Genomic DNA, 71,354 nt, shown 5'->3' with positions numbered 1-71,354 from the left:
GTTGAAAAGAACTATGAAAATACAAGATATCGTCTTGGTAAGTAGCTCTCTGTTCTTCTCTGATATCATAAAATGGAGTTAAATCATACTCCTTAATTTCTGTGTCTGTTATGAATGTACTATTTTAATTTCAAAAAATTGTCAAGGCTCGAAATGGTCACACACTTACAGAAAAGTTGAGTTTACAGAGAACATGTTTTATTGAGCCGCTCGAGAGCAAGTTGCCAACCTGAGGCCCCATCACACCCAAATACTTCAGTGTGAATTTCCTACAAAGAACAACATTCTCTGACATAATCCAGTAGGATCTTGAAAAATCAAAAAATTAAGAGAGAGAGACTACTAGCATGGAACCCTCAGGCACCATTCACCCTTAGCTAATTGTCCTACTATTGCCCTTTGTAGCAAAAGGATTCTGTTGATAATCTCGATTATACTTAATTGTCCCATTTCTTTAGTCTGCAACACTCCCACGTCTTTCCTTGACTTTCAAGACTTTGACAACATTGAATAGTATAAGGCAGTTATTTTGTAGAATGGCCTTCCATTTGGAGCTGTCTGGTATTTTTTTCATGATCAGATCTAGACTAGGCGTCTCTGATGGCAGTACTACAGAGTGATGCTGCCTTCTCCGTACACGCTTTCAATTTATCCATTATTAATCAAATTCATATTGTGGTGTCTTCCAGTCTTCTCCATTGTACAGGTACTCTTTCCCCTTTGGAATTAACAATTATCTTGTGGGGTGCCTGGGTGCTTCTGTTGGTTAAGCAACTGCCTTCAACTCTGGTCATGATCCTGGAGACCTAGGACTGAAGCAGGAAGTCTGCTTCTCCCTCTGACCCTCCCCTCTCATGCTTGCTCTCTCTCTCTCTCTCTCTCTCTCTCTCTCTTTATCTCTTATTCTCTCTCCCTCAAATAAATAAATAAACCCTTTTTAAAAAATCAAGTATTTTGTGGGTAGGTGTTTTGAAATTATAGAAATATTTCATTCATCTTTAGATTTCCATGTGTTCACTTATTTATGTCTCTAAAGACTTAGTTTCTTATCCCCTGGATATATGTTCTTATCATTGTTTAATGTGATGATGACCTTGCCCCAGTGGGAGGCCATTTAAGTTGGCTTCTGTGTCCTTTGATATGTTCCCACCAATCTTTGAGCACTTTCTTATTTTTCCAGCTCTCTGTCCCAACCATGAAATCTGTTGTTTCTCCAAGGGTGACTGGTTCTTTTCCACGGGAAATTATATTTAGAACCCAATATCTCGGTGCTAGGTGTGCTCATTGCAATTGCACTGTTACTGTTCCCACGCCTTTTCAGGGGACAGAGAAAGGCAACATACATATCTATGTATACATACATCATGTAGACACAAACACACACACACACACACACACACACACACACACACATATCCATATCCATACATACACTGTGTTAGTCATGGTTCTCCAGAGAAACAAACTGAAGAAATTGGAAAGCCAGCGATGTCATTCAATCCAAGTGAGTCCAGGGCCAGAGAATGGTGTGAGAGTGCAGGCAATGGTGTAAGTCCCAGTCTGATCCCGAAAACCTGAGAAGCAAGAGTGCCCGTGTCTGGGGGCAGCAGAGGTCTCAGATCAAACAGAGAAAGAGAATTTGCCCTTCCTCCCCCTTTTTGTTCTATCCAACAGACTGGCCCTCAGCAGACCGGATGATGCCTACCCAATTGGTGAGGAAGACCTTGACCCAGTCTACTGTTTCAAATGTCAATCTGTCCTGTAAACACCCTCACAGACACAGCCAGAAAAAATGTCTTACCAGCTCTCTAGGCGACGCTTAGCCCACTCAAGATGACAATTAAATTAGCCATCACTTATGCTTAGACATTGGTATCCGTATTGATTTCTTTTCTATCTATATATATTGAAAAAGTGAAGTTCGTGTGAATGCATCCTTTTCCAATTGAACTAACACCACAGGGTTCACCTAGTTTTCCCCTTCCATATTGTGATTCTCCTATTTGACAATGACAAACAGGATTCCCCTTAAGCAGAATATATGCACTTGCTTTTCAGTTGTCCTGCATGTGACCCGTCTCCTCTCTCTGCCACACTCTCACCCCCATGGGACCTATTCCTTTCCCTGCTCTGGCTGTCAATTTCCATCCCAGCCACCCCATTACGTGGCCTCCAGCCTCACCCTACACAGCCCATGCTTCCATATCGATGTCCTCCTCACCCTGTCCAAGCTCTCACATTCCAAGCCAGACCACCCTTCTACAGTGATACCCTCCTCCATCTGCTCAAGCCCTGGCTCTCATGACAGGTTGCACCACAGTCCCCCACGGGCACTGTCTTTCCTCCACTTGGGTGCTAACTCTGTACTCCATGCCCTTCTCACCTGGTGCAAACCCTACTACCACTGTGCTCTGATACTCTGTTCCCCATGTGGCTTCAAGAATAAATACTTCAGGAGAGAGGGGAAATGAATGGAAAGGAAGGGAAAGGGAAGAGGGAAAGGATGAGAAGCCGATAGAGGGGAGATCCATAAATAGACATTTCAAAGGCACGTATCTCACTGAATGTGTGTACGTTTTGGCCTTTGGGTGGCCGTGGGTGAGGACAAGGGATTCCAAATCGCTCTAATGTGTGATCTCCACCTGTCTCTGCATTCTCTCTCTCTCTCTCTTTCTCTCTCTCTCTCTCTCTCTCACACACAGACACCCTTGCACCTTTTGAGATGCAAAATCTGGGCAATAGTTAAGAGAAAGGAGAAAAAAGGAGAGGAGTTAGCCAGAGAGGCTAAGAAACTAGGAGTTAGCTGGGGATGGGCATAAAATGAAACGAATGATCTTGTACTAGGTATCCAGGGGAGAAACTGGAATAGTAAGACCGGGTAGAGATATGGACAGCCAGTGTGGAGAAACAATGCTCTAGGATATGCCATAAATGTTTTCTGGTAGAGGTGAGGGTGAAGAATGGAATCAACTTTTTTTTTTTTTTTTAAGATCTATTTATTTGACAGAAAGGGATCACAAGTAGGCAGAGAGGCAGGCAGAGAGAGAGAAAGAGAAGCAGGCTCCCTGCTGAGCAGAGAACCTGATATGGGGCTCGATCCCAGGACCCTAAGATCATGACCTGAGCCAAAGGCGGAGCCAAAGGCGGAGCCAAAGGCTCTTTAACCCACTGAGCCACCCAGGCGCCCCTGGAATCAATTTTTTAATTACTCTTGGTTACTCAGCAGTGCTAAGACCCGGGATCTATTTGTATTTGAAGGTCTGTGCCCTCCTCCATTAGACTAGAAGGACATGAAGGGTAGGAACCACTATGTCTAATGTTTTCTTTTTAATTCCTAGCACCTAGTGAGTGCTTGGCTTTTTAGAAGGGTCTGATACATGTGTCTGTTGTTTGTCAAATTGCACCTGTGGGCAGAAAATATCCGAGCACGGGTGCCCAGCAGGTCTGAGATGCAGGGCGAGGTGTCTGACCTGAGCCTTTCTGGTTAACTCCAGACACACAGAGAGAAAATGAAAACATGAGAGATATAGTTAAAGTATAAGACCAGAGCACTATTATAATTTGCTGGCAATGTTTACCAAGTCGGTGTCTGTTATTAACTGTCTTTCCCCAGAAGATGTAGCATTTCCTTCCCAACTGACTCTTACATTGTCTTGAGGCTCTGACTTTCAGAAATGTTTAATCAAGCATCACATATATTCTAGTGATACTTTCCAGATACCTCAGCTTTTCCTGACAACTCTCCCTTCCTTTGCTCTGCTTTTGTCTTGTTGAGGAACTTCTACTTATCTGGTGGTTTTCTGAGTAACTCAAAGTTTTGTCGTTAAACCCCCCCCCCCACACACACACACAAGACAACATATGCCTCCTCAGAAACCAATAGGTATAAGACATCCACCTTGAGACCTTGAAAATGTGGAAAATTCCAACTCTCTATCCAAAGGAACGCTGTCTATAGGGAAGAAATACACACTTGCCACCAATTCTGAAAAGCAAAGTTAATTGGATTGGAGCTTAAATCTGCCTTCAGAAGAGAATTGCTGATGGTTCTCGAGTCTTCTTTTTACACTGAATCGTTAACAAACTTCAGTGATTGCTTGATCAGAATCCAAGACACAATATTCTAAGGTGTCCAATTCTTTAAGTGGCTTTAATCCAGCAACCAAATTCTAGACTTGCCACTTGTGCTCAAAGATAACTCTCGAAGACTTCAGTCAGATTGGAGTGAAGAGAGAGCAGCAGAGGAGAGCAGGGATTTCCATCCCCACAGTAAGGTGTGTGGCCAAAGACATAATCTTCCCCAAGCTGCCCTTCATGCTGAGGACACGTGCATTCTGCTAGAAAAAACAAGCCCCTTACCTGTAGGAGCTTTGTTTTATTCCAAGAAGAATATCCTGAGTATTTGCAGGGTTTTCCGAAAACTCTGGAAATGCCATATGAATAACTTCCCTACAATGTGCTCTTAGGTTAAGTTTTACGTTGCCAGAAATATCTAGAGGGCGCCCGGGTGGCTCAGTGGGTTAAGCCGCTGCGTTCGGCTCAGGTCATGATCTCAGGGTCCTGGGATCGAGTCCCACATCGGGCTCTCTGCTCAGCAGGGAGCCTGCTTCCTCCTCTCTCTCTGCCTACTTGTGATCTCTCTGTCTGTCAGATAAATAAATAAAATCTTAAAAATAAAATGAAATATCTAGAAACCAGAAGATCAGTTACTCAGTTTGTTGAGAGTTAATTACAAATGGTCCCACAGCTTTGCCTTAGCAAATGCCCAAAAGGCAACAGAGAAAAAAACTGGAGTCAAAACAAGTTCTCGGAATTCACAAACAGTAGGTCCCTGGAGGAACCCTATTCCACCTCCAGCACTTTGGGTAATCAGAGCAGACAGACAAACGTCTTTTATGTAGGAGGTCCTCCTGGTTTTCCGGGGAGAAACTATGACCAAAAGCCAGGACTAATAACTTGGTTTCTAAGCCACAAGTTTAACGATCTAAAAGCCAAAAATCAGTTTACTCAGAGTCACAGCATCTTTAGAAGGTGAAAACCATCCCTCTCTAAATCCTCAACCATCTTCATCTCAGAGAAAAAAATGGAAAGATTGGCCTAACCCTGGAATTTCCTGATCTTAGTGGATTTACGACCAAAGATCCAGCGGATGACCCCGGTCATAACTGCTGGCTACATAGCAAATTCAATTATCCTAAATTCCAGGACACCGCCCTTCTTCCTGTCCCTCACCCCTTCCTTATCATAACCTTTCCTGGGCCATCAACCCCCGCTGGGTTGTCTGAACCCACATTTAATCTCTCAGCAAAGCTCACTCAGACCTAACCATCGATGCTGGGGACATCTCATCGGAGGGACAAAACTACATTTTTGGTGAAGAGCAGTGACATCAATTCAGCCCCAGCCAGGCTCAACCAGCACGAAGGATTAAGTAAATCAGTCCTGTCCCCCTCTTTCCAGCCATCTCCAAGGGTGGAAAAAACAGCATTAGGATGTGAGAAGTTGCTGCTTGATCGACCAGCTCTTGGTTTCAGCTTGGGTGGTGATCTTGGGGTTGTGGGATCGAGTCCCTTGCGGGGCTCTGTGCTCAGCACTGAGTCTGCTAAAGTTTCTTTCTCCCTCTCCTTCTCCCTCTGCCCCTGCCAGCTCCCCCAAATAAATAATCTTTTTTAAAAAAGTTTGAGAGAAGCACTGCTAAGTTCTTTACTTGCTAAGCCAATTACTGTCACCTCATTCTGAACCCCTCAAGGCTTACCTGAAGCTCTTGGCTTGGCTGTCCCCGGGTCACGGCCCAAGGGTGGTGGTCAGGAGAGTCCTACATCACAGGGCAGCCCTGGCTCTTCCCTGAGTGCAGCGGTGGGCATGGCAGGCACCCAGACTGGCTGGTCAAGGCCACCCCCTACTGTCACAGTCACAGTTCGAACGACGCAGCCCAGCGCCTCCTCTGAGAGCAGCCCCCAGCGTCAGCTGCCAGGACACATTTAACTTCCACGCTTCACCTGGAAATCTTAAATTCTGTTATGAGAGGCCTAAAAATGTCATTATTTTATTCCAGGATGCTACATGGCCACTGTACTTAGACTAAAACGTGGCCTTTTGGGGAGGAAGGAAGTAACACTGAGTTAAGTAGGTTATCAATTTTCATCTAATCCTTACAGCAACCCAGGGAGGTAGAGACTACTGAGCCCGATTGTGGTGGAGGATTCCAAGGCTCTGAAATTACCTTAGTAGGTGGACTTGCACGCAGGCCTGCTGTGTCCCCCTGAAACGCGAGGGAGCCCACGGCACCTTCTGACTCTTCTGGGGTTTTCCACCTGTGGGAACTCATCTCCTCAACACCTGCCAGAGGAGACAGAACAGCCCAGAGAGCTGTTTCACCTCAGAGCTGAAACACAATGCACTTAATAGTTTTCAAAGCGTCTTCACGTTTGTTTTTTGTTTTTGTTTTTTTCCTGGAATAACCTCACTCTGCATATTTGACTTATTTCCGTGTTTATCATCTGTCTCTCCACGCTGGAGTGTAAGGCCCATGAGGGCCTGGTTTTATCCATTTTGGTCCAGGCTGCAGCCGGGGCCTTGAACTGTAGTAGGCGCTGGATAGGCGATGAGCACCTCTTGCACGAATGGCGGTCCTGTCAGATGTCCTTGGCTTGGTGCGCCTGTTAGGAGGAAGGGATGGGAGGCCCGGCAGCAGCCTGAGGAGGGCCAGTGTGAGATACCTTTGGCTCTGCCTCCTGCCCAAACCCTGATTTGACAAGTAGATGCTCTTTTGGAAGGAGGAGGAAGCTGCTGTCGAAGTTTCTAGAAGCCTACCTCTCCAGCAACGTTTGGTCCACCAAAGAAACGTTTGTTTTGAGAAACATTCCTGGAAGCTCTCCCCCCACCCCCACCTCGAGGTCCCAGGGGAAAGGGCCACCTGGCAGCGCCTGGTCCATGGGCCCCCCTTCCCTTCACCCCCAGCCTGGGTCCCTCCTGCAGCCCTCTGAATCCAGCCCATTTAAAATGCCCTTTGAAAAGGTCTCTGTTTGGGTGAGTGCCGTGGGCTCTGCCTAGAGAGCGGCAGATTATCTGAAAATAGGTGTTATTGATTACAACCAGGTGGTCTTTGTGGAAAGGCGTCCACTTGAACCAAAATAAATATTTGCGGGCACAAAGAACAAGCCGGGCCCTGTTGCGGGGCGGGGGGCGTGCTCGCGATCCGCGCCGGCAGCCAGCGGCCCCTTCTGGCCTTGGGCGGCCGTGGGGCGCGTCGCAGCGCAGCCCCGGGATTGTGTTTCTTCAATTAGGACAGAAACGCGCCGGGGGTGGCCTGGGGAGCACAAAGGCCCCGCCGCCTCCCGTGCCAGGGGCCCGCAGCCGAGGGCCGGCTGCAGGCTCGCAGCCCACTCCGGTCTGGCGATTGTATTTTCTTTGGCTTTCTGGCGCGCTCCTTATTATTTATTTCTTTTCTCTCTGTTTTATTTTTATTTTCAAGTTGCCGGCCGGGCTGGATGCCGTCCATTCACCCCGCTGCCTTGGAGCGCGGCGCGCAGACAGCCGGAGCCGGCTCGGGCTCAGCCCCGCGGCCCGCCGGCCGCCGGCACCTGGGGAGGGCGCAGCCAGCCGGGAGTGGGGGTCTGCAGGGAAGGGGGGGGGCGCTGCGGAGGAGGGGCGGAGGAGGGGGGGCGTGGGCCAGGCCCCCCTGCTCAGGCAGGGGGGTGCACAGGACCTGGCCGGAGGCAAGTTGCTTTCTCGAGAAGATGACAGTAATTTGGGGTGAGATTTGGGGTCCGTTCGGGAGAAACCTGAAACTTGGACCCCTTCCTAAGCTCCCCAGTCTTCCATTCTATATGCAAACTCTGTTCCGGCCCTCCTGCCGGGTTACCCACAGACAGCTTCTGGGGAGGAGGAGCTCCCGTGGCTCCTACTCCCTTCCCCAGGCTCTGAGCTGTCTTTTCCTGCCTCCCCAGATGCCAAACTTCACTTCTCAGGAGTCAGCGGTGACTTTGTATGTCCAGGAGAGAAGGGAGGCAGCCGGAGGGAGTTGTCCAGTGCCAAGGGTGGAGGCCTGGAGGCTGAAAAAGATAACAGGCATAGGAAGCAGGAAGGGCCTACCTCAGAGTGATTCCGGAAAGCAGATAGAAAAGCTGAGGCCAGAAAAAAGAGAGACAAGAAAGAAATCAGGGAGAGAAAGATGCAGTAACACATTCCTGCCAAGGTCAGATCACAGGAGAGCCTAGAGGGTGCTGACCAGGCAGGAGAGGGATCAGAAAAGAATGCCACAGAGCTCCTCTTCCGAACTCCTCCCTAGCCCAGCGTCCTCTTCCTTTCAAAAGACATTCCTGCTGGCTGCTAAAGAGCCAGGGGTCTGTTCGTGAGCAGCGGCCTGAGTGCTATAAAGTAGAATTTCAAGACGTTTAGAAACATCCCTGCCTCGGTCTCTCTTTGGCAGCAATTCCCTCTCCTCTCCAGGTCATAGCAAGAGCTGCCATGAAGTCCAGTGTGGCTTGAGCAGTAAGCCACAGGCCAGCCTGCGGGGCTAGGGGAACTTTCCAATCCAGGAGGGAACCAGGCACATCATTATGCCTCAGGGAACCAGCCCTGAGAAGTCACTTCTGAAAGGAAACTGCCTGCTCGAAGCCCCAGCACCACCAGTGAGAGGCAGCTGGTTACCGGGAACTTCTGTCCCTGCATCAGGCTGATGTAAAACTTGGGAGCAAGAATTACCTTGTCATGGTAGAAGCATGTCAGCAGGCTCCACCAGGAGCCACGCCGTCCCCTGATTGGCAAGAAAGAGATGGCCTAGCAGTGGATGATTTGATTATTGCTTGTAGCCACAAACGCATAGGCAGGTGGCAATGAAGCAGATTTATTTTTAGAGCCAAAAATGATCTTAAAGGTTATGTCATTCATTGGTTCCACCGCTCATCAGAAAGCCAGTTCCAGTGTACAGGTCTTTGGAATTCCCTCAAGCAACGAAAGATTCTAATTCCAGAGTGTGCAATGGGACCTGGGGATCCTGCACTTGTGACAAATGCTCTCAGGGGGTTGTGGACACAGGGTGAGCAGGCACATACCCTCAGCAGTGTGCTGATAAGTGCTTAACAATGGGCCCTTACGGGGGTTGGAAGCAGGGTCCTGATTTGTAGCCATTGTTGATTTCCAAGTTGTAAATTTTGAGCTACTGTATGAAGACTCTGAACTCAGAGGAAAGAGACCTTCAGAATTGGCTCCTGTAACCTGGACCCTCCTGAGAGCCAAATAACAGTGAAGTGGCTGGTCCCTGGGGGCGCAGCCAGGAAAGGAACCTAGATTCAGGGCTCTCTGCCCACTGCATCGCCCCACACTGCACTGTCCTCTTACTTAGCAGAAATCATGACAGCATAGTCCACCGGCGAGCCCCTCACACTGATGGCTTTGACCACAGCCAGAACGCAGCCGGGAAGCAGAAAAGAAACAAAGTCTCCCAGTCTGTCTTTCCTTCCTCTTCCTTTTGCGATCAAAGTCATTAAGAATGTGGTACGGCTGCAGGAAAAACCCAGGAGTGCCCAGCTCCTGGGGTTTGTGTCCTTTGCGGGGAAAGTGAAAGAGGCAAGGGAATGATTCTGGGAAATGTGGGCAGAGTCTGGGCAAATTTCAGAGGCCAAATAGAAGGCATTTTTGCCAGCTGGCCCGGGGTGATTCTATGCAGGGGCTCAGAGACACTGTGGCGGTCTGGAGAGGGGCAGGAGAGGGGGGTGATCGAGTTGGGACGGAAGGGCACAAAGGGAAGGGCATGGTTCATCTTTCTGTGTTTCATGCAGAGCTGGCATCAGAAAACCTCCAGCAACTGGGTTCACATGAAAACTACATTAAAAAACAAAAGAAGCATCTGATAAGATCCTCCAGAACTCTGGGAGTTTAGAGGTGGTCTTTCTTTAGAGACATTCCCTCCCACAGAGTCAGGTTCGTAATGATTCAGACCTCTGCTGGGTCTTGCTTACTCAGAGCTCCAATTCACAGAGTCACGGGATTGTAGAGTTCATTCTAGAAATAAGGAAAACTTGAGGCCCAGAGAGGTAATGTAATTTGTCCAAGATCGCCCTATTTGTTCACCGGCAGTTGGAAGGTCAGATGTCCTAGGTCTAGGTGAGACCCAGACCATCATCTAGACCCTGGATACTACGATACACTCTCTCTGAGTTATCCCTGCTTAAAATTACTGTAAAAAAATGCATGGCTATAAAAGTCTGCAAAATACAGACTACTAAAAAATGACATTAAACAAGCCTTGTGCTACCACCCAAAGATGATCCGATACTGACTGCGAATCCCTGTCTCTTGCTTCCACCTATGATCTGTGGTTCTCAGTCTCACTGTATATTGGCAACTCCAGGAAAGCTGGTAAAATTCCCTGTGAAGCTGGAAAAATCCCAATGCCCAGGTTGTCTCCCTACAGAATTAAATGAGAATCTGGGGTTGCGGGGGAGCATCAGTATTTTTTGAAGCTCCCCAGATGACACCCGTATGCCAGTATGTGCCTAGGGTTGAGGGCCACTGGAGCACTCCCAGGAGCACTCCCCAGTCCTGATCTTTACCCTCAGCCTTCTATCTTCTGGCTAACTCTTCCTTGAGGCCTCGGGTTTCACCTTGATATCTGCTCCTCACAGCCTCTCCTTGGTGCCCCAGACTGGTTTAGAACTCCAAATACCCTGTCTCCCCTTTGACAACTGCATTTCCTGTCCGTTGCCTCTAGGATATGAGCTCCACTATGCTTCTAGCACATTTTATCTCCCAGTGCACGTCCAGGACCTTGCTGAGCACCCATGTCTCTACGGAAAATAGCGTGGTATTACACTCTGTCAGGGTCTACACCGCTTTTCACCCATTTCCCAGTTGGGGCATACTTAGGTGTTTCATCACTACCAACAGTCCAGTGACACAGACCCTTGTGTACGTCTTTCTATGACTTAAGCTACCCGATGCCTGCAGTAGAAATACTCCCATAAAAGAAAATCTTACTTTATCATGGACTCTGTTTTCTTGTAGGTTTTCCCCACTGATCCTCTACACAACTTTGTGTTCTTATTAACTTCATCTTAGGATGAGAAAGCTAAGACTCAGAGGTTAAGTCCCTTGCCAAAGTCATAAAAAAGCCTGGAAGAGTCAGTATTGTAACCAAGGCCTCCGGGTGACCTGAGTTGGCCTGTTATTGGGGAAAGCCTGTGATCCGTGCTTGGGTGCTGGGCTGTTCCTGTCTCCCAGGATTAAGTGAGCAAACACCAGACACCTGGGTTAAGTGGCCAGCTGTTGGTTTCCACTCAGGTCATGATCTCAGAGTTGTGAGATCGAGTCCTGCATTGGGCTCCACACTCAGCTCGGAGTCTGCTTGTCCTCTTGCTTTGCTCCCCCAACCCCGCTCTCTCTCTCAAGTAAATAAATAAAATCTTAAAAAAATAAATAAGCAAATAAATATACATGTGTAAGACTCAGATATATACCGGTTCTGCGCTCCATGGCCACATACAGACCTTGGGCAAGTCCCAGGCTTCTCATCTGTAAGATGGGGACTAATATTATTAATTCAGCTTCATGGTGGAGAAGATGTAAAGCATCTCAGCTCTAGTGGACTTTTAGTACATGATAACTTTCTCTATTGCCGCCCTTATCTCTCTAGAGTTGTGAACTTCGACATCACAACTTCATTTTGCAAATGAAAAAGTCTTCAGAGACATTTTGTCGGCCCAGCAATGTTTAGACGATCCAGATATTTTTATGCATTTCTGTTAACTATTCTAAGCATGATAGCTATTAAAGAGCTCTCCGGGCGTGCCAGAGCTGGCTCTCCACCACTTAAGGGCTGCTGGAGGCCAACTTTTCCATCCTGCGGCTTTCTCTCTGCGATCTAGAGGTGTATGGCGCCACCTACTGGCCAGAGGCACACTGTATTCCCAGAAAGTGTCGGCAGCTTTAGACAAACCACTAGTGGAGGGTCCCCTCATTTTAGACTTCCTCTCTAATCAACTCAGTGGTATCACATGTTTCTGCTCTCCTAGTCACGTGGTGGAAGGTCTGAAGCAAGTGATGCTTTCCAAGGGCCATTGAGACCCATTGGACAAGTCATTTCTTTCCGGAACTCTTGGTTTCTCCACCTGTAAACAACAAGGTAGGATTAGGAACAGGATCACAAGTCCTGTTCACTGTTAAGCTTCTAGGCTTCTGCGCATGTGCAGGGAAAGCAGATGGGAGGGATGGGAGGAAGGTGAGCTACCTCTTCTCAGGTTCTGTTCAAAGCTGGGAACAGAAATGCATGGAATCTAGGGAGTAAGCAATGATGAGGCTCAGGGTCAGAGGCACAGAGTGGCCCGAACCACTGCCTTCTCCTTGCCCGTCATCAGCAAAACCACCACTTTACCATCACTCACCACCCAGGGAGAGCCTGCAGTAGGCCCTGTGCTCGGCGCTTCACCTAAAACTACGTTCCATATTATTTCACGTTGCTGTCCTTCCAGAAACTCCCATAGATATTAATTACCATTATTTACAACTGGGAAAAAAAGGTTCAGAAAGGTTAAGAACTGGTTGTAGATGAGATGGCCAGTAAATGGGAGGGCTGAGCCTGTCTTCAAAGCCACTGAACGTCACACTATATTTCCTGCCTTCAAACTTTCTTTATTACCTACATTTTTTTCCTTGCATGCTTGCATCAGGGTAGAGCCTTAAGAGGTGGTCACAGATTCGGGCTGTGATATGGGGAACGGACAGAGCCATCAAGATCATTACGGTCTCGAACTGCAACTCTTGAGTCAGCTGAAACCAGTTTTGCTGTTGGCCCAAACAGCCCACTAACTAGTGAATCGCCTCCTTCGTACTTCCTTGGGATAGATGAAGTCCCTTCCTTGACCATGGGGATGAGCTTTTCACCTTCTTCTTGGCTGCTTGGATACCAAGCGCAAGGGCAGATGCAGCCAGCCTTACCCCACAACACAGTTCAAGTACGTGGTGCCTTCTCCATTCCCCGACTTGAACTCACCAGCCCTCTGGTCCCAGCAAACAATCCCCTGACCTTGGCTTCCATCCTCCTGGGAAGCTTTCTTTCAGGAACAGTGAGCCCTGGGTATGAGGGCTGTGGGTGGTCCAGGGAAGAGCACTAAACAAACCAGAAAACAGAAGCCCTGGGCTCTGGCCCTTGCTTTCCCATCGGTGGCTAAGTGACCTGGTCAAGTCCAAGTCCTAGAGTCTCTGAACGTATTTTACTCCCCATGCCCCTCTGAAAAATGAGGGTGGTGGCACCTTCCTTCCCTCCCTTGAAAGCTAATTTCCACCTCCAATTTTTTCTCCAATCCATCCTACACCACCCCAAACCTGTGACTCGCGACCATAAATGGCTACTTCCCTCCACACTCTGTGCCAATGGGGCGGCCATGTAAACCAGCCTATCACCTCCCAGAAGCCCCATGCAAATGTATATCCTGTCCTTCTGTTAGCCTGGGACTTACCTGCCCACCTGGCCGCCCTCACCCCTCCCTATGTCAGACCTCCTCTGAGTATTAAGCCCAGTTGGGTGCCATCCTGAAGAAGACTTCCCCACCTCTACCTCCCTCGGGATTTGATTTTTTTTTCACACTTCTACTGAGTGTTTTATTTATTTAATTCATTTAGTTGTTTTAATCTTAATATTTGTGCATGGAATTTTGCATGCAATTGGTGGGTCCCTGATCTCCCAACCTCCAAAGAGTCCATGGAACCCAATCAGAAGAGATGACCCAGAATGTCCTGGGAAATGAATCCCCCCACTCCTTAGCAGAGACCCCAGACCATGTACAGGAATGAGGATGTTTTCCTTGAGAGCACCTGTTCTTTCTTTCTTTTTAAGATTTCATTTATTTATTTAACAGAGAGAGAGATTACACAAGCAGAGGGAGAGAGGGAGCAACCGACAGTGGGAGAGGGAGACGCAGGCTCTCTGTTGAGCAGAAAGCCCGAGGCGGGGTTCGATCCCAGGACTCTGGGATCATGACCTGAGCGAGGCAGATGCTTAACCAAATGAGCCACCCAGTTGCCCCCTGTTCTGACTTTCTAACTGGCCAAAATTCCAAGGAGTTTTGATCCCTAAAGAGCTGCTGCTCCCAGGCACATTGTCTCCTGCTGAGAACCCTCCTTCTGGAAGGGTGAGCTCATCCTCAGAGTAAGGTCTGCAGGCCCTCTGCAAAGAGGAATGCAAACCAGGCACATCCACAATCTCTCAGGCCTAGGACAGCAGGACAGGGGCCTCTGGAGCAAGATTCCAGCAACTTTGGCAAAAGCCAGAGAAGAACAGTGGAGAGGAGGATCCCAGCGATGTTGTTATCATCAGCAATTACCCTAACGTGGCGATCTGCAGGATATATTGTTAAGGGAACAAAACACTGTGGGACAATGTTCCTAGAATGCTACCTTTTGTGTAAGAATGGAGAGATATAAATATGTATGTTTTGCTTATACTTTTCCAAATGAAACAGCAGCATGATAAACTAATAAGAATGGTTACCTTTCCAGAAGAAGAAGGGAAGAGGGAGAGCACAGACCAAGCAATGAATTTTCCGTACTCTAGTCTATGATTTTTGAAACCACATAAATTCTTTGCATAATTGCTGAAACAGTTATATCAAGTGGGGAACAATCAACAAGCTCTAATAATTGGTTAAAAAACAAAACAAAAACAAAAACCTGAGACATCTGAACCTAACTGTGAATTGGGTACACAATCACAAAGGGAAGCGTTCCTTCCCATAATTTTAAAACCATTTGTTGACAATATATTCCTGGTAGGACATATTATAAAGACTTTTTTAAATCCCAACCAATTTTAAAACTGTAGTCAATAGTCCTGTTGTTAACCATCATGTCAATGTCACCTACGAAAACTATACTAAGCACATGGGCATCAGGTGAGAAAATCACATTCTCCACAATCAACTGTCTTCCAGCTTAGCTCTGGCCCATGAGGCTGGTGTGAGCCCCACGGGATCGTTCCTTCCTTCCTCATTCTAGCATCCCCAGTGCCTGGCTCACAGCAGGCCTCCGGTTTGAAATGAAGTCCCAGGCCCCAGGATCCTACTCAGATTCCCCCAACTCACAGCCTATCCAATATCCAGGAAGCCTCAGTCCTATCACTTACTTCTGGAGGCTTCCTCTGGTCTCTGTACCAGCCCTTCCCAGGCCTGTGCATTCTGGGCTCTTTGCGCCTTTCAGCCCCTCTGCTCCAAACCCACACTCCCACCTTGTTCCACCACGTCAATAATCATTTACTGTTCATAAGGGATCCTTAGGTCCCTCATTTTATTTAATTCTCCCCTTACCTCTTTTTCAAAGCTCAGTTTTACACATCATAAAAATGTCATCAGAGATGAAATGAAGTCATCTATCAAAGCCCTTCAGCTGGTGATTGAGGTAGCTTGTCAAAAGTCATTTGGATGGATATTGCTTCAAATCCACTCCTAACCATATTGATTCAAGCAAATCCTTCATTCATCCATTTACTGATTCAAAATCCACTTACTGGCCATGGGAGACACGGTGTTGGTGCCAGAAACACAGAGGTGAATGAAGAATGTAGACGCTGTCCTACAGGAATAAGGGAGGCTCCATTGTCCATCTGTCAAAATGGAAATAAGATCTGCCTCTACCTCCAATGCAAGACTACTCAGAGATCAAAATAAAGGACACGTAACTACGTGTATAGTTAGCATATACGTAGATGTACAAAGATAGTTTGCACCAGCCTAGGAAAATCTTCAGGATAGCCATGAAATTTCTAGACACTGACTTAGCCAATTACCCAGAGGCCTCGGTGAAACACAACCTCTTCCTAGAACGTGGAAGTCCACAGAGGTTCATTAAGCACCAGCCAGGGGCTCTAGCCTGTGCTGAGCAATAAGGGGTTCCTCCCAAATACGTGCCAACTCTCCTTGGGTTCAAGGTAAATGTCTGATGGCCCTGGTGGGTCCTTTCAGAGGGAGGGCCCATGGTAGGATGCAGACTTGAACTCTTTTAAACATGTGGGCTTACAAGACAGATCAGAACTTGAATCCCAGCCCTGCCATTTACTAGCTAGTAACTCTGGACAAGTTCCTTACCTGAGCTGCCTCAAGTGAAAAATAAATGTAAAAATAGTACCTTCTGGAGCCATTGGGGAAGTTAAATAAGGTAATGTATAGGAAATGCTTAAAACAGAACCTCAAACATAGTAGGAAAGAACTCAGTAAGTAGCCCCTGGCATTATGTTTCTTCTGTGATAGCCCAGGTCTTGGGGTGTCTCATGAGCCTAAAAGATGCCCATGTCTTCCACAACACCCAGGGCAGTCAAAGATGCTTGCTTTGGAGATGCAGGAGTGCCCTTCCCCAGTCCCTAGCCCCTGCAGCCCCAAGTGCAGATCTCCCTGTCTGCAGGGCTTGGCTCCAAGGAGTCCAGCTGGGTGCATCTGGCTGGGGAGATTAAATTATTTTTGAATTCCTAACTGAATGTTCTTTTAATGGAAACTCAATGACAGGCATTGAAATAGATTTCCTCCATAACCCCTCCTCCCGCGGCGCCCCCCCACACGGCTCTGTGTTGCGCTGTTCCCGATAACCTTTATTCCCTACCCCTGGACTTTTATCTCCCCAGTGACAAACAGCCCTTTCTGGACAGAAAGAGGAAATTCCAGTCATTGTTCTCAAACTTCTGGCTTCCAAAATAAAATGCTCTATCTCCCCTGTCAAGCTTTGATTGACACGCACTTCCTGTAATGGCAGACAACAACGGCCCAGGGGCGGGCTCAGGGGCTCATTTGCATTCTTCGCATCAGAGGTTTTCAAGTTTGTTCTAGATGGGGAAAGATCCCCTGTGTTATGCACCGAACCTCCCGTGGAGAAGCCGTGTCCCATTTTGTGGAAAAATCTCCAAGGAAGCCACCTCCACTGTCCACGCAATCCACCAGCAAAGTTCTTTGCTGTCTTGTGACTCGCCCATTAGCCATGGAAAGAGACACTCGAATCCTCTCACTTCTTAGATTTGGCAACTTAGAGGGGATTTTTTTTTTTTTTTTAAGAGGATCTTTTCTGTCTACCCTTTCTCTCTTGGAAAATAAATTTGTAGATCACCTCTCAAATCTTAAATCTGAATATTGGTACCAGAGTGGACCCAAGTCCTGGCACATTAAACCAGGTTGGGACTCTCCAAATCAAAACCCCCATAGCAAGAAAACTAAATTAGGCACTTCAAAGGGAGTCAGTACCCAGGAAAACTCTGAATATGGTACAGTGTGATGGTATGCAATTTTTCTTGGAAAGAATAAATACTGGGATAGATAATTCAGTAAATCTAACAATATGGCACACCTGTAGCAATTACAGTGCTAATACGGTCTGCTCCTCCTGGGAACAATGTTGTTTCAATGGAATAAAAACCCTGCCTTTAGCATTTGCATTAACCTTTAGGCAAGTTAGCCTTCTGGAACCTTCTATTTCCCATTTATTTTCTTTACTCACTGAGATTCTATGTCTTCAGTCACCCCCTGTTTTTAAACATCCAGGTTTTTTATGCTGCTTTTGGGTTCCAGCCACCCCTTAGGATTATTAAAAGATCCTGTGGACCCTCATTTCCTCAGGGTTTTATTGGATATAAGTATATTAATGGTTGTTAGAGTTTGGATGGGAATATTCATGAAGAAAGAGAAGCCAGGTAGCAGAATGCCTTAATCCTTATAAAAGAATATTTGAAAGCACAGATTTCCACTGCATAACCTAGAAGGAGATACCAATCACAAAGATTCCAGTTGTTCAGCTCTCTTAACCATCAAAAGGACTAGATTTACAAGATCATTTCACTTCCACCAAATCCCAAGCATACTATTAATGAGCAGAACAGACCAGAAGGAATGTGTTCTGACCTGCCAGTTTGTGAAGGGACTACAGAGCCATAAAACCTCATGACAGTGGGCCAGCAGAGAATTCTGGCTTCGTTGGGCTTGCCATACCTCATTTCTTTTAGCTTTGTCAATAGACCAAATTGCAGGGCCGGCACACTTACAGGCACGGACTAATCTCTCGTGTAAGCCAGTTGCATCCAGCGTTAAGGCCACTGACAAAGTACACAACTCTTAGCCCATCAGACTTTGTACTGGTCTTGCTCAGAATGACCAGAGCATGTGTATGAATCTGAACAAACTCATACCAGGTCTGGGAAGACATAACCATCATAAGTGAAAACTGCCACCACCGCCATTTGTGCCCAAGACACACTGGAGTGATCATCAGGAATGGCACAGAAAGAGGCATGTCTGTAACCACAGGGTCATTTTCTCGAGGGTGAGCTGGCATCCAGATGGTCCTATTTGCCATCTTCCCATCCCACCCACATCACCCAGGAGAAAGTCCACCCTCAGCAAGAGGGATGTCCCCTATTGGTCTGTTACAATAACTTTAAGCACAATAACTGACCCTTTTGGAACCACATGCACAGTTTCAAAATTTAATTTATGAATCAACACACTGAAAACATTTTGATTCCTATGGTGCTTTGAGTCCCATTCCTTCCAGAATCGATTCAAAATCATGGAGGTGGAGGACCGAATGAGACATTCATAGTAAAACCGTTCCCTAAGAATCAATCCTTATATTAAATTGGTCCCTTTGAGGAAGATGTCTTGTGGGCCCTCAGAGGAAAACACACCTCATGTTTGCCTCCCTGTGGGGTCACAGACTCTTTCCTATCCACAAGTCTTCTTTAGCAACAGCATTTCAGTACAAACTCAAGGCACAAAAACACAAGATAATTTTTCTCTCAGAAACACTGGAAGTGCTGTCCCTCCTAAGGTGACATTGTGCCTTTAAACTCTTCACTTCCTTCTTGGAAGGCCAGCAAATACTATTTTCATGGATTTGTAGCCCCTTATCCCACCTAGTACAAACTGGAAGAAATATCACCATTTTCAAATCAAGCATTCTTTCTTTAGGAAAATGTTCATTGAGATTTTAGGGTGATGATTTATCCTCTGTATAAATGTACCATTTGATATCATTTGGACCAAAACCCAACTTGGGCTGCAGCATCTGGATGTGCTATAAAGCAGGTTAAGCTCAGTGTTCCTCCCCACGTTGATAGGTAGAGATGCAAAGTCGGTGGCCTGAGCCTTCCCTTGCTCTTCAGGAAACACAACATGACCCAGACTAAGATGGAAGCTCTAAAAACCAGGGCTGGAGAAGCTCAGAGCCTCACAAATGTTCTTGGAGTACCAGTCTTTTCTTACCATCTCTGATTAGTTCATCTCCTCCAACCAACCAAAAATGGCTCTCCCAAGGGAGACCATTTTTCCTTGATAAAAGCCACCAATGTTAAAATAAAAGTGGCTTGTTTCTTATCAGTAGAATCAAAATGAGAATATGGTTTTCCCCTGATCCTTTCTAAAGCTCATAACTTCTTTAAGGAGACTTTTAAGATATCATTTGGCCTGTCCATGAAACTTTTGAGGATTCTGTTTCTATCAACACTGCATGATTTCAAATAATTGTATTCAAGATTCCAAGTGAACTCCTATGGCTTCCATATTGCCATTTCCTATAAGAATATTGCATGTTCTAATGCAGTTGCCTTGTAGAGCTATGTGTCTTATAAGATTGTGGCTGTGGGGTTCAAGGGGCATGGTGCTGATAGACATTGAAGGCTCTTGTTCTAATTTCATATCCTATATCCTCAAATTGTTGATTGCTTCCTAATACTTCTAGTCACTAGGTATCTTCAAAAATTCACTTTACTCCTGTTGAAAAGCCACTGTCACATCTTGGTGTCATCTGTTTCACTGACTTCTGACAAACTGAAGTTGGGATTGTCGTAGCCTTTCTTTATCCTGGCCCTAGCATCTCTCTCATTATAAAGGCACAAAGCACAATGAGGGGTCTCAACTTCCACAGTTTTGCTAAAGTTATGAAAATCCACTCGGTATTTCCCTTCCTTAGTCTTGGATACTATGGGAGCAAAACGGTAACCCCAGAGCACCTCTTCTGGGACATAGGATGTCCGGACTTGGCAGGTAGCACTGGTTGATTCCACTGTGCCATCTAAAAATACCACTAATTCAAAGTCTTGTTGGGGAAGGGTTTCTGCTGCCATGTTGAAGAATGGGCTGTTTTGATCAATGACATGGTAAATTGTCAATGGGGAGATGAAGAATAAATTTTCATTCCCTGCATCAACTACAAAGTTGATATTGATCTGGTCCAAAATAATAGTCTCTCCTTCAGGAGTGACTGTCGTCCTCAGGAGCTTTCCATATATGTGGCTCCCAATAAGGAGGCTCTTCCTAAGATTAGCCACACGGATTAGGAGACAAAGCTTCCCACCCCGTTTACTGATCACTGCATTCTTGCTGAAGGTAATGGTCTTGGCACGTTTCTTGGGTCTGGAGATCTTGGCTAAAATGGCACCACACATGAAAGAATTGATGATGACTCCAAGTATAGACTGGAAGATAAGGAGAAAAATGGCAGTGCCACATTGTTCTGTCACACACCTGAATCCATATCCAATGGTCACTTGTGTTTCCAGAGAAAACAGAAAAGCTGAGGTCAAGCCATTAATGTTCTCCACACAAGGGGTGTGGTTGACAGAAGGATGGAACTCAGGGAGATCTTTGTGGATGTAGGCTACCGCATACCACAGAAGACCAAAGAAGAACCAACTCCCCAAGAAGGCTGAAATGAAGATGGTCATTTTGTATCTCCATTTGAGGTCAAGCACAGTTGTCCAGATGTCCACAAAGAATATAAACCTTGACTGGGCCTCCACATTGCCAAACTCTATGTTGCATCTCCCATCTTTGGAGACCAGCCTGGCTCTTTGCCGAGAATGCCCAAAAAAGTGAGCGACAAACCATTTCCGAAGATGTTTGAACATTCTTTCTGTCAACACTCTGATCTGAAATACATAAAAAACAAACAAAACAAAATGATGTTTACAGCAACAGTGGACTAGGCGACTAACATATATCAAAGACCATTCAAAACAATCTGATTTACTGATCATTAAGGAAAGCTGACAGTTTATTCTGGATACAACAATACTATTTTCCAATTGAAACTTTCCACCAGAAGATCATATTACTTAACTATAAAGAGGAAAAATAATTACAGAGAGATAGGAATAGAAGGAACTTAAGAGGGCATGTATTCAAGTGTTTCCTGACCTTAGTCAGTAACACACAAACTTAAAAATGTAGGTGATAACCAATCTATGACCTGTATTATGATTTATCTGATATAATTCTTTAAATTGATTCTCCTTTTACTTTAATAAAGTTTTGCCTTCTGCTAAGCAAAAATAGCCGTGAAAGCAGAAGCTGGAAGGACCATTCGTATTTTTTGTAATATATAAAAACAAATAACCATTAAAAGGGTTCATCAATATACTACTTAAAGTAAACCTCTTTACTGCCATTCTCACTCAATAGTAAAAGAAATCTTGTCCCAATTATTGTTCCACTTATCCAGTGAAGGCACCGAGATTCAGAATTTTTTTTTAAAGATTTTATTTATTTATCAGAGAGAGAGAGAGAGAGAGAGAGAGAGAGCACAGGCAGGCAGAATGGCAGGCAGAGGCAGAGGGAGAAGCAGGCTCCCTGCCGAGCAAGGAGCCCAATGTGGGACTCGATCCCAGGACGCTGGGATCATGACCTGAGCTGAAGGCAGCTGCTTAACCAACTGAGCCACCCAGGCGTCCCCAGAAAATTTTAATAGTATAGCCAAAGTCATGTACTAACCAGTGGCAGGATGACAACTAAAAACATAAACCATAAGGTTCCCTGCTTCCAGTCAGGAGGAACCTCTAATAGGCTGCGTCTCAGCTATTAAGTTTTATATTCTAAAGTCATATTTGCCTGAAACATTTTAAGACAAATATTGGTCACCTTCCTTTTTTCTTTTTTAAAATGCTTTAGACTATTTAGAACAGAGCTCCTTAATACAGTTTGGTCAAGTCCTACCATATGATCCCAGGAGTTTGCTCAATGGAGGTACAAGCCCCTTTCCTTTTTCTCTCCATGATATGCCAAGATTCCTAAGAGGAATAGTATGATGGTCACCATCAATATCTCATGCTTTCTTCCCTGCTTCTCAGTTGAAGGACTGGGAAGCTCTGAATTAAATAATACTCCAAATAATTCTCCATAAACATAGAACCATACTTTATTCACTCCTCTACCCCAGCTGCTAACACAGTCTATGGGCGCTCACAAGTTATTCAATGAGCATGAATGGAATAACTCAGTGAATGAAGTAAGCTCTTCAAAATACCATCTACTCAATGGTTTCTTGTTGATGATATTATTGTGACTTCCAGTTTACAGCAAGAAAATTGAAGGGATTTTCCCCTAAACAGCCAACAATGATGAAAGCCACAGTTATCAACACTAGACTACCTCCTCCCCTAGCTGTGCCCTCCCCCACTCCAAGGTGCGCCCACCATGGTTAGCAAGGTCTTCGTGGTATTTTTAATTAAATGTAAATATGTTTCTAAAATAGATTTCAAAATTCCCCTTCAAAAATGTGTTTATTCATACAAACCAGGAAGCGAAACCAACTTAGTGATACATTTTAAACAAAAGTACTATCCCACAGTGTTTTGTTCATAGCCTTAAACTAGGTGAAAACACAAGAAGCCAACACCAGGTAGAAGTGGTGAAGAGAAAACCACAGCTGTGGTGATTTGAAATTTTGAGGACAAGTTCTAAAGCTACAGAGAAAGAAAAGGCTACCAGGAGAGCAAACAGCAGTGCACACACTCAGTGGGCCCTGCCCACATCCCACCCAACCCTCATGGATCTCAAGTCCCCAAAGAGTCCTAGGGGTTGGTCCCAACTGAGGCACACTGAAGAAGAGTCTACCCCCTCCCCAGGCTCTCTCCTTTCTCCACACACACATAGTTTAACCTGGTTTACATTCCTCTCTCCCCCTGTGTCATGGAAGCTCACACACTGTTTTAAATGCTCTTTGTAGAAATAAAATAATTAATTCTCAAGCCAACATTTATCAGGCAAATCCACATTCGCTTTGTCACACATTATATTTCCAGAGATGACTCCTGAAATACACCTTCTGAGTTTCTCTTCCTCACAACTTTTCTCTTCCAGTCTCAAGTTCATTTCATTTTTGAAGATAAAGAATATTTCTGTAGAATGAATAAGTAGCCTCTGATTTATCTCTTGATTAAGTCTGGGTTTCCTTGCCTGCATTATTAATAAAATATCTGCCTGGCCTTGCAAAGAGCTAAAACAGAAGCAAGCAGCTTATAATGTCTTCCCAGACTGTCTGCACTTACCAACATCCTAAGCATATTCCGACTTGATGTATCCATGCCTGGGGAAAGCAACGAAGTGGCCTTGGGAATTGGTCTCTGTCTGCAGGCTGATTTCTTTTAGACTCGGCCTAATTTATTTCAGGGTTTGGTCAGTGAACTGATGCTAATTTGTATTAGCTTGAAAACACTTAATTTGATAGTGGACTTGGGTGGCTTAAACCAAGGCAATTGGTTGTTCTCAGCCCAAGCCCTAAGCTGGGTATGTAGTGTTTTGTTTTTTTTTTTCCCCAGACCTCACATGGCTTGAATACCGTCATGCTAAGACATGACAGCCCCCCAGCTAAGGTCCCTGGGCAGCAAGCATGGCATGAGTTCCAGCATTTTCCTCCTCTCCTTTGCCACGCTCTATATAGCTCTCTTGTTGTTTCTCATAGGTCATGCCTGTTAGCTTTTCATGAGAAAGAATTAGTTATCATCGATCTCTGAGCCTGTTCTCTGAAACACACTGAGATCCTGAGATTTCCAAATGTTCACAAAGATACAGGTGAATATATAGACTTAGATCAGTAAATATTTGTAAGATGAAAGAAAGGTCACACCAGGAAGAAACAAGATACTGGTCAATCTCTATATACAATAGTCTCTGTTATGTAAGAAACAGATTTTAAAAACAGCCTTTATTGTTGGAATTATTTTATAAAATCTGGCATTTACTGAAGGTACTTTTCACATGTACTGTGTTGGCCAATGCTGTGGATTTATTTACTCAAAGAGTGAGAAGAATGATACCGAAAGGATGTAAGAATATGGAATAAATCCATCCCTTGATCAAACCCAAAGTTCACATGGAAGACCCATTGTAATCAGCACATAGCCTACTTTGCTTAGACAATGACATCTCATCTAGCCACAGACAGAGCAAATATGTATTTTTTTTACTGCAGGGTGGTCAGAGATTGACCCTGGTTGTCTGTGTTGTATAGCATGTATGGATTTTAGGTTACTTTCTACTGAAATCAGTAAATCTTAATAGCAAGCAAAGGGCTGTACATTAGCTAATATTTACCAAGGTACTCTTAGTGGCCTGGCAAAGCAGGCAAATTCTATTATTGCCATTTTTTTTTCCCTTCAGTGCTCCAGTATTCTTGTTCTGTAAAGAGTCTGTTCTCAGGAAGTAGACTTTTTGTACACTTTCCAAACACTGAGTGTATGCTTATTGTGTAGGATTTCAAAAACAAATCAAACCTGCTCCCATTCTCAAGGGGCTTACAGTCAAATGAGGAAGTGAGCTCAGGACACCAGCAATTACAATGTGGTATGGTGTGCATCTGCCCAAAGGAACACCTTTTCTAAAAGATCTCTATCAGAGATCTGCCCAGTACTTCAGGGGACAGAAAAGTCACTGTCTTTTTGCTTTCATTAATTCATTTTTCTATCATGATTCAACAATGTTGCTGCTAGTACGTGTGTCAGGCTCTGTGCTAGACTTTAGAGATGCAATCCTTTGCCAAATGGCACCTTCCTTGTCATTGAGAAGAAGATTCCAGTCAAGTGTGTGAAGTAGGCAAAGTCAAGATGAGAAACAGTAGGAATGATCTGGGGAGCATCGTTTTTTTTTTTTTCCTAAGATTTTATTTATTTATTTGACAAATCACAAGTAGGCAGAGAGAGAGGGGGAAGCAGGTCCCCACTGAGCAGAGACCCCGATGTGGGGCTTGATCCCAGGATCCTGGGATCATTACCTGAGCCGAAGGCAGAGGCCTTAACCCACTGAGCCACCCAGGCGCCCCTGGGGAGCATCTTATCTGACAGGCAAAGATGTGTTATCAAGGTCAAGACGTGAGGATGGTGTTAGACTCACTTGTCATAGACACTATAACTATTTGTTGGGCGATCACAAAGAAATCCATCAACCCATGCATCAAAGCAATGAGTTTTCTGTCATTTCTATGGGTCTTCCTCTAATGGCGATATTTCAGAAGAGACACACCTGAGTGTGTAGTAACTAACCAACTGCACTGTAATTGTGAATGACCCAGACTCCGGGGCAACAGAAGAGAGTGTGAGGGGCTGAGAGAGAAGCCAGGTGACTGTCAGCGAGACATGAGGCTGGGAAGGCAAGCAAGGGCCACACACTCGGTGGTGGAATGCCATGTGAGATATTTTCATTGTTGACTTAAATAACAAAACCGTATGAAGAACAGTGGTCCAGTTCTGCTTCAGGGATGACTCATGGTAATTCTAATGAAGTCTGAGGTCTATTCCGCTTATGGGTCCTTAAAATTCCTGAAAATAAGCATATTTTCCTCTTGGATCTCCTTCTTCCCATAAAAATGCACCCTTCGTTTGCATACAACGTGAGTCTGCCTTGTTGTCAAGTCTCTCACTGCCTTACTTCCGTTGTGGACATTTCTCAAGAGTTGAGATTTTTATGTTAAACGTAGGACCCACAAGTTCTGGTTCCCGAGTACAGAAGTCAAATGATTTTCTGTGGTTCCTTCTCAACCGCGGTGGAGGAGTTCAAGTTTCCATCAAATTTTGCTGCTTTGTTTAAGCCAACAATCAACTGAGTCAACAAACATTGCCAACTAAACACAGCAAGGAACCGAACAGGATTCTGGGGCACAGTCTTGGCCTTCTCCGTTAACATAATCAAGCCAACGCTTGACTTATTCAACATTTACTATGTATTGGGTGCTAGGCTAGGAAACCTTTAGAAAGAATTAGGGACCACAGCCCCTGCTCCCCAGTCCCTCACAGATAGGAAACGATTGGGTTATTGTAGTGGGGCAGGTTTGCTGCCCCAAAAGGCTTAAGCATGGGGTTTAAAACAACCATCAAAAGAGGAGACCCAGCAGGCTGGGTGTCAAGTTTACGCTCTTCTGCACACAACTTCGCTAAGGTGCACTGCACCTAGCTGCGAGGCAGAGCACTTCCTGTTTCCTATGGAAATGATCTCAAGCTATTGTAGGCTATCCACCCAACTGGGATTGCAAATGTTCAGGCCCCTGACAAGCCCTGAGTCATCTAGCTCCCGGGCTACCCCCAGAACCTACAGGAGACAGATGGCTGTTTCCCTTTCCTTCAGTAATTCCGGGAGAAGTCACCGCTGACGTCTTTAGCACCATCAGACAGTTCACTTCTCAAATAGACCCTGGCAGGGCTGGTAGAAACCAATTTTCCTGGTCCTATAGCTCTTAAAGGATATCTGAACCTCAGGACTCTTCCAGGCTAGATGTAGGAAAGCATTTCAGGAACATCTCACCTTTCCTTTGGGGTAAGGATTTTCCCAGATCCAGTCCACTGTGAAGCCACAAATCCACTTGTGTCCAGGGTGGGCACAAAACAGGCCTTCCTGGGTGCCTGGCTCCTTCCCATGAAAAGAGTGTGGGAACAAGAGCCAGGGAATCGCAAGTTTGAAGGGTGTTGGTGCTCTCGTAAAGGACACCGTGTTCTGTAGACTTCTCTGGAGCCAGCTGGGCCACCAGTATTACCGGAATAACTTCAGAGGTGTGCCAGGCATGGAGATTAAAAGAGGATAGGAGGACCTAAGCCAGGATGTTCATGGCACAGGTAATAACTAAAGGCAGCATGGCAGGTGGAAGGAATCCTAGCTTGGGTATGCAGAGTCATGGATTTGAACTCCAGCTCTGTCCAGGTGACCTGTGAAAGCCACATAGTCCTTCTGACATGTGTCCTCACCTGTGAAATGGCTGTTAAAATATACTTTCCAAGACTAGAGTGTGTTCTCAGTGCAATCACATATGTGAAGTTCCTAGAACATAGCGATCAAACAATAAATTGTCAGAACTGTTATTATTAGGGTACAAATTTAAATGTGGGTAATAGTTTACCAGGCGTCACACTGACCCAGGCCATTTGGAGTCTCTGCTGTGTGGAGTCAAATGGGCTATACTGGAGACAACATCCAGGTGAAGGCAAAAGCTTGTAGGAAAGTGACAAAGCTTCCCTAGAACATCACTGCCTATGAACCATACATCAAGCCGAAGACTCGGGAAAAGGGAATGTGTTTTTATAGAGGCTTTGCCTAGGACAAAGGCTTTGTCTGTGGCCGCAGCAGAAGCCTTATCTTGCAGAGGTGGAAAGAGAATAGAGGGTACGAGAATGATTCTTCACAAGCCTGCCCAGAGCTATGGCACCTGGAGTGACGCTGTCCTTCTCCAACCATAGACATTGACTAAGCCTTGATCGTTTTACTGAATGTATACACATATGCCCTCTGCAAAGGGTCTTGGCACTGCTAGGGGCTGTCCTGATTGTCCCCACTAGGGCTCTGTGTTCTTCTGTTAAACACGAACAGTGTTACAGAACATCGATATCAGATAAGGCCATTCTGTAATCATGCCTGAACACAGACCAAAACCTGAACATTGTTTAAAAAAGACCCAAGTCCCCCATGTGGGCTATTAGAAGTGATCTGCTGCTTCTTTACAAATAATGACATTAGCTATCCACCAGTCTTCACCCGTTCTAGATGATAAGATTTATTGACATAATGACTCATAGAATTACTCTGAATTATTGACATCTAACCCAGAGCAAGGTATTGCTTCTTTAAATCTTCCCCAAATCACATAACAAGCCCAGATCCTCTAACTGTGACCTAGCCCCCAGTGAGCCTCCCCACAGTTCTTCATGGTATGTGTCCTCACTAGCTGCAAAAAGCCGATTTGTTACAGTACCAGGGTCTTCTGGAGGTTCTTCAGCTGACACATTGGCACCACTAAAGGACAGAAGAGCACACAGAACAAAAGGTATAACTAAGAAGGTCATAAAGCCATTTTACAGGCCATGTGTTCACTTTATACATTTGTTTGCTTTTGTATCGGATGTGAAGAATCAAGGAAATAACCAAATTTAAATACAAAAAGTCACAAAGAGGAGTTAAAATTTTCAGACACAGGTTTTCAAGTCTCTCTAGCTGTCTTGCTTACCACAACCATTGGTCGCCCTGAGATAATTACACTCTCACTGCAAAGACCTCTATTTCCACATGGCAGGTGGATTGGGTCCTAGCAGGAAATGTCAAGAGGTGTGAGGTTCTCACGAATTCAGTCTCAGCCTGGGAGCTAGTGAAGCTGGACCCAAAGAAGATGTCTACAGGGTCTTCCTAGCCTTTGCTGACAGTGTGCATTGGTTGTGGAATTGGAAACCTATGTTTTGGAAGCTGGGTGCTTATTCTGTGTATATTTTCAGGATTGTTTCCTTATCATTCTTCATCACTGTTCCTTAAGGTAGTTCCTAACTACCTGTCTCAGCTAGGTGGAGAAGGACCAAAAGGAGGCACTTCCTCTATGCCTGGCTCACAGTTTTGAAGAGAAAGCAGCACACCCCTGGGAGTGGTGAGGAGCGGTAACAGCAGAATGAGAGAGCATCAGAAAACAAGAGAAACTCAAAACCACACAGGTGGATCTACGTGGTTTCTATTCCAAAGGTTTTCTAAGAATTCTTCTCTTCTAAACTGCAGGGAGCTCAGCTCTTTACCAAGAAGGCATTGCTGTATTGGGTCTGAGTGGACTAAGCCACAGATGACAGAGGAAGTCAAGGTAGAAGTGAAGATCCACAGCTCAGACTGAATGAAGAGAAAGACGAGAGCAGAGCAAAATCTCCTGAGAATGGGAAATGGCTATTAAGATGCCATGGAGGACTTCCATACCCTGTACCCTGCTGACGGCGTTGGGAGACCTGTTGCACTCTCCTGTATTCTGTGTGAACAGCGCCCTCTAGAGCACAATGCAAACGGTGCCCCATCGGAGCCCTGAAATTCTGGGGTCTGGAAAGCCTTGGATGTTGGGCCAGGCACAAGAGTATCCTTCACATATATTATAGTGTTGAATTCACATGATAAACCTAGCAGTTGGGGAACAGAGGTTCAGCAAAGTTAAGCAATTTTCCTCAAGGTCACAAAGCAAAAAGCCCAAAGCGCAGAGATCAGAGGAATCTAGCTCTGCCTAACTGAGAAGTCCTTGCTTTTAAGCCGTATGGCATACTCAAAACAGTTACTGAACAAAGGGAAGGCAAACATTTTTTTTGGCACCTACTTACTATGCACCAGCAATGGTGATAAGACAGAGATCCCATAGCAGGCAAGAGCTAGCATGAGACAAAACGTTTTCTGAAGACACAAAACCGGAAAGGATAAGGAGGGTTTGGATTGGTGGGGAGGGGAGAGGTTTCCAGGGACAAGAAGCAGCAGCAAAAGCACTAGAAAAGGGGAGAGAGGAAGAGTGTGTGCAAGGCCCTGGGACCCCCATGGAGAGGGCCCAGAGCCAACTGTACTAGATCCACAGGTACACGTTGGTGGAAAAGGCCATGGGCCCCAAAGTCACAAGAAGGGTCTCATAATGCTGGGAAGAGTTCAGGAAGGGTCACTATGTCAAAGTAATTAGGACATGATTGTGGAAGCAGCTGAAGATGTACTGCTAAGCATGGTGCTTTCTCTGGAAACTTCTATAGATTGTCTTGGCTTGAGCCAACTGTTGGTGATGATCTGAAGTAATGGCAATGACATCTTCCATTTGGAGACATTTCCAGATACCTCTAGAGTGCAGTTACATCACCGTCCACAGTCAGAAGTTCATTGACAGTGAGGCTAGTGAGGGGGCATAGGGATCTTCCTCCCCAGTGGAAGAGGAAACCCTGCCAGTGATAGTGAGCTGAGCCTGGGGTCCTCACTGCTCGAGCAGAAAGGCAAAGCACCCAGGCTTTGGAGTTGGTCAGTTCAGCAACACTAATTGAGTGGCCAAGGTCATTCCTGGGCAACAGTGAGGACACAGACAAAGGAAGACACACAGGGGACACTGGAACTCCACTCTCCCTCCTCCCAACCCCAGAATGGGTACTTAGGTTCAACCTGAAGGCCATGTCTCAGAGAGAAACTTAAATGGCAGGTTCACAAAGAGACAAAAGTCCCTGGCTATGACTTCCCCATTCACATCAGATTCCTTCCCCTTATAATAGTTTATTGTATTCTTTTCTTTGGGGGCGGGGTATAGTTTCTACAGTCATTTCAACCTACACATTTTCTTCTGTGGTGGTTTGGCAGCAATGACCCCGTCCATGCCCTCCATTGCTTTATCCCCGGTGACAGCTTAGAGTAGATCCTCAAGAAACATTCGTCAAGAAATAAATAGCTCCAGCAAGGTGTGAAAGACTCAAAGTGCTTGGTTCGAAGAAGGGGATATGGGGAGGTGAACAGAACCTAACACTGCTCTCTGTTGGCGGGACTCAGTCTCTGCAGCACTTGGACCAGGCAGATGATTGGGTCTTGTGGCCTTGGGCTCCTCATAACCAAACTCTTATCTGGTTTTGTTCTAGCTTGGGTGGTCTACTGCCTTGTTTACTGAGAAGGCAATGTGAGCATCAAGCCCCTTGCTTCTTCTTAAGAGGGTCAGGAGATGACTTTCAAAGCTCCACATTCCACCAAAACTTGCAGTAGCCAACAGAGCTCCCAGGTTTGGGTTTGGAATTTACCAAATTGCCTTTGTCAGGATGCACATAGGATCAGGGTGGAAGCCCATTAGGAAAGACACCTGGTAAAATACAGCAAACGTGTTGTTGACTGAAGAGAGAGGACAGATCCCTAGAGGATCCTGGGTGAAATTTCAGTCAATCTGTCCGAGAAGCAGATGGGATCCCTCTATAAAGGAAAGGGTGGAAGGATCAGTTCTAAGACCCCTCATGTGCACTTTGGTCAGACCTCTTGAGGGTCACTATCCTACCTGTTGAATTCTAGTTTCTTTCTTTTTTTTTTTTTTAAGATTTTATTTACTTATTTGAGAGAGAGAGAGAGAGCGCGCGCTCATGCATGAGCAGAGGGGAGGGCCAGAGGGAGAGGGAGAAGCAGATTTCCTGTGGAGCACGGAACCCAATGGGGGGCTCCATCCCAGGACCCCTGGATCATCATCTGAGCCAAAGGCAGACACTTAACCAACTGAGCCACCCAGGCGCCCCTGAATTCTAGTTTCTAATGAACCTGTGACAGAAAATGGAATTAACACAATGACCCAAAGATGTTTCTAGTCTCATGGCCTTTTTATTCTCATGTCTACTCAAAAGAAATCGTGACAGTGCAGACATCTTTGTTCAGGTCTGGATGTATAATCTAGAACCAACATATGGTATTCTCAAAAGATGGTATGTGAACAGAAATCACTTGCATATAGTAAGTCATATTGCTTAGGTGTTAAGATATTAAGTATCTTAAAAAAATCTTTTACTGGATTATTTAGAAAGTGAAGAATGACTTTTGCAAATAAAATATCATTCTCTTCCTGGTTTATCTTATAAAAGTATGTGTTGGGGGAGTTTGTTTGTCTGAAAACTGTGCACATGTACAATGAAATAATTCTTAAATTTCATCTTTGAGCCACCCATCTCAAATGGCACCAGGATTGCGTAAAATAATTTAAATGTTTACAAAAAGTTGTATTTGTTATTAGTGCTGGAATCCTGTTATTAGTGTGACCCTTATAGTTCTCCGTGGTTTGGGTTGGTGTTACGTCGACTCAGTCTTTCCAGCCCAGAAATGAATAAATTCCCCATGGACTGGACATTCTGAACATACTTCCTTGAGTGTTCCCAACAGGAGATTCCACTTTGTTTTCAAGAGAACATACAGAATTCCGACCCTTGAAAATTTCTAAAATAATGGCCCAATTCAGCTAATGCCTGAGTGATGGCACCCAGAGACTAGAATTCATGATGCCATGCCCGACATGAAGGGTCTCAGGTTGGTGGGATAGCCCAGCTCTCATAGATGATGCAAAAGAGAAGGCACAGAACACTGGGTTCTTGAGTTTGGAGGGAAGCTCTGGATGCCTTCTCATTTCACATTCTTGCTTATGTTTAAGATCCCCTATGAGGGTTGCCTCAAGTGGTTCCCAGGCAGGACTGAAGAAGTGGGTACGTGCGGTTTGGATCTGGAGTCAGTCACTCACATCACTTACATTGCTTACGTCAGTCACTGGGTGCCACCTAACCTATCACTGTGTTCATCTGAGAAATAGGGACATTTGCTTCAATCTTGCAAATGGCTGGAAAGAGCTTTGATGACAACCTGAACATGGAACGTGATCGAGCCCTTAGCATCCTCAGTTTCAGTCCAACTCTAATTTCCTTTCCACTGAGAGTCTGCCACACACTGACAGTCCCTATGACATTATCATCTGCCATGCCTTTCACTCTGGGATTCTCTGTGCCAAGCTGCAGGAGCAACACGCTTCCCAGAAAGGTGACGGGAAGGGCAAGGCTCTCAGATAAACCACAGACCAGGAGATTTGCTGGAGAGCCCGTGTTCCTGTTGATTCTACGGCTCTGCCCCAGGGAGCTTCTGAGGGTCAATGATTACCAGCTTTGGCTTGATTCTGCTTAGCCATCGGAGCTGCATTAATGGGACGTCACGTCACCCACACTCCCATGTCCAAGCACTTTCTGGGAAAGCCCTGGAGGCAGAAAGAAGCAGAGCCAGCAGCCTCAGTGACCCGTCATGCCATTCCATAGAGCCGCCCTTGGCCCATGCTGAATTCCCCTCCTCACGGCCCTTGCTGCTAGGCCGAGCCCACCCCAGGCACCCTCTCGGGATGGGCACTGCTGCAGACGCTTCCCACCTGACTCCTCACAAGCCTGATGAGCTGCTCCAGCCGTAGTCTCAAACTGCTCTTGACCAATCCTCACAACTGCCACTGAAACGAGAAAGGAAGGACATTTCCCAGACCCAAGGGCCCTGCCAGCAGGACCAGCTTTCTGAGAGGAGGCCCACAGAGCACACAGCGGCCCTGCTGACGCACTTTCTCTCATTCCTGCCATTTCTTTTTACTCAATGGTGTGTGTCACAACCTGGTAAGGTGCAGTGGAACTCCACCGCATTTCCTCTTCTCGGCTCTTCTAGCCTCGTCCACCTGAATCAAAAGAAGCTTCCCTGTCTCAAAAATGGTCATTTAACTTCACTGAGCTGCAGTTTTTCTTAAGAAATCAGTGACGATAATGCCCATTTTATCATTATGGGGGTTACATGGAAAATGCACAGTGTCCACAAAGACTGGCACACTAATGTTGATACCAGCATTATCTGCAAGTGCCAGAAAGTGGAGACCACCCAAAGGCCCATCAGCTCACGAGTCAACAGGCAAGACAAGGCACGGCGGTACAATGAAATATTGCTCAGCCCTGAAAAAGGTATGAAGTACTACAACACGGAAGCGTCTTGGAAGTGTTCTGTGAGGTAGAATGAGCCAGATGTGGCATTATTCCATCTCTACAAATGTCTGCACTAGGCAAATCTGCAGAGAGCAAGTTAGACTGGTAGCTTCTGGAGGAGGGGAGGAGGGAAAGGGGGAACGCCCGCCAGTAGCTATGACGTTTCTTTGTGCTGTGATGACTGTGTTCTGACATTGTGCGGTAATGGTTGCACAGCTTTGTGAACATGCAAAGCAACCATGATTGTATACTTTAAGTGGAGGACCATATGGTTGGTAATTATACTATAGTATTCAGAAAAAATACACGTGTAAGTGGCCTATTGCCCAGTAGGGACTCAACAAACATCCCTTCTTGTTTTCTGCTTCCTCCTTTGTCCTCCAGCCCCAGCCAGAAGCACTACGCTAGGCATTTCTTAGGCCCTGGGCTACATGGGGCACCTCCTTCCTTCAGCCAGTGGCCACCGCGATTCTGCAGCACCACTGTCTTGTTCTCAAGAGCCCGGAGGTACAGAGAGATTCTTCTGCTTGTCCTCACTCCCATACAGGAAGTCTACCAGAATTTGGAGAGATGTCTCTTCTCCCCACACCTATGGGTGAAATTCTTCTTTCCAATCCTGCCCAGGTGGTGATCAGTGGAGAGGCTGAGGCAGAATGTGGGTGCCTCCCATCCCTACACCTTCCCCTGGGCTCCACAGAACTGAGAACCACCCTTGGTATGACCGTGGCCTGGCAGTTCCAGGGTAAAGGACCATTTGGACCGGCCCCTCACACCTCCCAGGCCTGGAGGTCAGGCCAAAGTCATGTGCTTGGGACCCAGATATGCAGTTCTCCAAAGCAGGCAGGTCCACGGACTTGCAGGCTCTCTGATGGAATGCCTGGAAGTGATCTTGACCTCACTCTGTGACACCACGGCCCAGCCCCCACGCAGCGCCCCTCCCCCATGCTCACATGTCCCCCATTGCTTGTTCATCCTCTCATGCTCTCCTGGGAGCTCAATTTCACCCTCTCCCTCTCTCTCCTCCTCTCAGTATGTGTTTTATTTTCATTTTTCCTAGCATCTTGTTTCTTACCATGGCCCTTGTTTTAATCCTAAACCAGGGTAATAATCTGAGTCTTATTTATACCGACCTCTGTGGAGACTCAACACTCACTACCTCACAGATAAGCTGGAATCCCATGGGACCCATTAAAGCCCCTCCTCGCTCCCACATCCCGCCCATATCATTCCTTCCCTCTGCCTCACACACACCAAAGAGAGAAGCTAAAGGGATGTGGAGCATGATTGGATTATTGGCTTGTAGGGGGGAGGTGGTCTTTGGTGCTTCTGTGGTTGTCTGCTGAGGGGACAGCTGTGGAGAGCCTACATTCAGGATCTCAACAGGAAACCACAGAAAACCACCCACTGTGCGTTCCTGGAGGCTGGTCCCTTCCTCTCTCTCTCTCTGTCTTTTTTAAAGAGATTTCCTTGCATGCTTCCTTGCTCCTATCAAGATCAAGAAAGAATGTATCAGGCTACCCTGTCTCTATGTTCAGCTGTCTGCCTTAAAAAAAAAAAAAATCCTCACCTGGACTAATATAGATCATAGGGACCTGCATGATTACACAGACGCAGGACCAAAGCTGATCTTATCAAGTATCATAAATAAATGATGATTTGGAGCGAAGAAAGTGAAGCATAGCCCCTGCCCTGTTAAGAACACTCATTCCTAGGAAAGGAGAGGAGTTCCGTCTACCTGGAGAGTGAGAGCAGGCGCCACGGAGTCTCTGTCCTGGCAACACGTGGTCCTGGGTCAGCCCGAATTCCAGCTCCGTGGAGGACTGGTCCGGGATGGAGTGCCCACCTGCGTTTTTACACAGCTGGTTTCCCAATGCAATTGATTAAGCCTGGAAAACAAAAAAGAAAGAAAAGTCTCAATAAAGATCCCAGAGCTCATCGTGAGTTATATTTGCCTTTTTTTCCCTTTTCTTTTCTTTTTTTTTTTTCTTTTCTTATCCCTCTTTCTCTCTTTTTGATGTGCCTGTTTTGCTGCTCGGCCAGACCTGACTGATGTACCGTCCCGCCAACACCACCTTTTTCTGGTTCTTGTCCATCCACATACCCGCCATACTGCCAGTAACTGTCTCCTTTTTCAGTGATGGGTTTTTCCAACATCATTTTAGTCCTGCCGTGATCCATCTTGCTAAGGTTGACCTGAGCTGTGCTGGTCAAGATGGAGAAGACGGGATGGAGGGAAAACCAGGAGCAATGACAAGGAATTGACCTCGGGGCTTGGCACTGACCGAAATGCTGGCCCCCTGGCACCCAGGAGGGACGTGAGGTCCAAGCTGGGGGCAACACGGAGACCGAGAACATCATTGCAGAAAGCTGGTTGGTGGGGTTGGCAAAACATGGATGAGGTTCGACAGATGTCCTGAAGGTAGTGCGGAGGTGGGCCGGAAGGTGACAGAAACCTAGGCTTGGGCTCTATTTTTTCTACTAGTCAACAGAATAAATTAATCCGCTTCTCTGAACCTGAGTGTTCGCCCTAAAAAATGGAACTAGGAATACTTGTTTCACAATAATGAGGTAAGAATCCGTGTAAGAACACCCAGCAGAGGGTCCCTCACATTAAAACCTTAATAATGTCAGGTTAGAGGATGGAGGAGGAGGCCTGATGAAGAGGCAGCCAAAGGTTGAGTCAGTTTTGGGAGAATAATATGAATCCCCATGTCTATATCTGAGCAGGCAGCTAGCTCAAGGACCAGCAGGGCCTCCATGAACTGCGCAGGAAGTGCTGAGGAGGTCATGTAGTCTTGCCTGGGGGAGATGCCAGGCCTGGGTAGGATCCTTCTGGCTCCCTTACCTCTGTTCTCTCTGGCTCACCGAGCTGGCTCTCCCGCCAGAACTTCTGGGATGGGGAGTAGCTTTAGGCTGCTTTAAAGAGGACTGCTGAGGCCTATTTTTGCAGACCTGAGGCCCAGAGAAGAAGATTTTGTCTATTTTGCTGCTAGAGGAAAGTTAACAAAGGAAGAAAAGGGTGAGGACAAGAAGGAAAAAAAAAATAAAGATTGCCCATAAATGGATGCAATTCGATTAGCCCATGAAGATGCAATTGTGCCAAACCAATTGAATTTCCTCAGAGGTTAGCCGGACCAGACTTCCAGATCCAGAGGCAGCTGGAGCCCAGGCCTTGGTGATGGCACCTTTCTCTAAAAACTCTTATCAGGGGTTGAGGACCTGTCACCATTGGATTTGGGGAGGAGGGGAGGTGCATTTTCTCTGTGGAGGACCCAGGCGGCCCGTCTGGGTATGTTCCTCTTGGGTTGAAAATGCTCCAAAAAAATGTTCCTATAACCCTCCTCCTTTTCTTCTTAGCCCCTAATACACCTGTGTTCTAACTGATTTTGTTTAACTGGGGCCTTCCTCAGCTCCATCAATGGCACCACCATCCACTACTTCAACCAAAACCCTATTCAGTCTTGACTCTTTTCTTTCTCTCATCCCCACCTCAGCAAGATTCATCCACAGGTCTCGTCCGCTCTCTCGACAGACCATATCCAGAACCTATCTGTCTTCACTCCATCCCCCTCGCTTCCACCTTTGCCCAAATGACATTTAAGTTCATGAGTGGGCTATAGTTTCCCTCTGCTGGTTCTCCCTCCTGCCCGTGGTGCATTCCCCAAATCAGATCATGTTGCTGTCCTGCTGAAGCCTCTCTTGGCTTCCTCGAGGCCCCACATGACTTGAGCTCTGCCCTCCTTCCCAGCCCCACCTCGTATCACAGTCTTTCCATCAAGTCTGCTGCTCCAGCTTGCAATGCTACCTCCTGCCCTCGTCTTTCAGCATGCTGCTCCCTCCTTGGGGAATGCCTTGTTCTGGGTCTTCCCATGTCCAGCTCCTTCCCATCCCTCGACAGTCAACTACACCACCCTCCAGCAACAAGACCCCTCAGCGTCCAATCTAAGAGGGTGCCCCCTGCCTCACCAACCTGCCACTCCATTCTGTTTTAGCTTCCTCCCACCTCTTATCACTACAGGTGTCATCTTCTTTGTTGGCTTCTTTATTACGTGTTTACCTCCTGTCTATCTCGCCTTTGCTAGAACATACCCTCCCAGAGAGCCGCCCACTTCACTGTCCTCTGCATCCATAGTGGGAACTCAACAAATATTTCTTGAATGAATGAAAGTCCATGTTCTCCCCTGGCTCAAAGGACAATGTGGTGGACCCATGGGGCTGTGCACGAGAAAGAGAGAGATAGAGAGAAAGGAGAGATTTTCCTCCAAATTACAGCTGAACACATTTTTTATTTGCTCACCTAACTAATGACCAAATAAACATCCAGTCAGGATATGAAAATGACACGTGGTGAATTCAGAAATGCCAATGCCTATCAGTGGCAGGGATGATCATGTGTATTCAGAAGCAACCCGTGCATTTGCGGGCATTATTTTCCTCATTATTTCCTCCTTTCAAAGTTAAGCTTAGATTTTCTACAGTGCATAGTGGCACATATAGCTCATGTGTTTCGAACCCATTGTGGTCCTTGGAAATGCGGAGAAGAAATGCACGTGGTTTTGAGAACATGCTCAGAAAACCACCCATTTTTAACATAGATTCACTTGGTCTTGGGTTAACGTTTTTATGAGTGCAAAAGCAACTGAACCACATGCAGAAGCTTGGAGAAGCTGAAGATGTGGCCGAAATGGAGAAAGCAGGAGCACAGTGCAGGGGAGCAGTGAGGTGCTGGGCTGGCCCCTGTGGGTGCACAAGGGTAGCTGGAAGCAAGGAGACAGTGTGCGTTACTGGCCAAGCACAAGAGTCCAGAGAAAAGCCCCAGGCCTCCATGGGGTGTACAGTCCAAGGCTGAGCCTTGAAAGGAAAGATACAGAGAAGAACCGTTACCTAAGCCAAGCACACACCACCGTACTTTACTGACAATTAGCCACTGTTAGAATGGCACACGATTCTGTGGCTATAGCTAGTGTTTGTTGAATGGATGGAGTGATGAATGAATGAAAACAGGAAGGGGTTGTATCTTTCAATATTATTTAAAGATGAAAGGAGGGGTTCCTGGGCTCCATTGGTTAAGCGGCCAACTCAATCTCAGCTCAGCTCTTGATTTCAGGGTCATGAGTTCTAGCCCAGTGATGGGCTCCATGCTGGGTGTGGAACTTCCTTATAAAAACAAAACAAAAGGATGAATAAAAGTAACTGGCAATTAAGGAAGGCTCCGTGATATATTCTTGAATCTAGTTTAGTATGGGGGGGGTAGTTTTTCCTCTAACCCATGGATCAACAATAGCTAACACTTAGGGACCTTAATACTTTCCAGGCGCTCTCCATGCATACACTCAACAGTTACAACTACTCGATGACATACACAACATCATTGCTATTCCAAGTGTGTGGAGGGGAAAACCAAAGATCAGAGAAGCCAAGCTATTAATCCAAGTTCACAGAGCTAGAAAGTTAGAATTCAGCCTACCATGGTTTCAGCTGCTTTATGTGTCCCTTGGGCTTAATTACTGGAAGAAACTCATTAAAATGCATCTCTTCAATGTGACTTTCTTTGGCACAGACAGAAGGCTGGCTGTGTATTCTCTATGTATCTTCATACCAGCTGGGCAGATAGCCTTTCATATATGGTTGGAGGCACACTGCAGGGTTTGATTTTACTGTGCAGGACTCAGGTTGGAAGGTTGAAATTACTGCAGGGAAAAGGGAATGACACTTGCTAAATACCTACCATGAGCCAGAAACTGGTTTTGCAGAAATTATTTCATTTAATCCTCAGGGTGACCCCATGAAGTAGATATCATTATCTCTATTTTACAAGGGAGGAGGAGAGCTGGAATGAGGACCCCAGCCTTCTAGATCCTTCTACCACAAGTCCCATAAGATTTGGCCCATATGATGCATGAATTCTGATGTCCATGGTAGGAAAGGAAAACCAAAGGGAAGGAAAGGCCTTCCAATTGTTTCCTTTCTTTCTATCCTTCTTGTTTGTTCTTCCTTTTCTTGTTGTTCCTTGTCCCTCTGTTAATAAATACTTATTCAGAGTCTACCATCTGTGTGAGGAACCTGGGATATAATATGAATAAGACTGATATTCAGAGAGGTGGAGAGAGATGGACAGATAATAAAAAGGAACCAAATAATCATGGTAATTATAGATCGTGCTAAGGGTCAAGAAAGCCACAGTAATCGGGGGTGACATTGGCAAGTATCAGTAATCAGGGGGGAATAGGGCACCTCAGGGGGCATAGGGCACCAAAACTGGGGGGTAACAATGCCAAGATGAGAGAGGAAAGGTCTCACTGGGGCCAAGGGCAAGCTCAAAAGCAGCCTCCTCACAAACCCATCCGGGCCAGCCAGGCTCCCTCGCTCCCAACCAGCACCTGCCCAGGGCACTGCTCAGTGAGTTCTCGAATTTCAGGCAGACTTAGAAAATCTGGAGAGTTCTGAAAGGAGCTGCCTCCAACCTACAATGGGCACAAATCAAGCTTCAGTTCTTCCATCTGTCAAATAATAGTAACAGGAATAGCTATCTCCCGGGGTCACCATACAGATAAAATGATGCTGTGTTTGGGAAAATTCAGATGGATGAGTGACAGACTATATAAAAGCGAGTTTGAACTTAGCCAGAGGGAGCTCAGTTAGACATAAGGAAGAATGTTTGACTGGAAGGATGACATGTGTTGTAGCTGTTTTCCAGTGAAGAGTCTTGCCTATGTTGACAATTTAAAACAGAAGCAGTAACTGTCTGCCTCAGATAAAAGCCGGATACTTCACAGGTGTAGCAGGGAGGGGTGGATATGTGGGGAAATGGGTGCCTTTTAAATGTGGATGTCACCTGCAGAAAGGGAGCGTTTGGGGAACTTGGGAAGCCTCTCTGTTCTCCGTTTGTCAGGGATTCTAGAAGATTCTCTCTTAAGAAAAGTGGCGGTATCACCAGTTGGAACATAGGGCCCGCATCGTCTTGACTAGGAGGCCTAGGGACGCGCAGGTTGGAGGTTTTCACTGCAGGACCAAGAGCTATCAGGATGCAAGGAGAGCAGAAGGGAGGAGACAGTCTGGAGCTGCTCCAGAAAGTGAGAGGCTCTGAAATCCAGGAGTGATGTTGAGGAAAATCCGCAGAGACCGGAGTGGGGGGGACCCAGCTCTGCCCTGACCAACTCAGGTGACCAGGCCCCAAGACAGTCATTTCCCTCCCTGAGCCATGGGGGCCACATTGCTGGCCGTGCCGAGAATATTCTGAAAAGCAGAAACATGCTGTGCACAGGAGGATTACTTCTACAGATCCCGGGGTCGGGAGAGTCAGCAGAGCAGAGATGGAAACAGCCTCTCTCTGTCGGGAGCTGCCCCTCCTCTCCGTCCTCGGTCACGGTCACAGGCAGGGCCCCCCTGTGGCCGGGCATCTGGTCTGTAGTCAATGATGACACATGCCTGGCTTTTTCCCCATATCTGCATTTGGAAATGGGCCTTTCTGTGGTCTGGCTGTTGGAGTCCCCGGGGCCCCCTTGCTCACATGGCTAAGCACACAGACAGAACCATTGCAGGCCAGACTCCGTGATGATGAAGCGGTGAGCTGGGGTGGGGGGTTGGAATGGCACCACCGGAGGGGCTGGAGCCCTTAGAACAAAGCAGCCAATATTCAGGAATGAGGAGGCCAAAGCTTTAAGCAGCAGGGCCGAGAGGGGCAGGTGGCAGGGGAGATGGGAGGAAGCCTTGACCTCTTGGCTGCCTGGGGTTAATGGCACCTCTGACGTATTTGCAGCCTCAGGCAGGAAGAGAGCTAGAAGACTCATTTATCCTGTGGATCCCGGCAGTCAGAAGAAAGGCTGGAACATGGGGAGGTAGCCAGAAGCAGCTGTCCCTAGGACACGATTACACTGAGTGTCATTAGAAAAACGTATCTGTTTCTTGAAGCCACTAGACACAGTGTCACTGGGGATTCGTGTTTGTGGTGCAGGAACATAAGACAAGACTCAGAAGCTCATGCTAAGCCCCCTTCCAGGGCTCAGGAAGGGAAGAGACTTCCAAGAGCACCGAGACGTGCCCCACTTGTAGGCCAGCAGCCCTTGAACCACCTCCCAGACAGATGGACATGGGTTCCATGATTGCATAAGGACTCCAGGTCCCTCTGAGATCTCTTCCTGGCTTCCAACACCTCTACAGCCCAATCTTCTCCTTGGTATCTACTCAAATTCTGAGGCTGAGATTTCAACCCACGGTCATCTTGTCTTCAGTACGTAGGAGAAAACCAGCCCCTGCTTCTATTGGAAAGCAATTTTAGCCCACCACCCTTGGCCAACCTCAAAGGATGACCCATTTCCCATCTTCACTTCATTGCCACTCTAAGCAGAGTCCCCGGGAGGAATGGGGTCACTTTGTGCCCCGAGTGCTGGATCTCCCCACTTCATATTGCTCTAGGGGCCAGCCTGGACCCAGCACGCAGCCCTCACCTCCCCTCCTTTCACTGCCACTAGACACTTTAAGAAGCATCTTAGTCCGTAGAAACCCACCAGACGGGAAACACCCAGCCAAAAGAACACGTGAATAAAAAGCTGAATAAAATCCAAATCCTGTGCATGTTTTTCTCCACTTCTCAGCTAGCCTCTTTCCTCAGTGGACTTCATCTCATCAGAGTCTTAACAGCAGTGAGGGTTAGCTTTGGTTCGGGAAGGAAACCTTGACTCTCCCACACAAGGGATCTGTGCAAGGCCAAGGAGCACAGAGAGCCCCAGCCCCTGAAGGGATTCTCGGGCCTGGTTCACGTGAGCACTCTCAGTTAGGACCTCTCAGGGCTTCTCTTCTCCCCATCTGAGAAGATGGAGTAGCTGCGAGAGGAGACCAAGCACTCCATCTCACTCAGGCCACCCTAGAAACAGACTCAGGAAGAGAGACCCATTAGTGAGAAGGTGCCATACTTATGCCCATCACTCACACCCATCCTTCCAGTGAGACCGAAACTTCGGCAGGATCGGGATTGTGTCTTCACCCTTTAGAAAAGCCCAACACAGCTTGGACTTCCCCAGAGGCCTTCTGAGGTGACCTTCGGACCATTCCTGTGACTTATCTCTGAATCCAGTTTGAGCTCTCTCCTGTATGCATAATTCATCAGCGGTCCAGATCCCTAACAGCATCAGAATACCTTGATCCCTGAAATGGTCGAATGCGCCGTCCAGCACAAAGCTGGGATTACTCTTTTCTCTCTGAACATAACATCACTGGACTTGAACTCCAAGGGACCAAATTTTGGGGAGTCTTTTCCTGGGAGAAGTTAGCAACAGTTATACATGGTTTCCAGATTCTGTCGAGCTCCTCAAGGACAAATGGCAGATCTGGATAGAGCCAGAAAGCTCCCAAGAATTTAATCAAAGGCAGTGAACCATGAGTCTTCCCCTAGGGGTGGTCACCTGAGAGAGCTTTGGTTGTTCTAAGTGCAAAGACAGTATTAACCTGTTGCTTTCGCCTGCATTGTGTTGCATATTTAAATCTGCTCCCTGGGGATATGGCGCCACATTGATACACCCTGGTAAATACAGTTCCTGAACGCAAGCCAAGAAACACTGGTGTTTGTGCAATCGCAAGTGAGAGAGGGTGATGGACCTGGGGAAATTCTAAATAAATGGAAATGTATGGCTTGTATTTCATAGCATATTCAAGAAGCTTCCTTTAGAAGCATAAGGGGGTATCATTTGTCTAACTAGACTGCAAAATTTACAAGGCTTGATAACTACAGGATGTAAATATGTGCGCATGCCCACTGAGGTAGACAGTTGCCCCCTGGGAACCGTTTTAGGAAAATAACAACAGGCTTCTTTGAGTGAGAAAGTTACTGACCCAAAACGACATTGAGGGGATTCAGGCTGGTGTTTTCCCTGGGGACTTTGAGCAAGTCCATTTGCTTCTCTAGACCTTAGTTTCTTCTTTTGCACAACGGGTGACCTGGGCTTGATGAACCTTTAGAAGGATTGTTTAAAGTTAATTCCAATGTTCTGTTTTTTTAAATGTGATGCTGTTGGGTTGAATTTTACATTAACAGCTCAAGTCCTTAATAAGCATTTCCTGGAGCAACGACTTGGGGTCAATAGTCTTGGACTCTCAATAGTCTTGAAGCTGTCAATCTCTGTATTATTTTTGCTTTTTTCTATTATTTCTATTATTCCTCAAACAGAATCAGAGAGTTTCATGGGTAAGGACAGTGCTCTCTATTTGCTCATAGATTCTGACAAAGAAACAGCAAGGACAGCGACACTTTCTCTGCACATTCTTCACAATAAGCTCGGCAAGCACGGCTGAAGATCATTCCATCTGGAGTCAAGAATGGACTCCTATGAACCCCTTGACCTTAAGGTTATTATCTGATTATTCTTGACTTTTCTAGAGGTCTACCTTCTATACATCTCCATGCTAATTTTTATTTTTTTTCCCTTTTTTTCTTCCTTCCTTCCTTCCTTCCTTCCTTCCTTTCTTTCTTTCTTTCCTCTTTCTTTCTTTCAAAGATGTTTGTTGGATGGTTCATCCCATTTTGTTTTTCCAGTTTCCACATACTCCCTGCTTGTTCATGAAGATTATGAACTATGTAATCAAGTCAACCACTTTGTTGCTATCTAGAGCAGAGCTAATAATATTCATGAATCTTATAGATCCCAAAAGACAAAGCAGACTGGGGAGGTCTATGTCCTTTCCTCTACGTTTTGGCCTAGGCCATCTTATCATAGTCTAGTACTTTCTTTTCTCAACCCGTAAAATTGGAATAACTTTACTGTCAGGAGATAAAGGTAAACATCCCCTTTGGGCTTTCCCTTAATCCCCTTATCAAGCTGACCATCACTTCCCCCTCTGAAAATGTCCAGTTGGTGTGGGGAAAAGAGAAGGTATTGAGCAGAAGTCTTTAAAACCAATTATTACATTCAACTATCCTCAATTAATTAAGGCAAATTTAGATTTCTGAGCCAATAAATTTATTCCATAGTGACTTGAACCAGCAATGCATGCATATTCTGACATAGTCTTCTTGGGTCTAACGAAAACTAAACTGGAATCTCTTTGAGTCCCTTTCAGGACTCAAGGACTTATTTCAGCTCTAGGGTGAAAGTTCTAGAGTTAAAGTGGCGACCCTAAAGTAGATCAGGACTTAAACCCCACAGTGCCGGTTTTTCCAGATACTACAAACCATGAGACTTCGCCTAACAGGTCAAGGCCTATCACCCACCTGCCAAGTGAAAGAAGGAGGAATATATGGCTGACACTGAGTCACAGCTCTGCCATTTACTGCCCCTGTGACTTGTTTCTGGTTACTCAGCCCTGAGTTTTTCAGTGTACCTGTAGGGTCATGGGCACCAGGACATTGACGCCTGGCCCTTGAGGCCATATTGGGCCTGAGATGAGTATCTGGGCCTGATGTAGCATTCTGAAGCTGCTGCAGGATCTCCACTAACCCCAGCATGTCTTACAAACATCATGTTCCATATGACCATGTTTGGAAACACTCAGGAGACCCTCAGTTCCCTTGCCCTCTTCGTCTTCTTTACCTCCCTGCAAAATGGGACTGAAAATAGCACTTGCTTTCAGGCATAATCCTTAGGAAAGACAACTTAGGATCTGATTCCTTTAAAGTGAGAATACATTTGGACAGTTAATGGTAGGTTCAAGGGCTTCCAACTTTCAGCAGTTCTGTCGTTATTTCTGATATTGTCCCAACGTCGAGTTTCCACAATAAGGAGTGACACATTTCCTGCATGACCTCCTAAGGGGCAACACAGGGGTTCAGCAGGGATCCAGGGCATTGGCAGCATAGGTACCCAGAGAGAAAAAGAGATGCAGGCTCAGTCTGTTGAAAACTCTCCTTCTCCCCAGAGAGCCATGCATTTCAGTGGAGCAGAAAAGCAAATGACCACTGGCACCTGTCCTACACAGTCACTGACTCCCCATAACATCCGGGAACCATTAGTTCATGTCTCTGTACCCATGAGACCATAGTGGACATGTGAAGGAAAATGTCAAGAAAACGCTCTTTCCATTCTAAGTTTGGCATTTGGACTTTGGGGAAAGTTCGCGAATGAGACCAGGTGACTCTCAGGTTCCTATTTCAGAGCTACGTTTGGTCCTAGCAGCCAATCTGGCACTAAATCTTGTGGGTTCTGCCTCGTAGGAATCTCTTAATGGTTTCCCTGGCACTGGTCTTACCCACTCCAATACACCTTGCACTTGGCAAACAAAATGACCTTTCTAAAATATAAATATCATCTTATGTGGTCTCCCACTACCTTAGGAAAACTGCCCGAGCCTCTTAGCACCCAACACAAGGTCCCTTCTCACATGCATTCTTTCTGCAGCTTCTCCTGTGTCATCGTTCCTCACCACTCCCTGGGCCACCTATCTCCCATTATGCCAGCTTTGTATTCCTTGTATCTTCTGCTCATATGCTCTCTCATGACTCAAGTGCTATTTTCTTGTTCTGGAATGCTTTTCCTCTGCCCCCAGAAGGCCCCTTCCTGCCTACCAAGGGATGTTGAGGATCATGTCTCCATGAGGACTTCTTCAGGCAAAGTAGATGTCCTTCCCATGAATACAGTGATTATGTCATGACTACATTGCTGCACTGCAGTCCCCATTCATGTGTCCTACTGGAGCGTGATCACCTGTTCCCATGTGTGTACCCTCTCAACTCTAAGTGCCATGAGAACTGGGGCTATACAGTGCTTTCCCAGGACCTAGCACAGTTCCTGCAACATCACAGGTGCTCATTATAAGCTTGTTGGAAGGCAAATGAGGACAAAAACCTATATATATAATACTAATAATATTAATGAGGGTCATATTGAAAAGAAGAAAGGCAATAGTCATCATTAGCATCTTAAACAGTAGAAGCAAGAGGGGTTTGGGTTAAACTCGGAGTCAAACTGCTGAGACAGATAAGCAACCCAATGAAAACTCGATGAGGAGGAATTGGGAAGCATTAAAACCACAGAAGTCACGGGGCAGGTAAAAGGCGAAGCACGGGAGCCAAAGCTGAATCTTTGGAAAATCACTGAGCTGTGAAAAGGTCCAGGGTATATTTGTAACCTAGCATAGAAAAAATGAATTGCTGAGAACAGGAAAGTGACATGCATGAGAAATTCCAAGTTTGGGCTCTGCAGAGCAAAGCATTCTTGGCAGTTACAGTATCTTATATATTAAATTTTTTTAAAAAATCAGAGAAAACCAAATGCCACCAAAGCTCCAAGAACCTTTCGTAAGGAATCCGCTCACTACTTTTCTGGCAGGTTCAGCCCTGCCCCTCAACTCATTTGGGCTGCTTCTTTACACAGAAGAAAATCCATCTTCATGCCTTGAAGTATTTTTTTTAAATGTTTTTTTTTTTTTCTGTTGGCTCATACCTTCTCAGATACCCCTACCTCACTCTGCTTTGAAAAACTGAAGCTGACTGAGTTAACACTGTCCCAAGACAGTGCAGAGCAAGACACAGGAAGCCAAGCCCGTGATTGAAGGGGTCCCAATGGGAGACCTGGATAAAGTCTCGTCTAAAATGGCCCCCTTACCACCATCACCATGTTTTGCTCTATTTTGTACACCCAACTAATGAAAAAGAAATTATTTCCCCAAAGCTTGCCTGTGGCAAAGGACACACTTTTTCTGAGCAACTCTGCCTAGAATCTATGTGCCAGAGATGTTGGGAGAAGGGGGCTCTATGCCTGTTCACTCTCGGGCTCATAGAATGCAGAGCATCAGGGAAACGGTTGCTACCCACTGCCACAGAGCATTTGTCACAGCAGAAATTTAGGGAGCTGAGCAAACGCTGAGAAATCCAAATGCATTCACTCACAATCAGGCAATGTTTCATCAAAGACAGAAGCTTCTGGGGGAAGGTAAGCAAAATGTCTCACCAACACAATTCACCCAGATAAGCCTTGCGCCTTTTCCATAATAGATCTTATTAGCACTTTATCCTCTGCCTTCATGACGGAGAAGCTCTGAGGGAGGTTTGCTGTTTTGCAAGTCCCTGAAGCCATGGAAAGGATGCTGTCAGGGACAGAATCCCTGCACATATTTCTGTTACCAAGAAGGGAAAACCATGGAACCAGGCATGGTGGGACCCAAGGCTTCCGCTGTGCTCCAGCTCTGGGCTGAGAAATGGCCAAGGGATGGTGGGAAGAAGCTCACAGTTTGTAATCCAAGTGTGGTCATACAATAGAGAGCATCAAGTGAGCAAATTAAAAACACACTTCAAATCCCCCAGGAGTGGTGGACAGTCTGTCTAGACTTGAGGTATGGAAAAGAGGGTTAAATTTCCCCCCAAATTGACTTGTTTTTTCTACAAAGAGACCAGGCAGACTTTCTCCCCCTTACCTCATGGATTGCCAGAGTAAGTGTAGAGAAGGAAACTCGGTTTGTTGGTCCCCAAGAAAGCAGCCCGACCGTTGATGTGGGCAACACTATGCCTCTCTGGTCCAAGAGTTTGGGTAGCCCGGGTGAGGGTGCTGAGGTCCTGTTGGTTTGTATGAGTCTGTGGGTCAGTTCAGACCGGCTGCCAACTCATTGGTATGCAACAGCTCTCAAAGAACATAGTTTACTTTAGAACTGGATCCAACAAGAGTAGGCGTGGCAGTGGAATGAGCTAGATACACCAGAGGTGTTGAGCTGCTGGGATATTTAAGAAGGATTTGTTTATGGAACCATAGCTTGGAACCAGAAAGCCAGTTTGCCCAACCTAACAGTGTCCCAGGCCAAACGCATGAGGTTGCCCTCATGTCCACGTAGGATACGTGCCCCCTGGGTGTGGGCATCGGGGGGTCCTCAAGGTGCCCCTCCAATGTTTTCCTGCTCATGACTCACTCAGTGGCTACAAAAGGTCAGCCTGCCCTGACCTTCTCTTGACCATTCATGCGTCTCCTTGGTCCCAACACAAAGTAAAGCTTTGTAGCAGGGACTTTACAGAACAGACTGGGAGAAACCCCCAGCACTCCCAACTGTGTCTCTTGGGGGCAAATTCCTACATCTTCACCCTCTAAGGTCGGTGGTGGGGAGTGAGATAATGTATGTGATGCACTTGGCATTGAGTAAACACTCATGAAAGCCAACATACCCCAAGCATCACTTTTTTTTTCCTCCTTCCCATCCCAAACCCTAGGGCCCACCTCCCTCTAGTCTATCCTGAGGGAGAGGAGCTCTTATCTTACCCCTCCTGAGATGCTCTCTGACTGTTCCTCCTTGTTACGGTATCCTCTAAGGACCACCACTCACTTCACTGCTGATCATGCCCCTGGAGCATCCAGTCTCTCTGATGAGCTGTCACTTTGTTTCCAGGGAGGGGTTGGGGGGGCTGAGGTTGGTGCTGGATGTGGGTGAGCCACAAATCTCTTCATTGTCTGCCCCTTCTTCTTCAGTCAACACCACACTAGATGGTATGAGGTTTCAGACTTTACTGGAGTCTCAGAGATTAAAAACAACAGAAGTAGCTGGAGAGCAGCTCCAAAGTTTGGAGGACACATGGTGTGATTCTGATACCCCTCAATTATACAATAGAGTTAACACCAGGATTCTCATAAGGGGCATAAAGTGGAAATGAATGCACAATCACATGGAAAAAGGAAATGCTCTTTTCAAACACGTGTAAGTATAATCAGTTGTTAGAGTAAATGGAGAAGAATACAGGAGGTGTCAATCAAGAAGCTTCTAGTGGCAATTCTAGGGGGAAGTTGGATGGTGATAGACCTAGTCCAGGGAGCAACACCACAGGAAAAGAACAAGAGGAGAGATTTAAGCTCGTGTTAAATATGCCTTTTCCCCCTTCACAGAAGGTCTCCTGTGGGTACACCAGTTCCCACGGTCGCTCCTTTTTCTCTAGCTTCACCCTTTTCTCCAAAATACCTCCTTTCTCAATCCTCAGCTCTGTGACCTTCTACCTTCTTTTCCAAGGATCCCAACCCAACAGCAGGATAACCTCACAACACTTGGTTCACTGTCACGCCCCCTGCCTGCCACCGCCACGCCCCGAGCAGTGCATGTCCTCAAATGTGGGTGTAGAATTCATGAGAGAGCACCTGCAGGCCTGCAAGATCAGGGAGAGGGGTGTCCAAGTCCCAATGACAGAGCACAGCGCCCACCCAGGAAGGCTACTGCTGGCAGAGGGGCTCCTCCAGGAACAGCTTTAGCTGGAAAACTTTCGTGCAGCCCTTTAGGAGCTTCCTTAAACTCCAGGACCAGCTAGGATGCTCAGCCTTGCCTCCCTCTCTCTTTCATTCAGAGTCAACCTTGAATTTCCCTCAATGGCTGGCTCTCCTGGCTCCCTTCCTATTTTTCTTCACCTAGGTGTTTCCACAAATAAGATCTCTGCATCGTTAATCCTATCTTGGTGCCTCTCCTCCGAGGCCCCAGGTTGGCACGTGGTCTTCCACCAGGATGGACAATCTCAGGGGGTTCTGACTCTTCGAGACACCGGGGTGGCATGGGACCATTCAGAAAAAGGACTTTAGGGATGTAATTTCCAGAGCAGGAGGCAATGTTCTGAATCTGAGTGTGAGTTGCGGGTATGCCTTTTACTCCCCCAATTATCCACCAGACAACTTGAAATACCCACATGGGCAAACAGGCACCTCTCGAAGGTAAACATTCATTCTTGATGACAGTATACAACAAACCCCAAACGAGGAAAATAAATGGTTTCTTAAGTGCCTTATTCATCTACAAGGCAAGCACTTCCTACCCAAAGAAGCCAGAATGTCTTATTATTAGGCAGACCAGGTAATTATCTTACCTCCATCCCCACCCAGTGAGAACGACCCCTTGGGACCCACAGGGAAGGAGAAAGAGGCTGTTGCTAAGCAACAGAGAGGGAAGGGCTGATGCGTTCTTCCATTTCCCCGAATCTTGGTTATAAGATCCAAGTGAGGGTGTTTGACCTGATGGAACGCTGGCTATCCCGTAAAAGCAACGTGATCCATTTTCTCGATCTCTCCTCCCACAGGCGGTCCTCTTGGAGAAATTCTGCGGCCTTCTTCTTAGCCTGCTGCTTCTCTCACCTCTCCTCCCATGGAGAAGGTCCTCTGCAGTCTGGGGCTCCATGGCGGGGACACTGCCTCTCCTTTTGCCCTGGCTCTGTGTGATCAGCTGTGCCAACCCTGCAGGGGTTCCCCAACATTTCCTCCTCAAGCCTCCTGGAGCCTCCTGACCTCCGCACCTGAGTTGGAGGCCCAGAGTCCACAGCGTGGCTTTCTTTCTTTCTTTCTTTTTTTCTTTTCTTAAAGAGATTTGGAACATTTCAAAGATATTATTCGACTTGTGACTAATATTTCGACAGGAGCAATTTGGAGAGATAATTGTTCTTTAGGGGGGCCTGTCTGATTTAGGGGAAAGCAGATCAGCCCTTCCACCCCACAAAGGGTAGCGCCTGACAAGGTCTGAGAGGTAAGAAGCTGGGGCACAGAGAAGATGGCAGGGAATGCAGGCGGGAGTCTGCAACGCGGAACCACGTTCGTTTTGGGGGCCGGGAGTGGGCACGTGTGGTGACCAAGGGGAGAGGAGCAACACTGCCAAGGCCAGCTCTCCCTGGTCGGAAGAGAGGAAGCGGGGAGCCCAGAATGGACTGAGCTCCCAGTTTGCATGGAGGGCTTTACCCTCACCAGCTCGATTCATCCAGAAGCCTTTGGGATAGGCATTATTTTATTTTATCTTCTTTTTAAAGATTTTATTTATTTATTTGAAAGAGAGAGAGAGCATGAGTTTGGGGGGTGAGGGGCAGACTCCCCGCTGAGTAGCAGGGAGCCTGCCATGGGATTTGATCCCAGAACTCTGAGATCTTGACCTGAGCCGAAGGCAGACGCTTAACAGACTGAGCCACCAGGCACCCTGGGGATAGGCATTATTTTAAACAGTGTACCAACGGAGCAGTGAAGACACTCCTCTCTGGGTACACATTTAGTAAGTGGCCAAGTTTGGGGGGGGGGGGCAAATTCAGGCCAACCTGTGATGTGTAAACTCCTCCCAACCATTATCTCACTGAGAGGATTGTCTCCCAGGAGGACACTATTTCCCCGTGGGAGGAAGCAGAGGTTTCAGGCATTGTCCAGCCTCTGTTTAGTTCAAGAGCAGTTCTTGTCATGCCCTGGAAACAAATCTAACATTGTATGTCAACTACACTTCAATTAAAAGGAAAAAAACCCAGCAGTTCTAACTGTACCCTTTCTGGCACAGTATATATTCTTTACAAAGCACTGACCACCTCATTCAGAGAATCTGGAAAAGAAATTTTTTTTAAGAGTTTATTTATTTATCTGACAGAGAGAGCAAGAGAGCACAAGCAGGGAGAACAGTAGAGGGAGAGGGAGAAGCAGGCTCCTCGTTGAGCAGGGAGCCTGATACAGGGCTCGATCCCAGGGTCCTGGGATCATGACCTGAGCCAAAGGCAGATACCTAACCATCTGAGCCACTCAGGCACCCCAGGAAAAGAAATTTAAAATAATTTTAAGATGAAAATATGTTAGATTAAGCAAATTTTTATTTTTGCTCCTTCCTGAACTCAAGGAAAATGAGAGTCAAGGAATCTTTTTTTAAAAGATTTTATCTATTTGTTTGAGAGAGAGAGAGAGAGAGAAAGCATACAGGCAGGGGCAGAGGCAGAGGGAGAAGCAGACTCCTCGCTGAGCTAGGAGCCGGACCCAGGGCTCGATTCCAGAACCCGGATATAATGAACTGAGCTAAAGGCAGATGCTTAACCATCTGAGCCACCCAGGCCCCCCTTAAAGGATTTAAAAAAGTAAAAAAAAAAAAAAAAGTAAAAATCCTCAAAGACAAAGAACAAGAAGGGATTTTTGCAACATTCAGGAAGCAGGAGAGCAAAGGAATTGGGCGGAGCGAGAGCTGACCCCAAGTCCCGGCTGAGGGAGCTGGGGGAAAAGTCAGCAAGATGCCGGTGACCAGCTCTCAGAGCCCAGCAGTGGGAGAGCCCAGGGAGCTCCCCAGCAGGGCCAACGTGTCCAGCTACAAACATGAAAATTGGTTGGCAGTCCTCATAGAAAGCAGATTCTCCATCCTGGGATTGGGCTTTCAGCTTGTTGGGCTTTCAGCTCAGTAGGGAGTCTGCTTCTCCCTTTGCCTGCTGCTTCCTCTGCTTGTGCTCTCTCTTTATATATATAATAAATAAATAAAAATCTTATTTTAAAAATGGCTCTGCTTTCTTTCTTTCTGGGATTTTCTCATTAGTTCCTGACACCTGTCCTACCAGATTTGTTGGGGGCACATTCTGGTGTGACATGCCATAGTCAACAGATCTAGCTTCCTATTCTTATTTCACATCTACAGTACAGTCCTTCCTTTCTGGAGCTAAATGTAGGTTTTAGACCTTCCTTTGGCTCCCTACTTTACCTCTCCAGGAGCCCTTTCTGTTTTGTCTTGATCTTTCTCTCTTGTGTTTGAGCCTTTCCTCAAACATCTGGAGGCCTACTGACCCTTAAAAAGGATGCTTACCAGCACAAAGCCCTGAGGGAGGGGGCTGGGCTAGACCCCGCAGCCTGAGTGACCCACAGGTGTCAGTCCTGGTGGACCTTCCTCTCAGCTGTCTTGCTCAATCTCAGCACTGTGGATCATGACCTGAGCGCAAGACAGATGCTTAAGGGAGCCAGCGTGGGTGAGTGTGAAGAGATGTGCCTGGGTGAGGTGGGGGGGCCACCCTGGAGGTCGGGTTGGGGGCTGGCTGCCTCTCATGGAAATCAGTCATCCGAGGTGTGCTAAGAGGGGTTCATGGTTCTGAAGGAGATTTGCAGGAGGAATGAGTAATAGATACACAAAGAACTAGAAAAATGCAAAAATTGTTAGCTCCGCTTAAAGACACACATTTATGAAGAAGAGAAAGTATATTTAGAATACACCCCTTGGCTCAGCTGTGAAGAACATGTAGGGAATCATAGTGATGGAAACCCTGGGTATTGCGTTAATACAACTTTTGGTGTAACTGTAGGGAACGGAGGCGAAGGGAGGAGTGAAAGAAAACGGGGCTGACAGAAGGGGAGGTCCGCCCCTCCCAGATTAGGGAGTCAATAGACGGTGTCAAGCAAGAAAAATCAATACGGTACAAACTCTTTATTTAGCAATAAGGAGCCCAATTTTCAATGAATGTCTTTTTTCCCAATGCTGCAAGAGATGAAAGTGACTTCAAGCAACAAACACTGAGTGACTCAGGGACTTTCCACTCAGCGCACATATCCTTTGGGGTGGAAGGAAAGGGAGGGGAATGCCCCATTTACTCCGCTCACCTCATCACCAGGAACCTCTTACTACATTCTTGCCCACACCAGCCCTCTAAACGTGAACCCCCCAGTCAGGGATCCTTTTCAGAAAGAGCACTCCAAGGCTAGCACTCAGTATCTGGGCCCTGTGGCTGTGATTTTTTTTTCTGGTGGATGATATTTCCCCCTCCTTGACTCTGGCTCTGGGAGGGGGGGTCTTGTTTGGCCATATGGACCGCATCCCAGGCAGCCCCCTGTGTCCCAAAGTCAGTCAGGAAATGCTGAGCAGGGTCTGGTTCAAGACTTCCAGATACATGATTTTGTCACCAAAATCTCACGCTTTCTGCAGGACAAGCAGGTTGACAGGCTACGGTCGGACACAGTGAGACGGAGCTGGGATCTTGATTCATCCAGCCACCGACCTAGTCTCCCATCTGTAAGTCAGGGAGATTTGTTGTGTCTCCGGCCACCCCCTCCCCCAGGTGGCGAGGTGGGTGTCCCAGCTCCCGACAGGGACAGGACAGAGGGGCTCTTCAGTGGAATGTGTTCTCCCTTCTTCAAGCCTTGATTTTCTTGAGAATCCGTGTCTGGTGAAAGATAGGTGGTTAAATTAAGCATGCTGCTTAATGAGGAGGAGTAGAGAATCCCACGGAGCTGACTAGAAGGAAAGAGCATCTCCGCGCAGGTTTCGCAACAGAGACGTTTTGAGAAAGCCGCGTGCAGGAGATGAAATGCTTTTCCTCTGAAACACTGACTGCCCTTGAAGATGAAAGCACATGGCTCGGTAAGACATTCCAGGTCAAGGGACTCTTTAAAAAAAAGAAATGGAATTGAACGAAGCGAGGATTTTGGTGATTCCATTTAATCCACTAAAAGCTTATTGAGGGCCTTGCCACGTAAACAGCACGGTGCCAGGTGGGTGGGGAGTTACAGAGATGAATAAAACATGGCCCTGGGCCTTAACATTTTATGTAGAGAAGACAGTGACAAACACCACGAGGCGTAAACGCACGTAAAGTGTTACGAATAAAGAGGAGAAGGGGTGACTGGAGGAAGCCTCATGGAGGTGGTGAGGTGCTACTGGAAAGTGGAATTTCACCCAAGGGGCCATCAAGGTGGGGAGTGGACAAAGGAGAAATCGTTTGGAAGTCTGGGAGCCCAGGTAGGTTTGGGATGTCTGGAATATTCAAGGGAAGAAGGTTGGATCGAGAGAAGATGTGCTGGTAGATGAAGCAGGAGAGAGGTAGGTGGAGACAAGATGGCGGAAGGACAGTGTGCCACCCTTGGGTCTAGTTCCTACTGTGTGACTTTGAGGGAGGGGACAGACACTTGGAATGCCAGCAAGTTGGGTTGCTATAGAAGATGATGCTTGCAGCTTTTCTTCGTTGAAAATGTTCTCTCGAGGAATTTTGCCATGTTTCACTCAGAATTTTGTGTTTACATATATTATTGCCTATTTTCACAACTCCAGCATATTCTGACAAGTGTAAAATATTCCCCCCTCAAGGACATGTGGGGTCACATCTGATAAGCCCAGATCCCTCACACAAAAACGCACAATGTGCTGGTTATAGGGCCCTGCCAGTCACATTATTCAGAAAGTGCCATTAAACAAGGAAGGAAAGGTGCCAAAAGGCCGCAGACTTGGCCCCATTCCTCTTTCTGCCAGGCTTTCTAGAAAAAGATGCCATCCTTCAGAAGTGCCCTGAGGCCTCCTTGCCGCTCAGAAAAGCTCCAGAGACTGAACAGATTTTAGTCAGCTCCACTGAAGCAAGGGCTACATCAGTACTAAACACAACAGTATTTTTCCCTCTCCCAGCACTTAGAGGTAAATAAAACATGGCTGCAGTCTGTTTCCTTCAGGTAGACTCTAGGTAATGACCACGACTAGGTTGGATGTCCTTCCCCTGAGAACAGAAACCTCCCAAAGGCTGCCCACTTTTAACTGAATGGATTTTCATCTGTCTGAGGTCTGCAGGCAAGCGTTTGTGCTCCCATCCCCAAGAGGCCGGACTCAGGCCTTGTTCCACCACCCACCCCTCTGCTGAGGGCCTGTCCTCTTACAGGTTTTACTCAGGAGAAGCACAGAGGAGTGGTGGTGAGGCCCTGAGGGAAAGAGAATGATCTCCTCTCGGCCGTAGCTAACGCATGCCCCTTAGCTAACGCATTCCCTCTTGTCTGTGTCTCTGTAAAGGAGACAGAGATCTATTTTTCTAGTCCTCATTTTAGAGGTGAGGAGACAGAGGCTTAGCAAAATCCATTCCTACAAGGTCTTGAATGACCTTCCAAAAAACATCCCAGTTAGACCTGGGCTGGATGCAGGCCTCGGTTGCCCAGTGAACTTGGCCATTCCAATATTTCTGATCACTAGCTAGCTACCAGACCAGCAACTGAAAAATGTCATACCCCCATCTTGCCAGGCAGCTTCCTTCTTAGAATGGAAAGAGAAGTTCACAGATTGACAAACCGCCCCACCCCCCACGCACTGAAAGGGAATCTGGCCTGCCCACATTTCCCACACTTTCTCCTATCTATGAAATCCATGTAAACACTCCTGCCTGCCTATAGTTTTCTCAAAAACATGGCCCTGGGACCCCAGGATTCCAGAGGTACACTCCAACCAGCCCAAGTGGAATGGACCATCACCTCCTTCATTCTAGATATTATGCTCTTATTAATACCCCCTTAGAACTCATAGGGTGATTGGCCTTGAGCTAGAGGTGACTTTTTTGTTTTGTTTCATTCACAAATGCTAAATAAACCATATGGCCCCTGCCTGGCCTCAGCTGACCACACAGATGATAAGCAAAGGAACCAGGACTCAAATCCAAGATCCTAACTAGACTGTGCTATGGAGGCATAAATATTAAGCAAATTACAAAGACAAAATATTCCCTCAATATCCTTTGTGGGTTTTGAGCCTCCGGGAACTAACAAGGGAACTTGGCAAACCTCAAGGAGGAACGAAAAAGTTTTTCCCTAGTGCCTGGCAGAGCACCCTGAGTTTGACAGTGAAGTTACACATCTGGGTTATAGAGTTTCCTCTTTTTTTTTTTTTTTTTTAATTTCTTTTACATTTCTTTTCTTTTTGAAACATTTGGGTGTTGTTGCTTTTCATTCTGTTTTTTGGTAATCTGAGAACTCCCGCAAAACAAAGACAGACAAAAACGTGGGCAGTTTACTATATGTAAACATACATAAAAATCAATATATAAAATATAAATATTATATAAATATATATAAGAATAATGTATAAAATATATATGTATAAAATGTATAATATATATATATAAATGTATATAAAAATACAACCTTGGGAAAGGATGAAATCTATATGGGTCATCTTAGCCCTTGGACTGAGAGGATGTCTGGTGGATGGAAGAGACGAATACAAATTGGGCAGGGAGACGGCCCAGGAGCCCCCAGGGCAGCCGCGCCACAGAAATCCTGCTTTGCATTCTGAAGACTCAGTTTCACCACTCGCTTGTCCTCTTCCCCCAGTGAAGAGAGCAGATGCAGCAGCCTCCAGAAGACCACCTCCCCACACTTTTCAAGAAGAATCTCAGACTGGGCGCCTGGGTGGCTCAGTTGGTTAAGTGACTGCCTTTAGCTCAGGTCATGATCCTGGAATCCTGGGGTCGAGTCCCACATCAGGCTCCCTGCTTGGATGGGAATCTGCTTCTCCCTCTGACCTACTCCCTTTTCATGCTTTCTCTCTTTCTCTCAAATAAATAAATAAACTCTTGAAGAAGAAGAAGGAGGAGGAGGAAGAAGAACAAGAAAGAAGAAGAAGGAAGAAGAAGAAGGAGGAGGAGGAGGAGAAAGAAGAAGAAGAATCTTAGACCTCCACTCAGCAGATGTGTCTTTCTCCCCTACCTCTTGTTGTCCCTGGCTGGTACTTCTTTTGGGGGGGGGGCGCACTTTTATCTGCAAGCACAGTCCTCTCTCCCTTACTGACACAACATTCCCAGGAAACAGGGTCTTGACCTGAGTCATCATTGCATCCTCCAGGGTTCCTCAACTCCAAAGCTACAGAGCTTGGTATCTTGTCCAAAGAATGAATGAATGATTCAAACTGAGTCTCCTCTTTCCTTTGCCTTGTACAACCTGCTAATGTAGGAAGCCTGCTCCCCTCCAAAGCATGACCACCCTCCAAAAGAAAGCTTCCAGGACCCGCCAGCTGGTGTGCTCAAGATCAGATACAAGCTGTGTGTGGCATCCTCTAGTTTTCCTTCTGCCGCAGCCCTGCCCCCCTACCAGTGACGTCATCTCCAGAGCGCGCTCCATGCCTTCCTTCCACTAGGGCCTTCCATGACACACACGCTGTGGCAAAGTGAGCCGAGAAGGCACTTTCCAGTTTTAGGGGAGGGGGTGGGGGGTTTCTCTTTAATGGAAAATTACCAAGAGAGCTGTGCCAGGACCAAGACACACATCCATGGGGCCTGAGCTAAGGACAACACCAAGTGCCCCACCCTCAACAGAGCTCATGGTCATGCCCACTCTGAAGACCAAGGGTGGCTAGTTGGTGACCTAGTCCTGCCAGTGTTCATTCCTCAGGGCTACCAGCCCCGTGGCAGCCAGTAGACTCCTGGAGGACCACCCTCACCACTCCCTCAGACATACGAACCTTCCAGAGCCCTACAGAGCTTGAGGTTCAAGCCAGAGCAGCTGACCACAGAAGGGAGGTATGGTGGATAGCCTTGTCTTTTATACTGGTCTGTTTGGGGAGCAGGTCTGGGATGGGTCACAGAGAGGCAGAGGGCCAGAATCATGCCAGAAACATTGGGAAAGCTGGAGGGAAGGGTTTCTGTGTTGCAGCAACACTGGTGTTTGCTTTTCCAGGGTTTCTCACTGGAAGTGTCTCAGACACTTTGTTCTTGAGTCTTGGTTGCTCACACGTGTCCCCTTAAAATCAGAAGTCAGTATAAATCTGTTCATACATTCTCAGCCGGCCACTTCTGTGCTCACTGAATGCTCAGGGGAAGAGGAAAGGGTTGAATAGGGAACGAATTCCCCTGGTGCAGATACCTGACAGCACTATTCCCAGGCTCACATAGTTATGAAGGTCAGCATCTGAACTCAGGCACACAAACCCTGGCTCTGGAAATTACCAACTTCAGCGATGACAAAGCACAAGTATCCTGGGCCAGTGCAGTGACCTTGAAGTGGATGCCTTTTCCACCACGGTAGCTGATGTAAATAGTGTTTTCCTACGTGGAGACCAGCCCTGCCATCACCACTGTTGCTCAAAGATCTACCAGCAACTAATGTCATGGATCAGTCTTCAGTGCCCACGGTGAATATAGGACCATGAACCCCGGGCCCTCACAGAATATCTAAGAACCTGGACTCCATAGGGTGGGTCTCACTGGCCTTCCAGCCAGGTCCCTGATGTTTCTTGGGCCCCACTGTGACTTTGGGTGTAGGTAATGAGGATCTCATTCAAGGGGAGGAAATGTGCTTTAGAATATGGGCCCCAAATTTCAGGGTGACAGCCTCAGGGAACATGGGTAGTAGAAAGAACACTGAACTCAGAGTCAGGAAGTCTGAGTTTAGGTCTGCCTTTGTTGCTTCATAGCAGTATGATGTTATGTAACCGCTGAGTCTCAGCTTCTTCATTTGAAAATGGGACAAATTATAATAGCCTTACCCCACATTGTGTGTAATTCCTTGTTATTGCTAAGTTCCATATCAACATAGCTTACTATTCTTATTCTTATTCTTATTCTTATTCTTAATCATCATCATATGTAATACTAAGATCAAATATAACCAAGGATTAGGAGATCCTGGTTTTAGTTCTAAGTCCTCTACCAACGCATGGCCAAGCCATGCTGTCCCCAACTGGGACGTGAGGATGGAAACAGCTGTCTTCGATGGCCCTGGAGACAGCAGGGGCTGTGGAAATGGGGGTGGAGGGTGTCTGGGATGCTCTTTGGAGACTGGAGATTGGAAAATACCAGTAGAGCCTGAACTAGGTTCAGGTAGTATATGATGTAGGACTGTTCTACCCTCAGGCAAAAGAATCCCAGCAATGAACTCTCTTCTCCAAAAGGCTCTTGGCATTGCTTTATAAAATGATCATCATGATAACTTCCCTTTATCTGTCTTGTCCTTTGCAAAACACTCTTGTGACCATGATGTTATGCTGTCATTTAAACAAGGGAGAGTAACTGCAGAGAAGGGTGAGTGATGACCCTGGTCTCATGACCCTGAGTCAGGTCAATGTTCTTGTCCTCATTATCTGAGCTTCCCTGGTGTCCTGGAACAAAAATGATATGGGCACAGGCAATTCTGGTTCTGCACCTTTATTTGTGCAACCCTGCCCCTTTCCTCCTGACCTCACCCATCTTCCTTGGCTCCTTAGGCAGAGGCCATGAGTGCCCATCCCTGTACCCACCCCCATTGTGGCCTGCAGATCTTAGCAGAGGAGCAAGAGCCCTTCCAGGCCCTCTCACCAACTGCTTTGGGGCTTGGTTTCTTCCTTTACCAAAGGACACTGGGGAAAATGATCATCAGGTTCTCCTGAGATAAGGGGAAGCCTGTTCTCTGGAACAATGGCCCAGTATTATCTAATGTTACTATAAAAGGAGGCAGGGTAGTCTTTTTCTGTGACCCTCTAGAGGTCAACAGACACTTCCTATGATTTTTCAATCCCCTAGCAGGCGTGCTCACCATCAGCCAGTTTTAGGGCAGCTCATGTAGAACCCACCATCTAGTAAGTGACCATGTCCCATGACCCAACAAATGCCTCAATATTGCGGGAGTGTCAGAGAGAGGATGGAGCAACTGTGCACTGGGGTTGGGGGGGTTGGAATTCAGGGAGGAGAGTCTGAACCTTCTCTAGACAAAGCCCAACCCCTTTGGGTCTTCATGCAAACCGATGTATGTAAAGAAAATGACACCCCTGGGTGCCCTGTGAATCTGGCACTTTCTAAAGAAGGGCGAAGCTCCTTCAGCAGACTTCAATATTCCAGTTCATTGACTATGACCTTCCTTCTTGTTCAATAGCCAAGACTAATAACCACCCAATCTATCTGCAACTAAAGCCTTTTGCTAGATTCCAGGGTCACCTAACAATGTTCCAATCATGATATGACTTCCCATTTAGGTCTCCCCTTGTAGGGAGCAATGCATTGACCAGGTCGTCACATGAGCTCTAGTTCCCAGCACAGGTAGGCACTCACTGTGAATTAATCAGTTAGCATTTTTGTCTAGATATTAGGAGGCTAGATTTTCATGGGCACTCTTGGGAGATGGCTGTGCTTGAAATCAGGTGACTGAATTTGTAAGGACCTTGGCAAATGTGCTAAGCTCTGTCACCCTTCCGGTCTCTTGGTAGACAAAGACCTGTCCTCCTCCAGGGAGACTTGGCCTCATAGGAGACACCCAGCCATCACCATTAGCTGTGTGCTCTCACTCTATAAGCTTGTTTAACTATTTATTATTTGTTTGCTACCGTGAGGGTAGGCCTCTCTGCAGGTAGAGGATAGAGCCTCATTCATCACAGCCCATCCAGAGCCTGGCACAGAGCCTATGGCCCAGCAAGGGGTCAGCAAATGTCTGTAGAATGGATGATTAAAAATGAATGGATGACTTGAGTATAAAGAGGGTGAATTAAAGAAATGCTTCTACTTTTTTAAAAAAGATTTTTTTTAAATATTTTTAAAGATTTTATTTATTTATTTGACAGAGAGAGAGATGACAAGAGAAGGAATATGAGCAGGGGAAGTGGGAGAAGGAGAAGCAGGCTTCCTGCCGAGCAGGGAGCCCGACGCAGGGCTTGACCCCAGGACCCTGGGATCACGACCTGAGCTGAAGGAAGACACTTAATGACTGAGCCTCCCAGGTGCCCCATAAAGTAATGCTCCTATTTTTGCTGTCATCTGAAATCCCAATAAAATAACAGCATTAGGAAAAACATTAACATTCAAGGGTAAGAATAGCTGGACCAGTCACAGAAATAACAATATTTTTGAAAACCAGAAAACAGATGTGTTCTTTGCTTGTGCAGGAACAAACCAGAAACCAGCAAATTTGCACATAAACACTGGTCTACCTCTAGATATTGGGGTGCGAGGTGAACAAAGCTGCTCAAAAAAAGGAAGATTCGTTGAGTCTGTTTAGGAAGGATAGTAGTTAGACTTCCAGATTCCCTCCCTGGCCCAGGCTGAAAAGAAGTTCACCTGGTCCTCCCTTACACAGGTCTGGAGAGTCATTCCTGGAGATGGTAAAATGAAGAGCCCCTGGACAGAGGGACACAGAGCACCATTAAGGATGAGTTTATCATGCCCTGAAAAAAGAACCAAGAAAACATATTCATAGTAGATGGTCCCCAATTCTCTCCCCCAGTTTGATTTCAGAGACCGGCAGTCAGGATCTGACCCTCTAAGCAGGAGACTGAAACAGCTGCTCCTGAAAAATCTGACTACCCCCCCCACCCCACCAAGGACAAAACTGGAGTCGGGGTTCTTGCAATGAAATGGCCTGGCCAGAGTTTGTTAACCCCATCCTCTGATCTAGAACTTTCTCTTAGCAGGTTACCCAATAGCCAATAGCTGAGGAGCTAAAATAAATGGACGTGCAAAAGCCTTTTAGCAGAAATAGGGACTGGGCAGGAAGAAGAAAGCAAGTAAAAAGAATGCTACCCCTCCAAAATGAACCTTAAGAGAATAAAAATGGGTCTCTTGGAAATTAAAATACAGTAGCAAAACCCAAAATATTAACAGAAAGTTTGAAAGAAAAAGTTGAGGAAGTCTCCCAGGACATGGAGCAAAACCACGAAGAGATGAAATTAGGAGAGAAAAGATAAGAAAATGAGAGGTTTTCGAGGTCTAACATCTATGTGACAGGAATTTCGGAATGAGAGAATGGAGAAAACAGGAAGAAGCATTGCCAGAAAATCTCCCAGAATGGAAGGCAATGATAGATCAGTCTACCTAACAAGCAACAAGATGGATAGATAGTCCCACATCATTGGGACAATTCAGAACATGATAAGAGAAGATCTGGCTCATTTTCAGAAAGAAAAAGTGGACATATAAAAGGATCAGAAATGAAAGCTTTGGACATTTCAAAATCATCAAAAAATGGGAGAAAAATTAAGACATCTCTGTAATGTTCAGAAGGAGAGTGGTCTCTGGTTTAGAACACCGTACCTGCCCAAGGTGTCAATCTGGTAGAACAGGGATATTTCAGATATGCAAAGTCTCAAAAAAAAAAGTTGACCTCACATGCTGTCTTTCCCAGAAAAGAACCATAGAACATGTTGCTCCAAAGTGAGGGAATGAACCAAGAAAGAAGCACAGAGGAGACTCAGGAAATGGGAGGCAGTAAGAGAGAGGGGAGGGGACAAGACATGCCAGGAGGCCAGCCATGTGCCCAGCAGAGAGGGTAATCCATGCAGACCAAAGGCAGCAGAAAGCTCCGGAGCAGATTTCCCCAAGAGATGAAATCAACAAAACACCAGCTATACCCAGACATTTTTTTTAATTAATTATTTTTTTTTTCTTGGACATCTTAAGAGCTTGAAATCCTAGGTGGAAATGTTTTGTTGGAGTTGTTGATAAGAGCAAAGGCAACTAAAACAAACAAAACCAAGAGACTTGGGGATTCCAGGAAAACCCAGAAGTTGTGCAGGACAGAAAAAGTAGTCTGGTCAGCCACAGAGATCAGCTATGCTCCATCCAAATTTTATAGACATACTAGTATTACAACAGACTATCTGATAGGAATTCTGACAAAATCCCACTGGGGGGGAAGAGGAAAGGGGAACGGAGCTTATAAGTGGTAGGAGTGGTGGGGGAGGGGAGCTAAGTTCCAGCTCCCCTGAACTTCACTGCTGGGAAGTTCATCTTTGGTGGTGGGAAGTTAGAGAGTCTCTACAACAGAAGCATCTAGAAGCATTACTGCAGGTGTGTCATTAAGAGATGTGCGGTTAAAACAACAGGGAAAACATGGCAGAGATGAAAGTAGGAGCGTCTGGAGGTTGGGAGATGGGGGAGGAGGAGGCCTGGCTGTTTTCCTATCAAACTACCCAGTACATTTTGGGACATTTGATGCTTCAAATGTGTATATATGACTTTAATGAAACAAAAACCAAAGATAAAAATGAACCAAGGACTCGTTGTTCCACCGCGTGAGAAATCTCTTTCAACCACTAGGTGGTGCTCTTGGCCACTTGTGGAACCGGCCTGGGCAGGCAGGGCCTGCTGGTCAAGCATTTCTAGGGAATTTTCGGTAAAGCAGAATGAGATTTTATCAATAAAGTTAGGAAAGAATTAAAGCTGTGTGTTGTTGTTGTTGTTGTTGTTGTTGTTTTCCATCTTCAAATGTCATCTCTCTTCACGGACAGGGAAGAAAAAATCATCTGCCCTCAGTGGTGGCCGTAACTGAAAACTGAACGCTGGGGACAAAATGCAGAGTCGTCTGGCTGTGGCGTGCCCCACCTTCTAGGAGCACAGATGTTACAACTGTGCAGCCAACTGTGGCAAATGTCTCTCTTGGGCACCCGGCCTGGACTCGTGAAGAAGAGGACGTTCAGGAACGGCAAGCTTGTCTTAGGAAAGCCCAAGCTACACTGGGTACTGACGTCAGAAACCAAAGAGATTCTATGGAAAATGGATTTGGGGTCCCCAGTGACAGGTGGGATGCTTATCGACTCTGGAAGCAGAGATGCAGGCATGGAAATCAGGCATGAAGAGAGGCTTATTTAATACATCCTGCATTTATTAATGACTTCTTGATAACCTGATCAATGCAGTTTTTCCCCTCGGTTTAGTTTCCCTTGACTCCTGGATCCGCAGGTAGCGGGAACTGTGGGGACACATTTCTTAGCCTCCACCCCCACTGAGCCCATGTCTTTCTGAAAGAAGTCTTTCAAGGAAATATTTTATTAGTGAATGAAACTGGGACACTGACCACAATGTTTTCTTGTCCCTCATCCTTCTGCAGGGTGCCGCCTCAACCCTTCACTCTCCACCCCCCCACCTCAGCAGAGCTCCCCTCCAGCCATTCTGTCCTGTTCCGGGTCCTCCTCCTCCTCCTCCTTCTCCCTCACCCCAGATGCGAGCATGGCCCCCAGTTCTGACCTCTTCTCCTCTCCCTCTTCACCGTCTTCCAGATAGGTAAACTAGCCTGGGAGTTCCAGTCTTCTTTTCCCTGCAGATGGCAGTCCCTCCGCTGATGTCCCAGATGCCCTCCTCAACTCCAGCATCCGTTCCTCCCTCTTCTCAGACAACCCCATTTAAGAGGCTCGTCCAGCCTGGAGGCAGCGCGCTGCATCTACAATCGAAGTGTGTGTCTCCTGTCCCAGCCACCTGCTCCTTCTGATTTCCAGATTCCCATCACGAGGCATGCATGCATTCGGCAAACATTTGCTGAATAAAAGGCATGATGGCAGACACGGGGAATGCAAGGATTTTAAAAACCTGTGTCCCCACCCTCAAGATAACATGTAGATTGTAGGTAGAGGGGAGAGACCGGTAAGCAGCTCCCAGTACCCCGTGATCAGGGCTTTAGTGGAGGGGCGGGGAAGGGGCACGGCTCAGGGAGGAGCGACCGAGGTCCCTTCCTCTTCTCCCTGTTTCCCAGCCTCTGCCAGGCACTGGGTCTGCTTAGTCTTCCTCATCTGTGTTTTCTACCCTGTGTTCTCTCACCAGCCTCCGTGTGCATAGGTGTCCCTTGGGGTTTTGTTAAAATGAAGCAGGATTGGGTGGAGCCTGGAAGTCAGTATTTCTGACAGTGTCTCAGGAGCAGTGCTCATACCGCTGGCCCCTGAGCACACTACCAGTCTCTCACACTACCAGTGAGGGTCTCTCTGCCCCCATCTTTGTCGTCACCTCAGGCCAGCACCATCGCATAGCCCAGACTGCCCTCCCTGGATCCTAGCCTGGGCGATCTCGTGGCCACCCACTTCTGTGCCTATTTAAAAGAAGTAAAATGAGATTTAAAATTCTGTTTCCTGGGCACCCGGATGGCTCAGTTGGGTTAAGCATCTGCCTTCAGCTCAGGTCATGATCTCAGGGTCCTGGGATCGAGTCCCACAGAGAGCTCTCTGCTCAGTGGGGAGTTTGCTTCTCCCCCCGCCCCAAAGAAGTAAAATCTTTTTAAAAACAAAAAATAAATAACAAGTAAAATTCTGTTTCTTTTTCGCAGTGGCCACATTTCACATGTTCAAGAGCCACGCACGCCTCAGTAGAGGGAACAGACTGGAGAGCATTTCCTTCATTGCAGAAGTTCTATGGGATGGCGCTGCTTAAGCTCTCTGCACTGAAACCAAACAGTTGTGGAATTAGTTACTGACTGGTGACTGGTGTCCTCCCCAGACTATAAGCTCCTCGAAGACACACTGTTTGTCTTGCCACTTTTTTCCATTGCCAAAACCTAGCCCATCACTTTTTTCTCCTTTGGCAAGTATTTATTTATCATCTACCACATACCAGTACTGTGCTGAGCCCTGGGAAGAGGTGAACCACACAATTATGGACTCTGCAGCTGCTTGAGTCACAACCTAGGCGCTCGGGAGTAACTCACAGAAACGACTAAATGGGTGGATAGTGCACAAAACGCCTCTAGGAAACTCTCCATGAAAATGACTTCCGTACCTCTCCCCAGCTCAGGAATCTCCAACAGTCTCTCTCTTCTGCAGAGTAAAGTGGACGTTCAATGGCCTGGGATGCAAGGCCCTTCCTAGAAGCAGTCTCCTCCAGCATGGTTTTCTCATGGGTGTGTTCGGGCCATCGGAACAGAACACTGAACACACTGAGTAGCTTACACAGCAAATTTACTTCCCACCGTTCTGGAGGCTGGAAGTCCAAGATCAAGGTGTCAGGAGGGCTGGTTTCTCCTGAGGCCTCTCTCCTTGGCTTGTAGATAGCTGTCTTCTCTCTGCATCTTCACATGGCCTTGGCTCTGTGTGAACGCCACCTCCCCACCCTGCCCACCCCCCACCTCCCCGTGTCTCTCTGTGCATTCCAATCTCCTTCTCATATAAAGACACCAGTCAGATTGGATCAGGACCTAAACTAACCGCTTCATTTTAACTTAATAATCGCTTTAAAACACTATGTCTAAATATACAATCACCTTCTAACATACTTGGGGTTAAGGCTTCAACAAATGAATCTGGGGAATGGGGGGGGGGCACAATTCAATTCACTTGTAACTGTCAGGAATCTGGTTTTGGAATCTAACAAAACTGGGTCATGAAAATCACTATTCACGACTGTGCCATGGAGGACACTGTATCTGTCCGTACCTCAGTTTCCTCATCTGAGAAATGGTGGTAGTACGATCTTTCTTGTGAGGTGCTAAGAGTAAAATTCTCATCGATGTGGAGCACTTAGCTGGGCTGAGGACATAATAGACACTCAATTAATTATAGTCACTGTCACTATCCCTTCCTCACAATTTACCTGCCATTTCCCCCAGCTCCAATCCCTCCCTTCAGGTCCCCAACACAGGGGAGCCTTGCCTCCCCACACCTTTTTTGCATACAGACCCTATTGCCTCCTATTCAAAACCTAGTCTTACTTCAGGGCTCCCATCACATGCCTCTTCTGCCTGTAGCCAGATGTCAGCCCCCAGAGCCTCCTCTCCAAGCTGTGTCAGCTTTACCATCTCTCCTACACCATCATCCCAGCAATTAGCACCTATGAAGTAAAAGCCCAAGTTGTTAATTTGTCTGCTAACTTTTCCCGCACATAGGCTGACCTTCCCAATTAAATTGATAGGCACTGTAGATCAAAACTGCCATTATACTTCTCTGTTTTTCTCATAGTACATATCAAAGTCTCAAACGTAGTAGGCTTTCGTCAAACAAAAGAGTTTGTGAGAGCAAAAATCCTGATATAGGGTTAATATTCACTGATTGAATGGGTGTGCGTCTGTGTGTGTGTGTGTGTGTGTGTGTGTGGTGCTAGCATAAAGAAATTGGGAGGAAAAAAAACACCAGACTCAGGCTATTGATAGTCTCTTGAGGAAAAGGGACCTAATACGGGATGATTTCACAAATGAGGTTAACGTTGTGTTTTGTTTTTTCAACTGTGTGGCATCTTCAAGGTTATCTATTATACTACTCTCATACTTTTTTCAACTCTTAAATATGGCAAGTTAATATTCATTAATTGACACATCTCTGTTGTTGATAGGTTGACTTATTAACATACGCAAATAATGTATAAGGAATCCTCCTGACATGAGAAAAAAGACTTCAAATATTTGTCTTAGAAGAGTTTTCGTTAGGACTTCAGAGTATAACTCATCAAACTCTTTTAATTAATATTTTATCTGGCAGGAAATATTTATGAGACATTACCAGTCTCATAAATGCAAATGGAATTTCTATAAATAGGAAAAAAAATAATTTCCTGTGTGTCACATTCAAAAAAGAAAACTTCTATTGTGATTCATCTCTCCCTCAGGTAAGAGAATCGAGGGAGCTGGACAGGGGCAGTGGCTCTGGACTCTAATTCAGTGATGACACCCCCAAATTCTCAGCGCTTTCAAGCATCCCCTCATCAACTTGCAGACACTGAAAGATGCCCCCAGAATCTGCCCATCCCCTTGAGCGGTCCTTGAGTTGTGTCTCTGTTCCTCAAATGTTGTCTGTGCTCTCTGGAAGACTTAGGTGTATGGAAAGGTTAAGGTTCACCCCAATTTGCAAAATCCAGTCAAGTTGAAAATGCCCATATTTCTCATTTTTCAGATCTGGGTTGAGAACCGGACCCAGGTTTTCTGTCTCCTGGTCCAAGTTCCCATTACTGTGAAATATTTGCAAAATATTTCCCAGACCACTGTACATTTTGCTTCAAAGTCAGCCACCTCCCCAGTTTGGCAGAAGAAATCCCAGGGTTTTTATATGGAAACCCAAAGCAATGGCTGCCCCAGGACAAAGCACCTCATAGGCTCAGAAAATTCATATAATGGATGTCATTCAGACCACAGAGCTACACAGTGGAGGCTCTTCTCCCAAGAGCTTGGAAATTAAGGAATTAAGAACTTTCTTCTCAGAATGTTAAACCATTAGATCAACATGTAATGGATGAGCAGGGAGACAAGCTAAATCTCATAAGGGGACTTAGAGATTTCCTACTTAGTCAAGACTGATTGCAGCCACACTGAAGGACTTGACCCCTCTATGGAGGAAGAGGAGGGGGACCCTCTGTGCTCTAACCCTGGGTAGTGGGCTGTGTGCATGCTGTGCTGTGTGGCATGGCAACAGGAGCCCTGGGGTGGCCATCAGGAGACCAAGCTTCTGGGACGCCGCCATGTTGCTGTGCTCACTGAAAGGCTAGGCTGGGGCACCCTAGTCCCAGGGACAACACTTTGTCTTCTTGTGATTTAGTAAACCAGTCTTCCTGCTGCTGACAATGTTCACTTGATAAGTATTCATCAAGCACTTGTGCTAGGTGCTGGGGACACAGCGGAGAACAGGATAGTCATAGTCACTGTCTTGGCAGAGTCTATGGTATCACGCACATCGACCTCAAACATTGATGGGGTGGGCCTGCGGTGAGAGAGGGGGCCCTCAGGACCTAGAGCAAGGGTCCGCTGAGAAGCTTGCAGGCCCCTTCCCAGGCAGCAGGCTTTTCTCTGCAGGGGGAGCCCCATCTGCAGCTGCCTTTCCAGCAACTTCCACAAACTAAGGAATAAATGCATGCAATCATCTCTCCTCCAGGCAGGGAGGGAAGCACCCAAAAGGGAAGGCAGATGCTCTACTCTACTCAGCCTAGGTAGGCACTGGGGCAGTGGCTCTCCTTCCCTGGGAGACTTCTTTGAGCAGTGGGGGGGGGGGGGGGGGGGGGGGGTAGCATTTCCTGCTCTTCCTACCCAGCCAAGGGTCACGTGCCCCTGGAGAGGACATTTAAGGGGTGAGTGGAGAGCCCTGGGAGCTTCAGACCAGGTCTGTCTCCGACCAGACCCCAGGGACCCCGAGACCCGGGGTGGGGGTGGGGTCAGGGCACGGCAGAGTGACTGAGCAGCCCGTCCAAATTTCTGCCTTCCAGTTTCTTCCTTCTTTCTATCTACTCCACCGCACCCACGAAACACGGGGGCGCTCACGCGGACACAGGTGCACGCTCACACGCGCACACGTACCCTGGCACACATCTCTGTCCTTGGCCTCTGCAAGGCCAAAAACACCCCCAGTACCACCAGCCCAGGCAGGTGTAGCACGGACCGGGCGCGAGGCGGGCGGAGGGCCTCCTGCCCCTCTCCTCAGGTCCTCTCTCCCCCCGCCCGCCGGGACCCTATTCATTCAGAACCTGCGGAGTCCGGGACCGCCCGCCTCCCCTCCCCCGCCCCGCCCCTGCCCCTCCCGCCTCTACCCTGGGCCCTTTAAGTGGGTTATTACACATTATTACAGGGAGAGTCCTTTGTACTGGGGCCGGAGGGGAAGACAGCCGGGAGAGAGAAGCGGGCGGAGGGGAGGAGGGGGAGAGCGAGGGAGAGAGAGGGAGAGCGAGGGAGAGTGCGAGCGTGAGCAGAGCCTCCCGCTGCCGGAGGAAGGGAGTGACTGAGGGGCTGGCTAGGGAAGGGACAGGATGCCTTAGGAGCCTCCCGCTGCAGGACCCCACGACAGGGAGGAGCTCCAGGCAGAGTCCGAGGCTGTGGTAATGGTTGGGGTGGGGGAGTCCCCTCAAGGGCCCTGAGCGCCCCCGCACTGCCTCTAAGGGAGCTCCAGAAGTTAGCATCAGTGGGACTCGGAAGCTCTGATCTCAACAAGTAAGTTGTCTTCTTTTCCTTCTTCCTTTTCTCTCCAGCTCACTGTTTTGGAAGGCAGGGTGTGCACTCCCAAAGTGCCCCTTGCTCCTGGCGGTTAGCTTTGCCAAGCACCGGTCACTTTGGGAGCCCATGGGGACAGCGAAGGGCTTAGGGCGGGTTAATTTTATTATTTATTTATTTATTTACTTACTTACTTATTTATCTAATTTAAGACCACTGTAGCAGGTTTAAAGTCCAACCATCCCCCCGGGAAATCCGAGCTCCCCAGAGCCCACAGGTGTCCTGGGCACTGGGAGTTCAGCCTTCAGAGGGCTAAAAACATGCTGTGCTGGTACCAGAGCTGGGGTGCACCCCCCCCCAGGAGATCTTGAATGCCCCCTGCCTGCTCTGAGAGGCCAAGGCAGTAGGGAGTGGGAGGCACCTTTCCCCCAGGTAGCAGCTCTGCTTTCAGATGGGGGGTGCAGAGGGCTGGGGAGCTTCCTCCGAGCCTCTGACCCTCAGCTTACTCTTGCTTTCTTTTAAGTCTGGCCAAATTGGAAACATGGCCTTTGCTATTTCTGCCCTCCTTGCTGCCTGGTCACTTCCTGCATGCCTCCCTATCTCTTTTTAAACATCTTTCCAACTGTTCAGAAAAGCCAGGAGTCCTGGCTGCAAAGGCAGGGACGGGGATAGGGAAGGCCATCGTTATTTCCCTTCTCCCAAACCCCTGTGTCTCCCTGGAGAACCATCTCCGCTTTCCATCAAACAGTGCTGTCCCTCCTTCTCCCAGGACTGGGGAGAAGCCTCATGGCAATGGGACCGGGGTCTGGCCTAAACATCAGGTCAGGTAAGGTGAGCCCAGCACTATTCCCAGAGCCCCTTTCCACCACCAGAAGATCAACAGGCACATGTCAGAATGTGCCAAGTGCTTTGCTCTCTCTTGATCCTTT

The 71,354-nt window shown here is 46.8% G+C and overlaps 2 protein-coding genes across 5 annotated transcripts in view; one reads left to right on the top strand and one right to left on the bottom strand.

Annotated features, from left to right (window-relative positions):
• Window positions 1-18,437: 18,437 nt before the first annotated feature.
• On the bottom strand, window positions 18,438-48,078 carry KCNJ1 (potassium inwardly rectifying channel subfamily J member 1). Of its 4 annotated transcripts, none has more exons than XM_059413949.1 (4): window positions 47,828-48,071; window positions 35,223-35,373; window positions 32,899-32,973; window positions 18,438-20,893 (listed from the first exon to the last, which is right to left on the bottom strand). In XM_059413949.1, exon 4 carries the CDS (start codon window positions 20,870-20,872, stop codon window positions 19,754-19,756), a length of 1,119 nt encoding a protein of 372 aa, XP_059269932.1. In that variant the 5' UTR covers window positions 20,873-20,893; window positions 32,899-32,973; window positions 35,223-35,373; window positions 47,828-48,071; the 3' UTR covers window positions 18,438-19,753. The 4 variants fall into 4 exon arrangements, 3 of the variants coding, with proteins under 3 accessions (XP_059269932.1, XP_059269927.1, XP_059269922.1); XR_009406741.1 differs by lacking the exon at window positions 18,438-20,893 and adding an exon at window positions 27,914-28,013 and having other exon boundaries at window positions 47,828-48,078; XM_059413944.1 differs by lacking the exon at window positions 32,899-32,973 and having other exon boundaries at window positions 47,828-48,069.
• A 22,101-nt stretch (window positions 48,079-70,179) lies between these two features.
• KCNJ5 (potassium inwardly rectifying channel subfamily J member 5) overlaps window positions 70,180-71,354 on the top strand; it is a 26,791-nt gene continuing 25,616 nt past the window's right edge. The window contains exon 1 of the mRNA XM_059392050.1: window positions 70,180-70,425. The gene's annotated coding sequence lies outside the window, so the exon portion shown is untranslated. The remainder of the gene's footprint in view (window positions 70,426-71,354) is intronic.

Source organism: Mustela nigripes, chromosome 1 (genome assembly GCF_022355385.1).
Source record: "Mustela nigripes isolate SB6536 chromosome 1, MUSNIG.SB6536, whole genome shotgun sequence".
NCBI lineage: Eukaryota > Metazoa > Chordata > Mammalia > Carnivora > Mustelidae > Mustela > Mustela nigripes.
Note: the sequence above shows the minus strand (reverse complement) of the source record. Positions and strands in the feature narration are given on the sequence as shown.

Bases quoted from the DNA above. Each gene is read 5' to 3' on its own strand.
- KCNJ1 (XM_059413939.1), bottom strand. From the start codon at position 23,326: ATGGATACATCAAGTCGGAATATGCTTAGGATGTTG. The intron at 20,894-23,290 runs GTAAGTGCAGAC...TATGTATTTCAG, and splicing joins GGAATATGCTTAGGATGTTG to ATCAGAGTGTTGACAGAAAG.